The sequence below is a fragment of a genome, unplaced genomic scaffold (genome assembly GCF_019419815.1).
Source record: "Pyrus x bretschneideri cultivar Hongxiangsu unplaced genomic scaffold, Pyrus_bretschneideri_v1 Contig21, whole genome shotgun sequence".
NCBI lineage: Eukaryota > Viridiplantae > Streptophyta > Magnoliopsida > Rosales > Rosaceae > Pyrus > Pyrus x bretschneideri.
In genome coordinates, this window is record NW_025999513.1 from 1,524,331 (window position 1) to 1,596,419 (window position 72,089).

The window sequence follows — 72,089 nt, forward strand, 5'->3', positions numbered from 1 at the left end:
AAGGCAACAAGTGACGGGAACAGTTGGCCAAACGAGACAGAAAGTCAGCCTTCTGGGCCTGTAGCGGATGCAGGATATCAGAATGATGCTTCTGGAAGTAGTAGTAAGGCGGGTGAATCGGAGTCAGAGCCTGCTGTTCACTCATTGAAGGATCGGATTAAATGGCTGGAGCAGCATGTCGTTAAGAAGGTGGGTATTTTTTTTTTTTTTTTTTTCTGTAGAATTTTTATGGTGTCCACCTAGTTTTGAAGAGTTTGTTGCTGTTGTTGGCCCATCACTTGTATTTTTAACACCATAATTTGTTTAAGTCAGTGTCCTCAATGTTTCCTCTTGCATCTGGAATATTTTCATTATTCCTTGCTATCCCTAAACCCTAAACTTGTCAGCATTAATTGCAATTTCTTTTATTTTTATTTTTTATTATCCATGAGTGACATAATTTTTTTGCACGTGGTGTATAACAGGAGGAAGAAGTTGTATCTCTGCAGAAAAAATTGAGTATCAATGATGGGGTTGATTTAGAAAGACCTTTGAAAGACAAGACACCAGCAGTAACATCCTCTCCTGGAAGCCCTTCTAAAGATGTGCCCCTGAATGGTCCACCAAAGTCAGAGAGCCAGAGTAGTGCTGTTGTAGAATCTATTCCACTTAGAAAAGGATCCTCAAGTGGTGCACAACAGACTCTGAGAGTGGTACCTTTGACTACTTCACCGCAGAATAATGGCATGTCCAAACCTCAGACTCAGAAGCCTACTACTCCAAAACCAGCTGAAAAAGCCATGGCACAGCAAATGCCTGTAATGTCTAGGCCTTCCAGTGCTCCTCTTGTTCCTGGTCCAAGGCCTACTTCTACTGTTGTGCCTACAGTTCAAGCTCAAACTGCTCCTCAGCTTGCCCGTTCAGTAAGTGCAGCTGGCCGGTTGGGGCCTGATCCATCGCCAGCAACTCATAGTTATGTTCCCCAGTCGTATAGAAATGCCATACTGGGTAACCATGTTGCTTCAGGTTCAACTGGTCTCGCACATACTAACTCCCCAAGTTCGGGAGTGAGCCCATCCCCAGTATACTCTCAGTCACCAGCCTTGGTATCTGCTCCAATGTTCTTACCTCGGAGCTCTGATATGATGGACCCAAGCCCAGTTAAGGCAGGCTTCCCGTTTGGCATGGTGACGCGGGATGTGTTGCATAATGGACCCCAGTGGATGGATAATTGTCAACGGGAATCGAGCGAAGGCATGAACTATGATCCCTCCTCCTTGCTTAATGATCAAAATTTCGATTACTTCCATCCTTTACATGGCGGGCAAAGGGAACACTTGTCTACTGAGTTCCCAGCCTGTACATCTGGGCGCCAGACCCAGGGTGTATCGGCAGATGAGTTCCCACACCTTGATATCATCAATGATCTGCTTGATGATGAACATGGCTTTGGTGCAGCTAGAGGAAGCTCTGCCTTTCACTCCTTCGGTAATGGGCCAAGTAACTTAAATCGGCAGTTTTCTTACCCTGGCGATTTGGGCATATCTAATGACATGGGATCTGCAACCAGCTCATGTAGGTTTGAGAGAACACGGAGTTACCAAGATGATGGGTATCAGAGGGGCTACACACTAGGGGGCCATTTCGAACCACTTAGGGAATTTACTCCGCAAGCTGGTTCGCTACCTTATGTGAATGGGCCACTTGATGGGTTAGTTCCTAACCAGTGGGCAATGGCTGGTTCTGATCTATCTCAACTTGGCATGAGGAACACAGAACCTGATGGTTACCCATACTACAATCCAGAATATTCGAATATGGCATGCGGGGCGAATGGTTACACCGTATTCCGGCCATCTAACGGACAGTGAAAGAGAATGAATGAACGATGGAGCCTGCCCGCAAACTAGTGGGTCACTGTCCGTTGTAATAATGTATTCGACGAAATTGCTGGGTCATTACATTTGGAGTGAGGTTGTAATCTTTTCCATAAGAAAACATTTTGTAAAGAGTGTTTCTTCCACCCCTTTCTTAAGTTAGAAATGAAGGCTTGGTTTATATCCTGGGGTTTCACGGTTCTCGGTTGAAGAAGCAGGCATTCAAACTTTTTCTCTTAAACACTTTATGGTCCCACCGTATTGAGTGAAAGTTTTTTACTACTGTGATGTTGTCCCGAAGTATCAAGCTCGTATTCGCTACGTGCCTCGTTCTCTCGGTTGCGTCATGCTCCCGGCACACAATTTCCGGCAGAGCCACAACGGATTCGAACAAATACAAACCATTGAAAAGAGTACATGGTTTAAACATTGACTACTAGTTGTCAACATTGCATACCATTGGCAGGACTATTGACAAAAGCTTGTTCGGGTCAAAATTAAATTAATAGGTCTCATTTGAGGAGAGATTTCTACCACGTACCTATTTTCTTATGTCGTTTCTCTTCTTTCATCACGTGAGAGAGAGATGAGAATAGTGAACCGGCTACACTCAAGATTTTGCCCTGTTTAAATATTACTTCATGTGAAAAGTTTGACAATCTCTTCTGTGATGAGGTGTTGAAGAAAGAAACAGTTATGTTTTAATTTATCCCCATCGGAGAGAGTAGTCCCTTTTGGAATGGATTTTTTTAACCTATCGTAATGGATGACTCCAGAGTTTGTTTTATGTCCAATAGTGTCGAGTCCCAGGAACTTTCCTATACCACTAAACGATTTGGACTATATTCATATATCACGTATTTATTGGATTTTCTTTTAGGATAACTAATGAAAAATGCTTGAAAACTTTGAGTTTTAACGATAGTACTAGGATTGACTTTTTAGTGTAAAAATGTGGTTTTTCATTAAAGTGAACAGTATTGGAAGTTTTTCGTTAAAGTTCCTATTTTTTTTTTTTAATAGCGGAAACACAATTATGTTGTATTATTTTATGTGTTACTATAAGAATAAATGATATGCATATCATTTAATCTAAATCCAAATATTATAATCTAAACGGAATAGAATGTCGTGTTTTGAGTACACGAAAAAACTGCTGACATTTTTCTCATATGACATAAATTAACCAATGAATGAAGGTACTAGCAAAAGTAATAAGTAAAAATAAGAAACAAAGAAATTATACTTAACTGCTAAAAGAAAAGCAGCAAGTACGGTTGAAAATTCAATTGAAAATTAACACGTTTCTAAACAAATGAAATTGAAAACTATGAGAAAGAAACACCACTATCCCAACGGACCAGTCCAAGTACCAAAGCTCGATCTTTGAGGCTCTATTCGGATTTCGGTAGATGTGGAGACTTTACCCAAGAAAAGGGTAACACAATAAAAAAAAAAAAAAAAAAAAAGGATTCCAACTCTACTGATTGACCCAACTGACTAATTTTCTAGACACAAAGCTAACCTGATTGGGACTCACAAGATGGCTCATCAAGGCCCTTAATCTACTAACAATTTTTTTTAGAAATCATTTTGTAACTAGGGGTCAAGACACAGTTGGGTGCCTGCGGATGACTGAAGTGCCCGCCAAACCGCCTGAAATGCACAAAAACGCTGACGCCAAGTCAGCTCCTATGAGAGGTCGAAGATGATCGTTGATGTGAGGAGTTTGGAGAAGGGTGGATGTGTGGGTAGGACGGATCTTTTAGAGATTGTGTGTGAGGATTCTTTTGCGGGCCATTGTTTTTTATTTTTTAGGTCATTAAGGTGACGTTGGTTCAAGTTTTTAATTCTTTAATTGTTTAAGCACGTGTTCATTTGTGATTGTGCACTTGTTCATTTCAGTGAGACTCATTTCTTCTTTCAACAATTAAACATTATTAAAACAAAGGAAAACTAATGAAAATAGCTTGAAAACTTTGAGTTTTAACGATAAGGACAAAATAAAGGGTAAAGTGAATAGTATCATGATTGACTTTTTAGTGTAAAAATATGATTTTTCGTTAAAGTGAACAGTATTATGAGATTTTCGTTAAAACTCCCTAAAAAACAATGGACAAGCATACGTGAAGGGGAAAAAACACATCATCAAAGACCCGTAACAGTAACACTGCTTAAAAACAACGTATTAATTGTACAAGTTTGAGGCTTTGACAAGGAAGGGTGGACAGCAAAACCTTGGGATTAAGCTCACGTTTTCTTCCTTAATCTTTAGTTAAATGGTTTGATGACCTATTCAATTTTGTTGAACTGTACTTGGAGACTAAAAGAATGAATAAAAAAAAGAAAAAAAACCAGCAGTCAACAGTCAAATTCCTCCAAATCAATAAAATAATAACAAAGTTCCCCCATGGTTTTAGCTACAAATAACACAGCACTCCCCTCATGAAATTATTATAAATACGTGCGACGTATCTGAGTGCTAGGGGTGAGAGGAAAATCAGATTCCAACCGATTTCAAGCCCAAATATTCTAAACATTTCAACCGATTCAAATTCGAAACCCGAAATATTATACCATACGTAAGAAATATCATGGGACTTGTAAACATTAATGCTTTGGCTGTGCTGCTGCTGCTGCTTTGTCTTGCACACGTACATCCCAACGAAGCTAGCAGGATTCTCTATGCCCACAGGCAAGAGCTCAGCCTGCAGTCTCTTCAAAGAGGCGACCTGCCTCCTGATGACTCCTCTAAATGCACCTACATTCCCAGCACCGGCGGATTGGGCTGCCCACTCAAGGTCAAGAACTATGCAGGCCATCGTCTGCAACATCATCACCATGCTTCTGTTTACCCTCGTCACATGGTTCCATTTGGTGTTGCTGCCAATATTCATAAGTAATTAATTTCTCTTTTTATTTCCACATAACTTTTCGGCCTTCGGCTAACGATCAAATGTAAAAGTTGATTTATTCTTTGTAATAGAAAAGACCCTTTAACTAATCTGTTAATTAACCATGCTAATTATATGAATATTCTACTTAATTAAGATGGTTTTGCTATTGGTTTGTATTTAGTTTACTTGCTCTCTAACCGCGGCCGCCACCGCCTGCCTATCTCTATCAAATCTCTTGCACCAGATATTCTTGATGCGTGTGTGCCAATTTTTAATTTTTGTCACGCAATTCACTAGGTTATAGGTATCCATTTAATTCATTAATTTATAAAACCCTAATAAGCTTAAAAAGTTAAAGACAATACTACCATTCCACCCAAAGTGCCCAGTGAAACATACCACTTCGACTAAAAAAAAAAAAAAAAAAAACATACCACCTACTTGGCCCACCCTCTGCGGCCTAACCTCCGCGATTCCATCCACCACCCCCTTCTACGAACCACTCATGATCTCCTCTTGTTCCCACACGCCCCCCGTCCTCCGAGACCCATCCCCACCCAAGGTCGACCCGGATCTGTGACGTCAGTAATGAAAAAAATAAAAGAGAGAGAATGAGAGAGGAGAGAGGAATGGGGTGAGAGGAGGGAGACCAAGGGTAAAACAACAAAATGATGTTGCATGTAATTATTATAGTGCCCAAATTTTTTATTTTGTTCAATTTTGATGAGAAAGTTAAAATGATAATTTTCTGAAGTTCTGGTCGAAAAATATGTTTTTGTAAATAAGTAGGTTAGACATCTTCATTGAAGGACGAATAAAATCATGAAATTGTAGCCTGAAACTCTACTGTTCTGTTTTTTATTTTTTTTGCATTATGGCCTGATTACCATGTTTGAATTACGAAGTTTAGGGTCAATTTTGGGGATCAAGTATACCTTGGGAAACAAACAAGAAAAAATGGTTTGGCAAGGCAGAAAGAAAAATGTGGTCTCAAGCTGAACATGCTTACTGTCGGGCGGCCTTTCTTTGACCGGAGCTAGAATTAGCTAGTGGCCAAATCTCCAAAAGTACCACTGAAAATTATTAGTGTAATTATATAATCGATCAAATCTTTGTTAGCACAAAACATGCTTATTACCTTAATATTAGATAAATAGAGGAAACTGGGATATTTTAGTTTTCTTATTCAAGAGATTAAGAGAGCGAGAGTTTAATAATGAATGACGCGCGATTTAAGTGTCATTAACATTCATGTTAAGAAGGTTCAAACTGGAACATTTTTTTAGGGATCCCTGGACAATTTTAAACTGTCCTCTTTAAAACGAGAATGGAGGACACTGGCATACTAGACTTAGAGTTAGAATTGGTCCATTTAAATCATAGAGGACAAGTTTTAGCTGATCTACATCTTACGACTTTTGTAGCAGTAATATGTTTTGATAAGATAAAAGTTAGGGGGAGATTAGTTACTCTCATCACTAGAGTCAAGGTGTTTGGGTTAATATTTGAACATTGGACCTGGATGAAGGAAAGCCCAAGAATGCCAACTAAAAAGAGACTTGCCCGAAACCCAGCACCAAGCACAAAGGCAAAGTGAAGCCTTCTCAGCCAAGATACAAGCCACGTGCTTACCATTGAAGTGACAAGTGATGAAGACTAACCTACTACCAGCCAAGGAACACTTTCTAGTGGCATTCCAAGTAAAAAGCTGATGACTCACTACCCTCCAAGTACTTTCGGGTAAGAGCAAAGTCACCGCAGTTGGGTTAATTGGCCTATAAAATGAAGAAGAGGCCCCAGAGACAAAGACATTCAACCAATCAAACAAACAAACATACAAACTTTGCTCTCAAGCCAGATTTACATTCAAAAGTTGAAATCAACCCAGATTCAGTCCTTTTTAGCAACAAGCTATCTCTTGTCTAGTTTAAAGCTCTGCTATCTCCCTTAGTGGCATAGTATCGATTCCCTTGTGTAAACTTGTTTACCATCCATCACTTTTTAGCATATAAACCCCTGTTAATTCAAGGAGAAGTGATTGCAAGAGGTTCAACCTTGACAGACAAGGTGAAATCTTGCCCGACGCTCTTTGTTTGTTTTCTAAATTTGTAGATCTATTACTTAATGCATTTTCTAGTATGTATTCGAGTCATTTCCATCAGTTTTCCTATCTTAAGAATTTCATTTGCATCTGGATCTAGTTAGTTTAATGGATATGTTATCATTAAAATCAATCAAGAACCAAGCAAACGGCTTAAAGGGGCCTAGACTCACTTCATTTGAACATACAAGACTATGAACTAAATGTCCTTATTTCCAAGGCAAGAAAAAGAACTTAATGTGGACTTAACCTATCCATGACAACCCTTTGATAACAACAAGTCCAAGTAACATGGGGCACAAGTAATTGACTAAAAACACTCTTGTTCTACATCTGCTATATTGAGATAGCAGTGGCACGCCTAGCATTTAGTTAGTTTTGATTGTGAGCCTCAAGGCCTACACCTAAGGCCCTACAAAAGCACATTTCAGAACTAACTTTGTCCTCTTCTTGTAGCACATCAACAAGCAAGAGTCTGACTACACATCCAAAGTGACAATCCCTTAGGGAGCTGTGCTAAGGTCCGAGGATCCTCCTCCAGAGAAATCTTTGCCCGAACATAGTTTTGGCACGCACAATGGGACATTTATAGTCTTGTATGCCAAGAAAAAGAAGGAAGGAGAAAACCTTCAGGTGGAACATAGAATATGGGCTACCCCAATGTCTACCAAGATCGAGCATGACAAATAATCCAGAGGATTTTTCTTCCTTGCAAGGACCAGTTATTCTAGAGAGCCCAACTTCATCTAAGAAGTCAGGAGGAAAGGTGACCGATGAAGATTTGCAAGCCGCCATGATACAAGTGCTGAAAAGTATGGAGAAGATCACTTTGGAATCCAGAGGAGAAGTAAGTAAACTTTGTTCCTTAATAGGGAGTCTGCAAAGAAGATTAAATCTGGAGTACTCTACTCCAAAGAATGGTTATGCCAGGGAAATGATGAGGGAAGAAAGCCCTGAGAAAGAACCAATTATCCCCCTATTTCTTGTGCTTGAGGAAAAGAGGGATAAAGGAAAAAAGAAGGAAGGATTTGGAGTTAGTTAGCCAGTATTGGAGGAGATCTTGGAAATAGAGTTGCCCGACCCCTTATTGTTTTCACTAGGTAGTAGGAGCATAGCGGGTAAGAAAGAAAGAAGTATGGGATGCCCCAGTTAATCGGAGAATCCAGTGGAAAAGGTGAGCCTACCAAGGCAGACAAGCCTCTTCCTTATAGGCCCCCACCATTGGCCAGTAAGGGAGGGGATGCCAAGTGGAGAAAGCTCGACCTAAAGAAGGAAACCTTCTCGGGCAATGATATTAGCTCGAAATGGGGAGCCTCACATACCCCATGCAACAATACAGCTAACCAGCGGTTGAGAGATGAGTTAGATGAGTTAAGAAGGATGGTGGCCAAGAATGCTCAACCCCAAGCTCGTCCACTGTTCAGGATCACTTACCAAAAGCCATACCCGGAGTATATTGATGAGCATTATCCTTTTCCAATCAACTTCAAGATGCCCGTGTCTCCTACTTTTAGTGGGGAGGATGGCAGTGTATCCTCTAGAGATCACATCTTCAAGTTCTCTAATCATTGTGTGGCATTCGAAGACAATCCTAATTATAAGTTAAGATTGTTTGGGAACTTATTGGTTGGCCTAGCATCTCAATGGTATTCTCTATTGCCCCTCAATTCTACTGCTAACTGGGGGCAAATGGAGATGGCTTTCCATAAGCAATTCTATATGATAGAGCCTGAGATGTCTATTAATGATTTAGTGGAGGTGAAGCAATATGAACATGAGTCTACAGAAAACTTCATGATAAGTTTTGAAGGACAAGAATTAGGTGACAATTCCCTATTAATCATGCCTAACTCATATTCGTTGCTCAAAAGGTCTTGAGGCTGCCTTTGAGGAAAAAGTTTTATGATGTACAATTCAATGAGTTACAAGAGTTGGTAATTGCTGCCACAAAGTACGAAAAGCTGTTGCTTAAGGAACATCAAGTGAAGCACTCATCTAAGGCTCTTCCTTTTTACAAGAATAAAGCTGCAATTCACCAAGTGGAGTTTGAAGAAGCTGAGCTAGAACAAAATGATAACCATGGAAGAGAAGGGATGAACATGTATGCGGTAGAGATGGCTACCCCCTTCAAACCTTTAATAGTGAAGGGGTTAGTCCAACTAGTCAAGGATCAGAAAGTGGTGATGAATGATGGTGGATTTGTCTCTATGAAGCCTCCTAAATACCAGAGTTATTCTTTTGATTTAACCAAGGCCTCGGAGATCTATGAAGTATTGGTACGGGCAAGAATGATCGTGCCCAACAACACCAAAAAGATGCCTAAACCAGAAGACCTAAAAGGAAAGAAGTATTGCAAGCTGCACTGTACCTTCAATCACTTCATAACCAACTATGTCCAATTCAGGGATTGGATACAAGACCTCATAGTGAAAGGAAAGTTGCTGTTGGAAAAACCACAAGCCAATATGATGATTGACATATATCCCTTCACAAAAGCCCCAATAAACATGATTAACTTAACTTGGGCGGAAAAAAGGAAAGGGAAAGTTACTTGGGAAGTGAAAGTAGAAAGGAGGCAAGTTGACAAACTAACAGAATTGTGAGATTCTACCATGTCTCTTAGACTAGATATTATCCTATTAGAGTTGTAATCCTATTGGGGTAAGGAATTTACCTTCCCTACTACTATAAATAAAGGCACAATGAAATGATCTAACACACATCTCACAATTACACACCTCCCTCTTTCTCTCTACCGTGTCACACCCCCTCTCTCTATGGCCTTCATAATTGTTTAGTAAATTATGCCTACAATAATTATTAATTTTTATAAAAATATAACTCTTTTGAAAATACAGTCTACCAAATGTTCAAAAACTTTATTTTATAGCTAATTGTTTGTAAAGCACAATAAAAATAGTTTTTTTTTTTTTTTTTTTTTTTTAAGAACAGTAATTCCAAATTGCCCATAAACTGTAGTGGTAAGAGAAACTCTAGTTGATCCAATACTGGGCAATTTAGGTTCTATGTTCAATTCCCTCCGCTATCAATTGTATAGAAAATATTTCTTCAAAGAAAAACAAAAAACAAAAATCAACCAACATTTTCTTTGATAGGGTCAATGACGTTGCATTCTAGGGAACCGGACCCAAAGGAATTGAGCCCAAGGATCAAATGATCTGGACCATTGAAATTTGATTCAACTGCTACAATTATTATAACTTTTAGACAGGCCCCCTGTTTGTAGCCGTTGGATCAAATTTCAATGGCCCAGATCATTTGATCCTTAGGCTCAGATTTTTTGTGTCCAGAGGGGATCCAATTCCGCATTCTAGTGTTGCTTTGCCAGATACATGGCAGATTTTGTTTATAATTTGACCGTTTATAGCAAATTATAGCTCGAAAACCAAAACATTCCAAGACAAGTTTGTCCGAATGCTAAAATTTGGAGCCAATAGAATTTCTTCAAATATCAAGATCAGCATGTATATTACAATTTAAGGTGCAGAAACCTGCTTAATACTAAGGTGAGACTGTAACTATATATTCAAAGCGTAAACAATGTTCCAATGTTGAAACTTCCCACTTCCCAGTGAGGATTCTAAACCACAGGCAACCAAATCTACTGAGGTTCAAGATAAACGCAACTTAAACAACCCAGTTACAAGATACACCAACGCCTTAAAAGTCACTCTGTGTAGCAAATGATCGGAAAATATGGCTTTACGATTGGTGAAGCTGTTTTGTCCAGTCAAAAGCTGCCCAATCTTGATCGAAGCTCTTAACCGCTTGCTTTTGTGCCTCCACCGTCTCGTGTCTTCGGCGACGATACATGTCTTCCTCAGGCAATTGTAGCATGCCTCTAATGACATTCAGTCCAAGACTGCTGTTGAACTGCTGTTCGTCATCAATAACGTGGACAAACCCTTTATTCAATCCAAACTCCACATGGAAGTATGGAAAGTCCTTTGGAATTGACCCACGCAAGCCCTTCACACTTGTATCAATTAGTCTCTTTGCATTGTGCTGGCTCCACTCATCTTCAGCTTCATCAATTGCCTATGAGAAATTTTATGCATTTTTAGTTTAAATGAGCAGAAAAATTAAAATCAGAGACTAAATTCAACATCATAGATTAAAATGTATATAAACATTCAGTTCAGAATATTTTATACACGAAACAACTGAGAACCTAATAAAATCTATATGTATACATGTGTTTGAATAAAACTACACGCTGGGCATGCACTTGTATGTGTATTTATCTAGATCTACTACCACAGATATGCCTACATGAAATAACGTCACAGGTTCCCGGAAAAGGGAATAAATCATGAGGATTTTTCCATAAACAAGTGAAAATTTCAAAACAAGCAGCAGAAAATCAAAGCACTTAAAATGAAAATAAGAACAATCATTACCTTTTTGAAATATAGAGGAGCCTCTTTGGCAATTTCATGGGGCATAGGAATACACTCAACTATACAGTGGCGGCGTTGTTGAGCCAACCCCATCACAGTTTCAAGAAAAACTACTTCCTTCTCTTGCTTTGCAAACATCATAATAAGGCATTTCTTGAAATTTCGAATTTCTTGCCACACATCGTCGTCAACAGTTCTTGTGGAAGCCACATGCTGTTAAGAGTTATATGGATCAGAATCAAATTCATATTAACAAAACTATTTGAAGTAATCGTAAAAGGGCAAACTAAATTTACATTCCCTAGTATTAAAATCGACTTGGATGTTGCACATTAACCTGAAGAGGGTTCCAATAATCACTTTTTCATTTGGGTTGAAGACGGTAGATTTTTCAACACCCTCACATTTGGAAAATGATAATTCCTTGTTAAAGAATGAACTTTCCCTTCTAAAGCTTTAAAGTAAAGAAGGAATGCTCGTGCTCATTATCAAATGACTACTGAAACAAACAACATAAGAAAAGCAACTAAATTAAGCGCACCTGCATTGGTAAAATACAACAGTGACCAGGCACAACAGGCTGCTGCTGTGGCAACATTAAATATGTGAAGTTTGCTATGGCCACAACAAGATGCGCTGGCCTCCTCGGATTTTCAAAACAAAAGAAACATCTCTCCTGCTGCGTTGCAAATCGAGTTGCAAAACTGTTGTTCTGGGTGACTTTCTGATCACTACCCTGCTTTTTCTTGGACTTCTTTCTTGGAGCATCATCATAGTCATATTCATCATCTGCCTGACCAGATATACTGTATTTTTTGTTCTGGGTAATCCTTTGAGCTAGATGCATATCAGCATCATCCTCCTTTTTCTTCTGACGAAGATTCATTTCCTGCATAACATGTCTAAATAAAAGGCAATCTGTTTAGACCAAATTCTGACCGAAAAACAAATCACCGTGAACAGGAAATCAATCAACCAAAGAACACTCCTTGACAGGAATTGCAAAACAAAACCTGTAAGAATTGGCCCATGTATGTTACAAATGCTACTTGGCACTACAGTTCTGTACTGCAATTTCATCATCCTTACAAACTTTTATCTTGTACTCGTTTAAAAAAATGGTAAAAGCACACAGGATAAGACAAGAACTGAATACTCAATTTCAACAACTGCGAAAAAAACCCAGAAGGGTTGGCCCATGTTTGCCAATAGAAATACTACTCTGCTCCACAGTTCCTTTTTATAACTTAAAGAATTAGTCCACAATTGTCTCTTATTTACAACAAAAAACATTAGACAATACACAAATAATAGGAAAAAAAAATAAGATAATAAGAATATACAACATTACCTGCTTGTGCTCTGTTCATTTCCTGGTCTCACAGAATTATCTCCACTAGCCTGCTTTGCCTTTCTGTTTTCTACTTCTTGCTATTAACAAAAAGAAAAATCAATTAATCACTGAAACAAAAGATCGTTATATTATTGTTATATTAACAAAAAGAAAAATCAATTAATAACAAGTTGTCAGCATCCTAAGGAATTACAAAACAAATGGGTAACATTGTTATAAATTAATAATCATAAGAAATATTTTAATAACCCAATACAGAGAAACATAGGCATCTCTTTAGGAATAAATAAATGCATGCAAAAATGGCAGGACACAAGCCAAGCAAAGACGTAAAGATTTTGTGTGGTTGAAAAAAGAAACCAGCAAACAAAGGACAGCAAATTCCCTAACCAAGATAAGAACCAAAATTGCCCCAACTCTAGAAGAGTAATTTCCACTGCATCAGAAGTTAGAAATCAACTTCTATCCTAAGTTGCCCAATAAACTGGGTGGTTAATTTCAAATGTTGTCGACAAGACTACGGACAATCCAATCTACTAGCATATAGGACATAAAGCTTCATATCCTTGAGAGAGAGAGAGAGAGAGAGAGAGAGAGAATACTGTATGCTTCTTACCAGAAGTTCCTCAGCTTCTTCTAGCTTTCCTTTCATACGAAGTTGAAAAGCCTTAGCTGCCAACTGGTTCGCACTTAGTTCATGAAATGCAGCACTCGCTTCACTTGGTTTGCTAGTGGCTGCTATATTTTCATGAGCATGACTACTAAAATCATCAGTCCTTTTACGAAGAACTTCAGACATGAAGCTTCCATCGTTTGAAAACTTATTTAAGCTAGCTACTGCATCCGCTAAAAGACTAGAATCCTGCGTAGAAACGCCTCGCCTCATCCAGGAAAATTTATCTTGAACTTTAGGCTCCCTCATTTTGGGGAGTCCACAAGATACATCCTTCAGGTAGTGCCGACCAGTGTCCTAGAAATCAAATTCACTGTAGCATGTAAGACACAAATATTAATTTTTAACTCAAGTTAAAAACAATGCCAAGAACAGTTGAATTTAAGCATTTTCAAAAAAATGAGAGCTCTCCCATATACCTTTTTATTATCCTTGTCACTTTGATTGCTGGAATCTGGTTGGCGTTCCTCACTCGGCCCTTTCTGTCTACTTCTTATAGCCTGTAGATGAGCACGAGATTGGGCAGCTTTATTAGATGCCATGGAGACGGTCAGTTGACCAAGAGAACCCCAACGCTCTCCGACAACCTGTATAAAAAACCAAGGATTAGAGCGCAAAGAAATATACCAGAAACCAAAAACAAAACAAGGTAGTTTGTGAACTAGTGATGCTTGCTAAGACCTAGAAAGATGGGATTGGGAAATGGGGCTCAGGTAAATTAGCAGAAGCGAGTTCAATACCAATTTATTCCCCCGTTCTTGGCCTCTCACCAACATATTCCTATCGCAGGAAAATATTCTCAGAATTTAATTCATCAAGTCCTCATTCCGATCTGATTAACAAGGGGATTTAAACCTAAAGGATATAGGAAAGTAAACTTATTCTAGGAATCTAATCCAAACCAGAACAGGAAAATTACTATCAACTAAGAGAACCCTCTTTGTCAACCAAAGAGGGTAAAATTACTATTATACCCCCTTTAAGCTTGGTAAGTTTATGGGTTATTGAGTAATATCACTAGCATGCACTCTCCTATAGTTTCTCTCTCACACTATGACTAAAACACCCTACAGAGTTAGGGTACGCCCCACTTTGGTTCCATGTCAGCATACCTCCTGGAGCCTTCGTCCTTCTCGAGTCGCCTGCTCTTTTGCACGCTTCAGAGCTTTTAGTTTCCAACTTGCACCTCCATCCCCAACAACTGAGGAAGACAAAAGTTGGTTTCCAGCAGCTTTAGGTTCATCTGTATCTTCTGGATAACCAGATCCGTCATCCTTTAAATATGGATTTAATTCCCTGGGATTGACCTTTATCTAAAACACATGGAAGATAAAGAGTAGTCAGTAAACAAAATACTCTGTAAAAAGAAGTGAAAAACAATTTGTTATTTTCAGGAGGTTAAACTCTTTGCGCTTAACTACAGTAAGTTCCCTCGTGTCCATTTAGTCTTTAGACTCTAAAATGTGGCAATTAACCTCCCAAACAAAAAATCGTCTGTTTAGTTTGGGGACAATAGTAATTGCTCATCTACACCCATAAGCCAACGGGTTAAATCTATAATTTTTCATGTGCCATCTCTGACCACACCAAACAAAACAAACATCAACTTATTTGCCACATAATATAAACTTTATGGACTAGTTTGTAACTCCAACTTAGTAGAACTAGAAGGGTAAATTCTCGCTTTACAAGATGGAAATATACCTCTTCAGTCAGAGTTTCCTTTGGCTGCTCCTCAACATTCACTGTAGGGGTTCTATCTGTTTTTCCTTCAGGTCTAAGCATCCACTCTAAGCCAAATTCCTTCCTTGCAATCTCCCCATCTTTCAAACGATTGGGTTCTCTATCTCCATCTATATCGACGAAAGGAATGTGAATATGTTAAGATCATATGATTAGATAAAAATATCTTTTATAAGAATAGCATAGAATACCTACCAGTAAATTTTCATCCCCCATGCCTCCTAGACTCCTTTGCTTACTCTTTTTCTTTCTGTCTTTTTTACTTCTGTTTTTGCACCTTTCTTTTCTATCAGAACTATCAATGTCTTTACCATCAGAAGCAGAAGAATAATGATCTTCTGATACATATTCTTTCCTTCCCCTCCTTAATCTCCTTTTTGGCCCATAACTGGCCTCATCCTCTGAATCATCCTCAGTTCTTCTCTTACCTTTTTTCCTACTCTGACTCCTCCTTCTATCTTGGTCGGAACTTCCCTCACTTCCAACGCCTGACGAATATGATGATGATGATGAATACTCGTCTGACGAATACCACTTTTTTTTAGACCCCTTCTTTATCCTATCAAGCTCTTCCCCATCCGAACTACTAGAGTGAGAGCGCTTCTTTTCCTTCCTGCACTTATTCTCCTTATTACCCGACCTCTTCTTCTGTCTTTGTTTTTCTTTCTTAGGAGCACTCAGATTCTCACCCTGTTAACAATAACAGAATACATTAAACTACTCTCGAAAACAACAAATTAAACAACAGAATGAACAAAGGATGCGATTTACCTTATCAATCTGGTCTCGGGGTATGATCCTCACTCCAGCAAGCATTGTTTGTACTAACTGCCAACAATATGGCCAAGGTACGTACAATCAAATAATTAGCGTCCTGCAGGCAACCACAAACAGAATAGCAAGATCTGTTACCCACCAAAGACGAAAATAAATAATGTCACCCTATAAATAATTTTTGGGGGATAAACTTGAAAATTTTGATTTAGCCTTTCATCCTTCATTTCTTTTTGTAATTAACACTTAATTTAGTCTGAATTTGGATAATGAGCTTCTTTTCCCTCCAAATTAATCTCCAGTTTAAGTTAATAGTGTACATGGAATCAAATCTGAAATATTTTTCTGCAATGAATCTAGAATATTTGCAGGTTCATATGTAATAATTCTTGATGGTTCACTAGGCAAAAGAAAAATGATTATTGGTTCACATGGTGGGATTTTAATCAGAAAATAATACGCTCCGATTACTCAGTAAGCAAAGCTCTAATGATATTCAACCCTTCTTAAGAAAAACCAATGTTGAAAAACAGAAGTCCTAAAACATCACAACACACCACTAAACTTCGTGACGTAGGAACCTTGGTGCAATATAAAGGTGCTACTCATGGTTCGAGTTAAATTGGAAAGATTTCATCAAGGAATTGCAAAGAAGTTACAAGCCCGTAGTACTGGACCCTTCAAAATTTCGCAGCGTGTTGATTCCAACGCATGTGTTAGAATACCCTCCATGAATGGGGTTCAGTTTAACTTTTAACGTTGAAGATCTGATTCCATATAGAGGTTCTATAACTTCTCCTACTCGGGTGGACTTTGTTGAAACTGGTACTACTTCAGCTAATGACTCAGATTCCTTTTCCGTCTCTGAATTTCCTGATGTGATCCCACTTCCGCCCCCTTCCAAGTCCCTCCGAAAGGATCTTGTAGCAGATATTTTGGATGACATAGTTGTTTTAACAAGGCACGGTTCATACCAAAAGTTTCTTGTGAGGTGGAAATATAGACCAGATTCTTACATCACTTGGATTTCAAAGGAGGACTTGCAGCGGATTGATCCTGACATTTTGGAGCAATACTAGAGCTTTCTCTCACCGGAGTCGAGCTCTTCTCAGCCAGGGGGAATTGATGAGGACATCATTGACAATAGGAACAGGCTGTCTAATGTCTATTCCAACTATTAGTTCAGCTGGGAATACTTCTACTAGAATTGGGAATTTTTTACTGATTGTGGTTCCCCTATAAAGATCCATTGTAATTCTCTAAGGAACTATTAGTTTATGAATGAGAATCGAGTGTTATCTTCCTGCGAAAAAATAAAATGAAATAAAAAAGAGCAAACTTCCGATTTTCCCCATAAACCTTCACCTAATTTTCGATTTACCCCTAAACTTTTAAATTGGAAAATCAAGGACTTAAAACTAATTTTTTTTTGGCCAATTTCCCCTACTTAGTTTTCCACAGATTTCTTCCAAAAAATTAAAGTTAACTCTTATCCCCATGTGACTCTCTTTTGAGAACAAAAATGTCACTTCGCTAGACTTTTGGACACCAAAGCTATAAAATCACACAGATTAGCACAGGTCAACATTTTAGAAATCTAAGATTTTCAATTATTTTAAAGAACGAAGCGATCAAACTACCCTCCCCTCACATGTTGTGCACATGTTTTCATTTCACAGAAATTTGGATGGAATGAACGAAGAACTAACATCAGGTAAATCGGCCAAAAGAATTAGCATAAATCGTTGATTTTCCAATTTAAAAGGTTGGAGGTAAGTCGAAAGTTGAGGGAAAATCGACAGTTTACTCATAAAAAATAACAAGAATTAAAATTTCAAACCCTAGATGAACGTAAACCTTGCTCTGGTACCAATTTGATGTAGGATAGAGTCGGGCAGCGTAATTTAGAATGGTTTAGGGGAAGCTAAAACACAGAAAATATTAACTAAAAAAATAATATAAGAAAACTGGAATCGCACATATTCTTGGCCCTTCACCAATATAATTCCATCAGAAAATCAGAAAAGTAAAATTACCAGCAGTAGCTTGATCCGTGGTTTGTACGACGGTGTTCCTCCGCCTTAACGGCGCGGAGGTTGCTTTCGTAATTCGCAGCAGAAATCACCGACGAAAGAGTTCGAGGTCGTTCTGAAGAACCTTAAAGAGAAAAGCAGGAGAAAATAAAAAGGGAGCAATCTATCAGTCCAAGTAAACGTGGATTTGGGTTTGGATTTTAACCAGGATGACAGGTGCGCAGCGCGCTCCAGAGAGAACCAAATTTTAACGGGAAAAATGGAAAACACGAGTATCCTCTATTTGGTATTTACACACCCGCCAAATTAAAATCCTTTTATTTTTGTCAATGAAAGTCCCATTTTACCCCCTCCAAATTGGGGGATATATATTGCGCTATAAATTTGAAGATTTGAAGTTGAAGGGGAAATTTTATAGGACGGCAATGAAGCTATTAATATTTTAAGGCATAGAATATTGGGCGCTCAAGTATCAACACGTACACGATGAGTGTAGCAAGGATGGGAATGCTTCGTTGGATGTGTGGCACATGAGAAAGGACATGATTAACATGAGGATATCCAAGGTAAAGTAGGAGTAGCCGAAATTAAAGATAAGATCAGAGAAAATGGCTAATGTGGTTTGGACATGTGAAACGAAGATCTATAGACGTTTTGGTTGGAAGATGTGGTTACGAGACAGAGGCTCAAGGACAAAGGGGTAGTGAAAGACCTAGGAAGACTTGGAAAGGACTCTAAGCTAAGATTTGGAGTACACATCTAACAAAAGACTATGCACAAAACTGAGCACAGTAGCGTTCTAGGATTCAAATAGCCGACCTCATTTAATGAGATAAGGCTTTGATGTTGATGTTGGTTTGTTGTAAAAATTGCGTTACAACGGATTTGAACCTAGTACTTTTGCAGGGTGCACAATGTGATGCAGCTCTTGAATCACTGCCTAATTTCCTTAGAGAGGAATTGTTAGGTATGCAGGCAAATGCCATGAAGCACACGAAAGAATTGTAGTATTATTCAATTCAACACTCTAAATTTTCTAGATTTTGGTGAGTGCAGTTGAAATGGGTTTGAAACTTTGAAGCACAACAAAGAAAACTGGCCTAAAAACCCGAACCAGACCGGATGAACCAATTTGTGGTTCAGCCATGTTTCCGAAACTTAGAACGTTATGAACCAAAACGATCTTGATAGAAGTTGCAAAAGTGTGTATTCCTCTGAAGATCTCAATAATAGTAAAAAGGAAATCTACAATACATACAAACTAGATATGAAGAAACAAACTTAAAGGATGATCATGGAAACCTGTATTGGCATAAGCATATGCTGAAATTCAGAACCGACAAGTGATACACTACTTGTGCGTTCCCCTCTTTCGACCTCAACCCCGAGATCTAGTCGTCAGAACATCCTTGGAGGTAGCTGGAAGATCTTTGAAAGGTTCTTCCTCGCTGTTCTCATCACCACTGACATAAGGTTCAGTTTGGTCTGAACTCACTTCCTCTTCTTCTGGTAGTTTTCCAGCAACCTCTTGTTTTGAAAGCTTATCTCAAATCTCTCTTAGTTTAGCTTTCTTTGAATTCAATACGCCGAGGAACTAGAAGACGTTAAAGAAATGTCAATCAATACGTTCAGGAAAAGAACTGCAAAAGGATATTTTTCAACTAAATGATCAACTCAACCAAATTCCAAATACTCAAGGCATCAAAAAGTGATCGGAAGATCAAACTATGATTCTGAAATGCATTTGGAGTGGTCATGCTAATTAGTTCAAAACTAAGGAACATCTGAGAAACTACGACATCGAATACAAGACTCTCAACCACTGCAGGGAAATTTTCATATGAAAATCCAACTCTCACAAGGGTATATCATCTGCTGAACACTGTATTATATGACAGGTGAAGTTTGAAGCTCCATTTACAAAATAAAGAAACGTTTTGAGCACGCAAAGAGAATATCGGTGAATAAATCATAGAGGTATGGTATGGTGCACCTTTGCATAAATAGCGGATTCAAATTCTATCTTCTCATTGGTAATCTTCTCACTCTGTGCTAGACACTTCTCAGCTTCCACTTTCAACCTCTCAAATGATTGAGTTTTTCTCACAACTTCCTCCTATACATAGATATACTAGCATGAATGAGACTAGGAAACACATTATACTTACGCTCATATGCATTTGTATGTACAAACAGAAGAAAATTCAATTAGGGGCTTCTCAAGAGTTAGCAAAACAAGGAATCGGTATGTTAGATTGCCATTATCGACATGAGACATGACCAATCAGCAAAAGCAATTTAGAAGTCTAAAAGACTCCGTGTAATGCAACACCGTCTTATCCCATAAACCTAATGTTATCACGATCATGCATCAGTAACATCAAACGGACACAAAATCATGATCTCTTATAAAACAAGGTTCATGACTAAAGTTTAAAGCATAGCAGGTGCGATCACCCATCTGGGTTTCTTCAGAAACACAAAATACTTCAAGAATCTAAATCACAATTAAACTTCTAACAAATTTCAACAATTCCAATAGGGGGTCAAAATTAGGTGGATTTTAACCTGGTTTTAGGTTCTTATATATCTGGCAGCAATCACATAATATATAGCCATAGTGAACATCGCACATCCCTTTTTCTCCTCTGCACACCGTGTTTGTTTCGGTCCCTTAACTCTCGTGATTTATTCAATTCAAATGAGAGAAATAAACAGGAGTGCACGGGAAGAAAAGAGCATGCGGAAATCACTTCCTAAGCATATAACACACTGCAACAACAACAAAGCCTTATGTCACTATGGGAGTCGGCTATGTATCAAATATAAGATAAAATAAGAAAAAAGCAAGAAATTTACACTTAGCCCAACATTTGCATCCATGAGAAAATCCAACACTGCTGCCGTCGTTTGCTTACTGTTTGGCGACGGCTGACACTTCCACCGCCATTTGAGCTTCGTCCCTTCCTTCTCAAATGTCCACGAAAGCTGCATAAACAATCAAACACAATCTAATCTCAACTTTAATTACAAATAACACTCTAATACTTCCCAAGAAATTAAATGAACGAAAAGCTCTAATATTTAATCACTCTTTTGCAGCCGTCGCCGGCGTCGGCGAAGCTGTAGACAGAGTCCGGGTGTTGAAACCCTAAGTATGCTCGGCCAGCGCCATGAACTCGGAGACCGGTTAGTCCCACTGAGCGACGCCGTCGCTGACCTGGTCGTCGGAGGCGGAGCAAATCCATGCATTAAGCCATCGGTGATGGAGACGTCGAAGCGGGAGGCGAACCAGTGCCCTTGACGAAGATGGGTTGCTGGGATTCTTGGAGCTCGAGCTGTGTTTGGGGGTCGGGGCCTCCATTGTTGTGGACGCGGGGGGTTGGGTCTTCGACTCTTCCCGCCTCTTTAGATCACTCTGTATTTACTATTTAACCGATTAAAGTCAGCAGCTTTTTCTTTTAAATAAAGGTTTTTAGCTAAAATGGTGTCTGTTATTCATATAATTCTTATTTTGATCCTTAAAATTTGAAATTAATACAAATAGTTTTTGAAATTGTCCATTATCAATCATTTTGGTTCTTCTGTGAATAACTATGTTAAATAAATATTAAAATGATAAAACTACCCTTAATTTAATAAACAATAGGCCAAAATGATTTGACAAATATTGAGGTATTTTTGTCATTTTATCCTTATTTAATGAATTTTTTCACAGAATGACTAAAATGATTAATAATGGACAAACTCAGAGATCAATTCTATTAATTTCAAATCTTAGGGATCAAAATAAGGAGTTATGTAAATCTTATGAACCATTTTGGATAAAAAAACCTTAAATAAATAATCAAACTTTTTTTTTTTTAACGATAGATTTGTTAGATTAGGGAGTCAGCGAGGTTTAATCTTATGCCGTGGTGCAAGTAGGGATGGGCAAATACCTATTTGTTATGGGTAACCGCGGTTACCTGCCCATTTAAACTAAACGATTACGGTTATAGGTAAACGTTTAGATAAATAAACGGTTATGGGTATAACCGTTTACCCGCGAAATTTAAATGGACGGTTATGGGTATTAACCGCGGTTATAAACGAGTAACCGTTTATCCATTTATTTTATATATATATATATATATAATTAACACATACCATGTTCTCGATGCAATAATACTTAGCACCCAATAAATGGAATTCATCGGTCCTTCTCTCAATAACACTGCTACAGAAATGATGATTCTCATCATCAAGGAATTCGCCAAATTAATTTAAATTCCTTGCGGGTAACTATGAAATTGACAAAAATGCTTTGACAAAAATGTCTTCTAAACAATTTTTGTAACCCAATAATACTTACCAAATATTATATTTACCTTCATTGGTAACAGTTAAAAATATCGTCTTTAAACTATTATTTCAATTATTGGAATGGTAGAAGGACTTAAAAAATTAAAATACGAAAATGTACGATGAATGTACCTATAACGGTGTTTAATTGTTAAAAAAAAAAATTATGACAATTTTTTTTTAAATTTTCAAGTTGTTAAAAAACATGTAGATGGGTGAAAAAGGGGTAATGGTAAAAAAAAGAAAAAGATAAATGGGTTAAAGAGGATAAATGGGTAAACAGGTATTAAACAGTTACGGTTAAATGAGTATGTGGTTATGGGTATGGTTAACCGTTTATAAACGGTTATGGGTATAGGTATAACCATTTAGGTAATTACCCAACAGGTAAACGGTTATACGGGTATGAGCATAAATGGTTATAGGTAAATAACCGCGGTTACCCGTCCGCCATAGCCGTTGCCCATCCCTAGGTGCAAGAGCAACACTCTTCTCCACCATTGTGATAGAGGGCTACTTGAAGAAATGGAAAATTGAAGAAGGATTTGCTAAAGTTACATAGGAGCCTAAAAGCTCAAGTCCAAAAGTGACCACACAAAAAACCTAGAAACCCTAAACAGAGTTTCACCAACTGTGTACGCAGTCGAATCGGTGAAGACGACCAATGGACAAAAATCTAAGAAAAACCACCACATGGGGCACAACTCGAACCCATCATAGTCACAATAACGGAGGAAAAATGTCAAATCTATAGATCCATTGAAACCACGCCAATACCAATCGCCACATTTCTAGTCCTCAATCGATACCAAGCACACAACAAGCAACTAATTGCCCAGAACCAAGCAGTAACAAAAAAGGTCAAGTGGTGTGAACATCATTCTAAAGAGATACCAAACCTTTGTAGGGGTGACAACATATAGTTGTCTTTAACTGGCAAGAAGCACGAAAGAAGCAGCAAGCAAGTGTTAAGGTGAGATCCACCAAATTTGGAATTTGATTCAAAGTTTTGGAAGATCTGAGCACAGGGCCCCAAATCAGAGACATGGGCAACTAGCTCGAAGATGGTACTCCATCCACAACATATGTAGATGGTGGGTTGCTCCACCGTTCCTTGACGAGAAACAGGGCCACTGCAGGTGTGGGGAAAGACAAAAAGCCCAGAGACAATGCTCCATCCACTTCTTCTAAAGAAGGTGTGTAGATTCCCAAATTCCAGACGGGAAAGGGGGTCATCGCAGGTGTTGCGAAGGAAGAGAAAGAGAGAGAGAGAAGAAGGAGGAGGAAAACAAGTTTGAAAAGTTGGTTGCCACCAACCCTAAGCAGAAGCTAGAAGCTGGTGGCAAAAGAGAGGATGAAGTTTAGGGTTTCTTCTAAATTTTAAAAGGCCAAATTTTTACTGATGCTTTAGTTAGCTTTGATCGTAAAGCGAGACGCATGTTTAATCCAAGTTGTTCCTCGACTACTTATTTTGTTCTGCATTTGGACCAATTGAATCAAGGTTGCCCAAATGATCCTCTTTGTTTATGGTGTTCACTATGAGTTTAAAACATATCTCAAACTTCCTAGATTCATATTTTCACTCTAAAGGTGAAAATTTTGAAGTAAAGTCTTTTTCTTTCTTTAAAATGTTATTAAAAAAACTTAACTATATACTAATGCAATTAATGATAAACTTAAAAAGTGTTTTTTTTTAACAAACGATATCATATACACTACTAAAGGAGTGGAGGAATGCGCTAAGTCTCACAATGAGCTAATAATAATATGGTTTAAATTTGTCTATACTGAGAATCGAATCTAAAACCTCTCACTCACAAGTGAAGAGGAATATCACTAGACTATAATACCAAACGACTAAAAGCTACTATTAGCAGTTAAAAATATCATCTTGTAATCCTCCCCTATAAAAATGTGAAGTACAAATTGCACTTTGATTTGAGTACATGTACCTAATTTTTTTTAGGATAAATTACACAAAACTACCTTAACTATTGAGTTAGTTACAGTTTCATATTCCATCTTTAAAAAATGTTAATGTCATACATCATCTACGAATTTATTACAATTTCATACCTTCAGTCAATTGTCTATCAATTCCTTCATTAAATGCTAAAGTGGTTTGAGGCGAGACCCATTCTCTATTAAAAAATTAAGTAAATATTAAAAAAAATAATTAAATATTAACTAAATATTAAAAAATAAACAAAATAAAAAACCAAAAAAAAACCAAACTTACACCCAAATCCCCTTCCCCTCCTACACACCCATCACCCTCCTACCTTCTATCCATTGTGTCCCACCTAACCCTCCTCTCTTACCTCACTGCCTGCTCTTAATACACTTCACAGTCGAAGCCAATCTCCGACTACACCGTTTCTCTCCTCTCTCTCATCACTTTGTCCCCCCAGTTCGATTATCTCTCTACCCTCATCTCCTATCTCCTCTGATCACACACCCAAATCTTCACTTCCTTCCAAATCCCATCCCAAGGTTATGCTAAACAAAAACCGAACGATCAGCACCCATGGATTTCTTCAAGTCGGTCTTCTTCGATGACCCCCTTCTCTTCGATGATTTGCATCCGGACGCCCAAAACGACGACTTCGATCCGAACTCGGACTGGGAACCAGACCGCAATCTGTGTTCGAATTACGGCACTGGGGCTTGGAGCTTCGAAGGTCTGATTTGCGACAATGTCCAAGTCTGTCATCTAGAACTACTTCCATGATCCCAAGGAGTTCGAGTCTGGGTTGAACAAGGAGACGGTGGTGATCCGAGAGGTGGCTTCGAGCGCCATCAAGGATCTTCCTGGTTTGCTCGAGGTCAGTGCATCGGTGGCTCATGATAAGAGATTAAGTAGCAATGGGGTGGTGAAGATGGAGGAAAAGAGACAATGGTGGGGTGGTGAAGGAAGGTTGGGGGAGAACACGGGTGGACGGGGAAGAATCGAAGAAGGGTTGGTTTTTTGGCTTTTTTTTTAATTTTTTTAATAGAAAGTGGGTCTCGTCTTAAGCCATGTTAGCATTTAACGTAGAAGTTGACAGACAACTGACAGAAGGTATGAAATTGTAATAAATTTGTAGATGAGATATGACATTGATATTTTTTGAAGATGAGGTATAAAACTGTGACTGATCTAATAATTCACGTAATTTTATGTTATTTACCTTTTTTTTTTTTTTTTTTAAACATCCTAATATTTTATCTGCCCAATAAAACTAACTTTATTTCCCCTAAATCATAAATCAAATAATTAATCAAAAGATGCTAGTAAAAAAGCAAATGATGTCACTCCATAAACACCACACTTGTCAGTGTCACCACTCGCTATACTATAAACCAAAAGACTTCTCTGCCCTCTTACTTTCGGTGTCTTTGCGTGTCCTTCTATTTGTGTGGTCACAGTTAAGCCACGTCAACATTTTATATTATTATTTATTTTTGTTTTGTTATCTTTAGAAAAAAATAATATAAAATGTTGACGTGATTTAACCGTGACCACACAAAACAGGAGGGCACGAAATGCAGACAACCCTTGTCCTAAATGAAAACAAAACCAAACCAAACCAAACCAGTGTCAGATTTAGCAGCCATGGTCCATGGATAATTTAGTTTCTTATGGAATTCTAGGTATAAAATGCCATCTGAAATTATAACACCACATTCCATCATTTTCTCAAAAACCCCAGAAAAAATCAGTGTCTCTGAAATTCACTCACTCTGCAGTCCTTGTGCTCCTCCTCCTCCTCCTCCTCTGCTCCTTCACCGCAATCTCAGCTCATGAGTATGAAGACCCAACAATCAAAACAATGGAGGATTTCTCTGGCTACCCAATTCACGAATCACACTCTACCTCTCACACCACTCTTTCCTCACTCTCAGTTGGCACTCAAAGTCTGCAGAAACAGGTACTTTAACCAATCAAAACTTGATTAGTATTATAACTGCTAATTGGGTTTTGTTTAACTGTTTCATATGACTTGGGTTTGTTGATTTTCTCATATTTGAGCTAATTTTGTGAGTTTTTCGGTTGTTAGATTGATGAACTTTCGACTATTTCCGATACACCTGCCCCATCAGTTACCAGGGTCTTGTATACTGACAAGGATGTATTGGCGCGTAGGTATGAATGTCACCTTGTCAGTCTCAATCCAACTAAGCTTTAATTTCGGCAAGTCCGTTCGGATTTCCTGGGTAGCTAATACTTCGCTTGATTGTAGAATTTCGCGATTCTGTAGCGCGGTTGTTGTTTGCATAGATTGATATGCTACATACACTTTGCATCTCATTCATGTGTTTCTATAGTTTATATGTTGGAGTTGGAGTAAATGTGAGAATCTTGATTGGAGTTTGGTAAATTCAAATTCCGAATATTTATCAGAATGGCAAATCATAACAGAATGAGGATGATGGCAACGCGCACTTGTATTAAGGTTTATGTTTGAGAGGAGATTTAACCTTTGACATGTCTTTTATATTGTTTTTATGGGTAATGTTTAACTGCAGGTTCATCAAAAACTTGATGGGACTCTCTGGGCTCTCTGTTAGAGAGGATGCTGTTGGTAACATTTTTGGTCGGTAGTGGGTGTACTATGTCCTAATCTTTGAACTTATATTCATATTCGATCTTGTCATTTCAATATTGTAATGCTATGACCTTGGGGTTTTCCAATTTAATCAGTTAAACTTGGGAAAACCCCGACTCCGAAGTGCTTTTACCCCAGTAGATGGGAAGTTCTCGGTTTTTGTCCTCCCTCCTTATTCAGTTGGGATATGCTGCTCTTGATATCATACTTCTATTAAGTTTCTTTGACCATGTTTTTGTCTTGCTTTCCTATATGCAGGGAAGGCTATAACTCAGATCCTTCTGCAGTTGCAACAGTTTCTCACATTGATGCCATTCCATACTCGGGAAGGTATGATGGCGTTGTGGGTGTTCTAGGTGCTATAGAAGCCATCAATGTACCAAAAAGGTGTGCAACTTTAGTCCTGGTATGAACCGTAAATTGCAATCTTAATTGATTTGGTCAAGCAGTAGCCTTAGCACGCTTGATTTAGCTCTAGGAGACGAGGATGAGGCACCAATCCTATGAAATGAGAATTATATTCAGTTACTAATAACCTTTGGGATGTATTGATAGCAGACTGATCCTAATCAAAAGTTCACATTTTTGGTTTTCCCAAGGTGAAGTGTATTTAAAGCTCTTATGTTTATGCTACTGACTCTCTGGCAGGTCGGGGTTCAAACCTAAACGATCACTGGGAGTTATCTTGTTCACCTCAGAAGAGCCTACGCGCTTTGGAATCAGCTGCCTGGGAAGGTTAGGATCATTACCTGGTCAGACTTTAACGCACTAATTGTCTACTTCAAACATTTTAGTCTTTATCATTTAATTTTTTGGGTTCTGGATGGTGAAGTTCAATAATGACGTCTGTTGTTGTTTTAAATCCATTCTACCTTTTCCCTATATTTAAAAGAAAAACACATATTGTGCAGCTGCTTAATGGCTGGGATTGAGGAGCTGGCTAATGCTCTGAAGACAACAGTTGATGGTCAAAATATATCCTTCTTAGATGCTGCAGGATCCGCAGGCTACACTAAACACGAAGATGAGTGTGTTCCTGAAAAAAGGATGCTACTCTGGTTTTGTGGAATTGCGCATTGAGCAATGCCCCATTTTGGAGGAAAAGGTACGCCTTTTTTGACGTATATATTCCCGACATTAGGCATAATATTTTATGTATTAACAATGTATGTTTTCTGATCCAGGTGTATCAATTGGCATTGTAACTGCGATCGCAGCCCCAGCAAGTTTAAAGGTGGAGTTTGAAGGCAATGGAGGCCATGCTGGTGCCGTCCTAATGCCAAATAGGTGAGTTGTTTGCAGGCTGTAAAGAAGAGGACGACTCGAACATTCTTTTTGAAGAGTTGTAAGATTATATGCAACTCTTCCCTACCCGCAAAGTCTGCATGATATTTCCCAATAACTTTAGAAAACTGTTTATTACCGGCATTGCATTAAGAACACAAGTTGTGCACAGTTCCAATTGACGCGTATTTGTTTTCATAAATCAATTATACCAGAAATGATGCTGGACTGGCAGCTGCAGAATTGGTGGTGGCTGTTGAGAGACACATATTAGAATCTGGATCTGTTGATATTGTCGGTACAGTTGGTAAGTTGTGTTTCCTTCGCACCTACGTGCAGGACTATGGTTTAGTTCTTTGACTTCCATCAAAATTTCTTCAACATGGTCTAACTCTCTCGCGTTGGCTGTTGTTCTTAATTTACGTCGGTGGTATATATTAATAAATTCATTTTGTACAAAGGTATTCTGGAGCTACATCCTGGAGCCATCAACAGCACCCCAAGCAAATCACATCTGGAAATTGGTATGCTTTCTGTCATTAACTTTTCAAGCACAAAATACAATTTTACTGTAAGTTTGAAAAGATCATCGTATATCCTTTCTTGGCCATAATTTGAGCATGTGGATATTAGTCTTTGGGATTTTTAATATGTGTCGTAGAAAAATTTGGTTTGATGTATATTATACCTTTTCCTTTCGCAGACACAAGAGATATTGATGAAGAGCGGCGGAACATTGTGATTGAGAAAATCCATCAATCTGCAATCGGTATTGCAAGTAAATGTGTGGTCAGTCTTATCAGAATTCAAAATCATAAATCAGGATCCGCCAGCACTTTCTGATAAATCAATACTTGAGGCGATGGAAGCTTCATCGAAAGAGCTAAACTTAACCCACAAGTTCATGATTAGCCGAGCTTACCACAATTCACTGTTCATGGCCAGGTAAGGGAGAGAACCTTATCCCTATAAGAAAGGATTCCCTAAATATCTAAAGTCTATTAGCAAATGATTTCCCCGGAGTTCCATTCTTTTAATACTCCACCAAGTGGTTACTTAGGCTGCTAATACAACTAAATTGGAGGAAATTCAGACGGTGAAGAGCATGCCGTTATTCGTTTTTGCCACGAATAGATTCTAATCATGTATTTCATATCCTTGCAGAGTTTCTCCGATGGGTATGATATTCATTCCATGTTACAAAGGTAGAATCTCCTTTCTCTTTTTCTAGAAATAACCATTTAAAGTAACTGTTCTATTGCTGAAATTAATAATCTTAATCAGTCTGATAATTAGTTTTGTTGCAAAGCATGTCAGTTGCCACACATTTTTAATTATTTGAAATTCGTAATTATAGACATTGAATGACATTCACTCACATAACCGAACAAAAGATTGAATCAGTAGCTAGACCTGTAGAGAATGTGAGATCGAATCAGTAGCTAGACATGTAGAGTATGCTAGATCGAATCAGTAGAGAATGCTATATAGTATATGCATCCATTTAGATTTGGTTTTGCAGGTTACAGCCACAAGCCTGAAGAATATGCATCCATTCAGGATATATCTAACGGGGTGAAGGTATTAGCGTTGACCCTTGCGAAGCTGTCATTGCAGTCAGCCATCGGAGTTGTTGCCCTGTAAACTTTACATATTTGGGTATACTTTTCTAACAGTGTTGTAGTTTCTGTGTGCGCACCGCTCATTTGAGAGAGAGAGAGAGAGAGGGGGAGAGAGAGAGAGAGAGAGAGAGAGATGCCAAAAACCTTGTTATTTATTTATTTATCTAAGGGCTTGTAAGAAAACATGCATTAGGAAGCTTATGAATTACCCAGCTATCACTCCTTAGTATGCTTATGAATTACCCAGCTATCACTCATCATCCAAGTTTCAACGCAAAACTCTGCTGAATCGTATATGCCATCAGGCTGCAGCCACAGGAACTGCGGTCTCCTCAAGTTCTTCAGCCTTTCCCAGCAAAATCGCCAACTATGAGACGGAGAGAGGGACAAGTTTAGGATTCGGAACAGAGAGTATTTACAAAATCCAGCAGTGAATCAAAAGAAAATAACGAACCTGAGCCTTCAACACAATCCGTCCATCTTCGCCATCCAGCTTCGAGACAACAGTAGAGGTGCTTATGCCTGTTCCAGTATTATCGCCAAAGGATTAACCATTATGTTCATCAAAACAGTACCGGAAATCAAACACTAGTCAAATATCGACTTACTCTTCTCGACAGCAACTCCATTGCTCTTGAGACTCTCAGCAATTGTGATCAGAGTAGGAATGGCTGTACCAAATAACTTTCACAAATTAGAAAAAAATGCTGAAACTTGATGCAAATTTAAAACCATGGCTGCTCTAATTAACACTAAGAAATCTGCAGCCAATATTGTCGATGACGGAAAAATAACATAAACAAATATACATGCAAACGGAAAGGAGGAAGATCGAACAAGTTGTCGGTACCCATTCCCAATGCAGAGAGCTCAACTGCATTGTACTGCTTGATGTACCTCTGCAACCGAATAACAGATTCAAGAAAGCTCCTTTAGAAACATCCAAACCCCACCAAATATATACATCAAAACTTAATACAAGCAAGAATTTGATGGAATCCGATTAATCTCAGAGCGAATCACTCGAGCTCCATTAGAAAATCCCAATTCAGATTAATGAGATAGCAAATTGCAAATAAGAAATGGAATCTAGGTTAATCAGATCAAGATCTAACAAATCAACGCAAGAAAGTATCAAAACCTAAATCACTGACCAATTAATTTCTGTTCGAGATCTCTGATATGTACTCACTCAGAAGATTAGCAAATTTACAGTTCAGATTAGTTGAAGTACTGAAATAGTTAACGAGTCAGTTCAGGGCATATCATAGTTAATTTATATCAAGATTTAACAAAGCCCTAACAAACGTCGATTAAAATTCTTTCCCACAGTTTCTAGGCAACCAAACACGCAATAACCAAGAAAGATAGAGAAAATGCAAGGACATTATGAACAGAATCTATATTAATCAGATCAAGAATCAACAAAAAAGTGCAAGAAAGAACCAAAACCTTAACAGACGACGATCAATTTTCTTTCCCGGGGATTTTACTTTCTAGGCAACCAAACACGAATTACAGCCCAGAAAGCGAGATAAAATGTAAACGCATTTCCGTAGTCCTTTCGTCTGTGTATACATACCTTGGCAAGATTGCAGTAGAAGAAGAATGGACGCTTGGTGTGCGAAACGTGAATCCGATTCTTGTTCTTCAGCTTCTTCGTCTTCTGAGTCTCAGCGGGAGCAACATCTCCACCGTCGCATGTAGCAATGGCCTCGCCAACACCGCATGTAGCAATGGCCTCGCCACCACCGCCAGTAGCAACGACAACAGGCTTGTTGTCGTTCACCGTCACCGTAGCCTTAATCCCATCCGCAACAACAACAATCGCACTCGACTCCATTGAAATCTCTCGCTCTCTCTTCTGTGTGTAAAAGGGGGGGAAAATCTGTTTGGAAAGCTCTGTGAGAAATGTGAGTCGTGTGTGATACGCTACGGGTTTATAAGGGCGGGGAAATGTCCAATGAGGAAGGACGCGTGGAAGTGTTTAATTGGTTGGGACCTTCTCGCGGTTAGAATCTAACAATACGGTTTGGCAAGTTGTGTAGCAGAGTAGAGGAGGCAGCTGCTTAATTCGCTGTGACAGATTTGCCCTCGAACATTTCTTTTTTGACCAAAAAAGAAAAACACATTTCTTTGGAATTGCCCATTTTCACTGACCGTGAAGTTGAAAATTGCCCGAGCCCTATTTTTGGGCTTATAGATGTAATGCCCATGTGAATTTTTTAAGTTCAATTTTATTTTAGAACAAAGCTTAGCCGCTGCACAATCAACAATATAGCTACTGCTAAAACCTTATGTGGCTCCTTCTTAGTTTGACACATGTCAAGAATTTATTGTCAAACCAAGGATGAGCACATTGGTTTTTTTATCAGCAACTATTGCTATTTGTGCATAAGCCAAGCTGTTTTAATCATTTTTAATTTAGGGTTATTTTGGTAACAAATAAAATATTTATCTTGTAAATTAGCTAGGACTGCCGTATGAGACAACACACTCACAAGGAGGTGGATTCCCTGCATGTGGATCCTTTTGTAGTCTCATCTCGTTATGAGTATGTTCCCTTTACCATGGCCTTACCCAAAAGAAATATAAGGCCAAAGCCCAATCCCTACTATTGAGCTTCCACATATAGAAATGCGGATTTGGTCTATCTTTAAGAAGCAGTGGTCATACTGTTTTTGTATGGGTCTGCATGGGGTGTTGCGGAAGCCCCAATCCTTAATATACCTTGATCGGTAACCTTAAGTTTGAATTGCGGTGATATTGTCATCATGACATATGGAAGTTTGATTTGTTGTTCCAATATTTCATACGCATTTTTCATCACAAAGGTCAGTGGATTTTAATCTATGCTATATATATAAATAGGATAGTGATATCCAAACACCCATTTTTACTTATTACATGCTCCTCTTCATGTTCGGCTGGCGGATCAAATGAATTGAAGAATAACAATAGCTAAACATTATATTGCTATTGAGGATACAAAACCTCATAGTGCCCTTTTACCATTATATGAGTTTAATGTTGATCATTTACATGTTGGCTTCCACGTGATACCATCTCGTTATGAATGTGATACCTTTTGCGACACCGGGAAGACTAACCTAGAACTCTCCATGCAACAGCCATGCTTGTTACGCTATTATTTTCAAACAAATCCATAGCATATGTATATAGTTATAGCAAATATATATGTTCTCTTGAACTTTATCCCCTATTAATCCAAATGGAGAAGTGGTGTCGCAGCCACCACCCAACTCTTGATTCTTTCCGGGAAATATTGAGAGGGCAAATATTAAACCATAAACAAATCCCTACCCACACAAACAAGTCCTACCACTAAACCATAAACTCATATATTTTTTTTCCCCTCTAAATGTAACCGATCCTTGTTCTTTCACGAGTACTCAATCGATCAACCAATTTTTTTTTTTTCGAACAAACAATATTACCTACATTAAAAGAGTGAGGAAAGTGGGCTAGACTTAGCAATAATATAGTTCAAATTCGTCTTTGGGATAATTGAACCTAAGATTTTTTACTTACCAGTATGGAATAATACCACTATACCGTAGTACTAAGTGATAATAGACCGACCAACTTAGAGCCAAAGAAGAATACAATATTTTTTTAGAGTAAAAAGAATACAAAAGTTTTAAATTTTAAATTTGAGATTTTTTGTTTGTGCCCCAAGAAGAATGATTTCGAAACGTTGCTCCCACTCATTAGCACTCTTAAAAGAGAAAAGGTAAGAGCATCCATGTCCCAAATCCTCCCAACCTAGCCTCTTTTTTTTTATTTTTTTTTTTTTTCAACTTTTGACCATTCGTCTTGTTTCAACCAAAGAGATCTAATTTGCTAAATTATAGGTTTTCTATTTTTACAACTGCGATAATAATCTTGTAAACTATTTTGATTTGTAAAGACGAGAATGCGAACATGAGTACAAATAGTAGATCTAGCAACTTCTTACACGATTTGTTAATACGACACGGAAAAGACACAAAAGTAACAAGTTTCGAGTCAACATAATAACTAATCGGATCGTTATCGAGTCACCCGTTAAGAATCTATTAATAACAAGTTGTTATCGGGTCACCCGTTAAGAATCTGTTAGTAATGGGTCCTGAACGGGTTTTCACACGGGTAGTCCGTCAGTAACCCGTTTCGACCCGTTAAGAAAAAATTATTTTGATGATTTCTAATTTAAACTACTAAAAACACTTACTATATACATTAGCCATAGTACATATATATAGTATATTTGACACACCCCGACCGAAATCAGGGTATGATGGCCGTCACGTGAGAGTGACGTAACCATGTGCACAGTGCGGAAGCTAAGAATAATAATAAAAGTACGAATAAATAAAAACCAAACTACACACAGAGTAATTAACATACATGTGCAAGCGTAAGTGTGAAAAACAATATTCAGAGCACAGAAAACCAAGTGCAGTCTAGAGGAACAAATACTAACTAAATATACCCAGAAGGGGCCTACACTTGTGATAATCTGTCAGATATACCGTGAATTCCTCGTGAGCCACCAATAGAGCAATCCAAACTAGAACCTGGAGGGACGCAAAACAAAAAGTGTGAGTGGGCAAAAATAAGGCTTTTCAAAATCATTTCATTATCAAAAGTTATAATCTCTCGCCGTAAAACCTGTATAGTTTCCCAGAAAATAGAATATACATGTATATCGAAAACATGCTCAGAATATGCCATGTCGAATGCCTTTACATAAAATGTACATAACTTAGGTAATGTCAATCAATGCAATGTAATATGTCAATCAGAGTCACCTAACGTAACTGTGAACACGAAAAATTCCTTGAAACACAAGAAACAAGAATAACGTGTACAAAATAATATTTTTTGGTTTGATGATTTTGGGGTTACGATCTCTCTCAAATTTGGTCCTCTGATTCGATCTCCGTAAGATGTAGATTTGTTGATCCAAGGGCCGTCGAGGCTTGATCTTGGATGAACGGTTGTAAGTTTCTTCAAGGGCCTTCGTGGCTTTGATCTTGAAGGTTGATGGAAGTTTCTTCAAGGGCCTTCAGGGCTTGATCTTGAATGTTGACGGATGAGCGGATCTTCAAGGGCTTTTGGGCTTGATCTTGAAGAACGGTTAGTTTTCTTCAAGGGCCGTCTAGGCTTGATCTTGAATGAACAGTTGGTTTTCTTCAAGGGCTTTTGGGCTTGATCTTGAAGAATAGATGTGTGGATTTGTTTGTTGATCCAAGGGGCCGTCGGGGCTTGATCTAAGGATGAATAGTTGATGAATGGATCTTCAAGGGGCGTTGGGCTTGATCTTGAAGAATGGGTGTATGGGTTTGTTGAGGTCGTTGATCCAAAGGGCCGTTGGGGCTTGATCTTAGGATGAACGGATGATGAATGATGAACGCTTTCTTCAAGGGCCGTTGGGGCTTGATCTTGAATAATGGTTGTGTGGATTTCTTCAAGGGCTTTTGGGCTTGATCTTGAAGGTTGATGGATGAGCGGATCTTCAAGGGCCGTTGGGGCTTAATCTTGAAGAACGATTGGATGTGTGGATTTGTTGATGTTATTGATCCAAAGGGCCGTTGGGGCTTGAGCTTAGGATGAACGAATGAACACTTTCTTCAAGGGCCGTCGGGGCTTGATCTTGAAAGAGGATTTAACAAAGAACGAAGAGAGCTTTCTTGATCCTTCGGAATTCTTGGGAATTTGGATGGTTGGAAGCTTTGGAGTTTCAAAGCTTCAAGGATTTGGGGAATTCCTCTTCTAATTTTGGGAGTAGAGAAATGTATTTGTGAATTCCTTGATGTTTGATACCTTGATGGAGAAGCCTATTTATAGGCTTTGAGAATGAATCACCACCACAAAAATATTTTTTTCCTTTCCAAGCACCATTGCCTAATTTTCCCACTTAATGCAATATTGAAATTGAAGTGGTGTAACTTATGGCCTAATTTCCCACTTAATACCATTTTAAACTTGAAGTGGTGTAACTTATGGCCTAATTTCCCACTTAACACCATTTTAAACTTGAAATGTGTATGCTTTGTCATTGCCCAAATGAGAAAAACTTGCTTTGATCCGTAATGGATTCAAGTGTGCTTGCCTTGTCATTGCCCAACATGAGAAGAAAAACTTGTTTTGATCCTCAATGGATTGAAATGTACTTGCCTTGTCATTACCCAAAATGAGAAGAAAAACTTGTTTAATCCTTCAAGGGTATTTCTTCCTATTTTGTTGAGTCACACGCCAAGTGTACAATTTGTACAACACGTGGCGTATGCCATGTATGCCTTGACACGCCAAAACTTTAATGCATTGGTGAACATTTGTTTTACTGAAATTTCGATGTCTACAGTAACCTGTACAGCTGAATCTAGAGCTCAAATCTCCAACTCACTAACTATACCTGCACACGAGTCGGAACCACCTAAAGTGGTATGTACGACAGGACTGGGTGTAAATAAATACGCTCAAGTGTTACGATCACGTGAATATTAGGTGAATAATCGCGGGTCACCTACGTGTCAGAACCATCTAAAGTGGTCTGTACAACAGGACTGTGCACCTAACTTGGATCCAAGATGAGCGTATGGTGCGGGAGGTGAACATCACGTGAAGGATTGTGCCCTACTCTGGGCAGGAGCACTAACACCGGGGGTGCAGGTTATGAGCTCACTATGCATAACACATAACTACTACGTCACAACTATAAACTATAACTTACCTGGCACTTACCTGTGCGTCTGCAACACCAAACATACATATATGCAACTACCAATGCATAAATAAATAGGCAAACGCTGTGCATGACATTTAAAACATATAAACATTCCATTTCATTTTCTGGAAAAACCAAAAGTATATAAGTATATACGGAAAACCAAAAGCCCACTCACTGGTATGTAGAAGGGTCGTAACCCCCTTGCCTCGAGTGACTGCCCTCGTCCTCAGGATAGGTCTCACCTATATGCGAAACAACTATAAAAACGTTAATTTAAAGCACATAACCAAAACTAGGTAATAACTTCTCATACAATGCTCAAATGGGGTGTATGAATACACCAACATGATCTACTTAACCTCATGAACATCCCCAAATTTTTAAAATAATTTTTTGACGTCTCACACGCCTCCATGCGCCGGCCAAGGCACGGCTAGACGCACCGGCCACGCGTGGCCACGTGCCAGGCACACTGACGGCGTCAGGAATATTCCGTTAAAACTAACAAATTCCGTTAAAGTTAACCTAACGCCGTTAGGAATATTCCGTCCAAACTGACGAAATATTTCGTCATCTTTTCCGGCACACCTCCGATGCCGTCGCCGTTGCCGGAAAACCGAAAAAACTTCAAACCTTCGTTTCTCACTCGTTTTTCAACCAAATTTCATGAAATTGGTACCAAAATGAAGCTTACAACAAATAGAACGAAATCTTACCACTTTCGAGCCCTGAAATTCACGGAATCTCGCCGGAGAAACTTCACAAAATCCGGCCAAACTTGCAACTCACGATGCCGACATCCAAAACCTTCCAACGAACCAACCTGAGCTTCCTAAGGACCTCACTAAGCTTCCTTCAAGCTTCAAATTCCCTGAAAAACAACATTTCACGCATGCATGAATAGTGATCAAAATCGGGGTTCCATGGTTTGACATGAAATCGAAGGATTTGCTACCTGAAATGGGTATGGTTGAACTCGTATGAACCTCACGAACACAAAGGTATAGTTTTCCACCTCGATCTACAACGTTTTCATAGGTTTTTGGTCTTGTCCGTGCGAAGAAGAAGAAGGGAGAGATAGAGAGAGAGGCACGGGACATGGAAGGAGATGAGGGAGAGTGTGGGTGTGTGTGTGGTCCAGATGCAGCCAACCAAGACCCCAAAACAACCACATAACGAAACATAACCACTAGGGGCAAAACCGTCATTTCACACCTACGGTACAAATAATCTGGGACGGGCTGTCACAATATTAAATATGTATTATTTTATTATTATTATATATAAGTTTTTTTTAACTTATTCTATATAAGTTAAAAAATTTAAGTTTTATTTATTTATTTATTTTTATTATGAGAGTTTTTTATTATCATTGTTGAGATAACTTTTACTTGACATGTTGCCCAAAATTAAATCAACTAGTATAGTATTAGTATAGAAAAAAAAAATAGCCTTTCAACTTTGGAGTCAACAATCCAACAAAGTTTTTACTCTTTCACATAAAATCATACTCATAAATATTTTATCTTCTTAAAAGTGGGATTAAAATATTATAAAACACATTAAAAATAAAAATGTCAAAGTAATTTAAAAATAACCAACACATTAAAAAATTATAATAATTAATTTACAAGTGAGAAAAATGTGAAAAAAAATATGCAAAAGCTCATGATCACATTATCCACGCTTTGAGATGGGTACATCATCGTTTGAATTTTTAAAACCCTACAAAGCCTTGTGAATAATATTTTTAGGGAGTCCAATATAAATAAAAATTAATTTTTGTACAAGTGTGAAATGTGAAAGAATATATAATCCCTCATGATTGCATCATCTACGTTTTGATGATGGTTACATCGTTGTTTAGATATTTAAAACCCTCCAAACCACCATGAATAGTGTTTATTATTTGAGTGCAAAATTAATGAAATTCATAATAATTATTGAAGAGTGTGAAAAATGTAAAAAAGAATATTAAATCACTTGTAGTGACAAGCTTTACAACTTTCGTCAAGGGCCAATTCCAAAATTTATCAGTATAATTCATAAACCTTAGATTTATAATTACCCGTCGATTGTCGTTTATGCTTTATTCTTCTCACCGAAATTTTATTTTCTTTCAGATTTTCTTTTTTAAAAACATGATCTTTTTAGCGGATATAGAAAAAATGAACAATTTGGATCATTGATATCATGTTCTGATATTTACGGTTAATTGAAATATGAGTCGATGTTATATAGTTTTTAGACTTTACAAACTTCGAGCAATATTTTTACTAACAGTAAAACTATGAACATAACATCAACGATCTGAACCGTTCATATTCCTGCATTCTCTAAAAGTTTATGTTTTAAAAAAAACAAAATTTGGTGAGAAGAATGGAGTATAAATGTAAACGACAATCATTGGTTAAATTTTGATCTATAGTTTATGTGTTATACAAGTGAATTTGGAAGTTGATCCTTTCATGAAAGTTGTAAAGCTTGTCATTACAAGCGTTTGCATATTATTTTTTTCCACTTCTACATTAATTATTATTTATGTGATACTTGAAAGACAAATGTTGTTTTTTATGTTTTGAAGTAATATTTATGTAACAATGTGATATGCATATACTAATTCGGTGTTATATTTTTCATTTGATTATTTATTGGTTTAAAATATATTTTTTTAACAGATAACAAGTCGGGTCATATTACTTGTTAATATTAACAGGTCGAGTTTGGGGGTCATACTCTCGTTCTTTTTAATAGGCGTTACACAACATGACCCATTAAGATCTTGGCTATAACGCAAAATCAACACAAACACGAAAAACATGACACGAATGCCAGGTCAAATGGGTATGACTACTTGGTTTAACCCAACATTCCTTAAAAAGAAAAAAATAATTGGGAATCTAAATAACGATAGCAATAAATCTGCTAAGTGTTACCCTAATCATGCTTCTAACCATTTTAACTTTATGGGCAAATTGGAAATGAAAAATAGAAATAGAAACATCAATTTGCACCGCACATAAAAGGAAAGGAATTGGATCCCCTCCTAAGCAAATGGTGGGGATTCTCATGATCCACTAACACGGACCGTTAAATTTTGATCTAACGGTTACAATTATTATAACTTTTAGAGGAACCTCTTGTTTGTAACCATTAGATCAAAATCTAACGACTCGTGTTAGTAGATCATGAGGATCCCCATCATTTGCTCAGGAAGGAATTCAATTCCAAAGGGAAGTTATCATAAGTGGCATAAATGGTCAAAGGCTCTAAATCGAAAAATAATAAATATTTGGGTATCAATCAACTTTTCTATTTTATTTAAAAGAAAACTAATGAAAATAATAGGGTAACATTTAGCAGGAAAACTAATAAAAAGGGTTTTTCGTTAAAGTGAACAGCACCGCGGGCTTTTTGTTAAAACTCCCATTTAAAGGAAAACTAATGAAAGGGGCTTAAAAACTTTGAGTTTTAATGACAAAGACAAAATAAAGAGTAAAGTGGATAGTACTAGGTTTGACTTTTTAGTGTAAAAATGTGGTTTTTCGTTAAAGTGAACAATACCATGGGCTTTTCATTAAAACTCTCTGTATTTAATTACAAGTCTAACTTACAGGTTGCAATTTGTCACTTGAAAAAGTTGAAAGTTGAGTCGATTTGTAGGCTTGCAGCTTGTTTCTATTCAAATACGTATATGTGCATGCTTACAGTATGCTCCTCATTTCCAAGGCCGGTTTTGATATTTTTGAGCTTTGGGGCGATGCTAAAAAATGTGACCTAATTTCATATAAGAAAAATTATTTATTTTCATATGTAAGACTTTGATAAAAATGACTTAAAAAAACATTTTAAACTTAATAATTTAGAAACACAAAAAAATTGATTTATTTTGTATTGAGAGAAGAGAACCTAAAAACCTTGGGCTTCCAAGTAAATAGATGGAACTCCTTTGAATTGATAACTTGTTTGACATGGTCACACAAAGCAACCTGGGATATATCGAGAGCAACGTTGTATCGAGTGATGAAGACTCTATAAAAAACAATTGTTGGAAGGAGAGAACGTCAGAGGAAAGAATGCTTTGATTTTGGTTTTGGTTTTTTCAAATGGGTGTAAAGACAAACTTGACAATTTACATTGTTTCAAAGTCTCACTGATTTTGTGCATGAAGGTTTGTAAGGGTAGTTTATGTAGGAAATTTGGATTTAAAGAGATATTGATAGTTTAATTAAAAATAAAGGAAACTAAATTATAATCCCTAAATAAGATCAATTTTTCATTAAAGTTGGGTGTAAGATTAAATATTGATTTTGGTCCTTTGACTTTGTATGTCACCCAAAATCTAGCTAATAATTATTAACTTTTGTTTTGTTTTATTTTTAGTATTATAAATAGAAGATTTTTACTTAATTTGTATTCAATATGGGTACAAAAATTGCTTAAGTGGTAACAGTACATATATGTTTATTTGCATGTATATATATGCATACATAATTTGTGTGCCTGTGCATATGTACATAAATATATATTTATGTACCGATATATATGCACCTATATATACATTTGTGTATCTATACACATGAAACCTATGTATATATGTTACCTATATATATATGCACCTATATGTACATTTGTGTACCTATACATATGAACCTATGTATAGGAATCCTTTAAGGGAAGGGATACCCTTTTTTTTTTGTTATAAAAATAGAGATTAGTTGTGGAGTCCACACCACATTGAATTTTAACGATCCGAACCATCTATTTTTTAAGTTGTACCTCATAAATCATCCTTGCAAAATATTAGCCAAATCGGGAATATTTAAGATATCTAATTAGGTTCAAAGAAATGAATGAATACTTTGTTATACAAGAAACAATGAAATTTGATCTTCATAATTAAATAGGCAAATGACTTTGGATTGAATTGAATTTTTGTAAGGATGGTCTATGAATTGAGACTTACAAAATAGACGGTTTGGATCGTTGAAATTTGATGTAGAGTGGGCCCCACACCTAATCCCCTTTTTTTTCAAAAAATGGGGATCCCTTTGCATAAAGGGCTTGCCTATGTATATATGTATCTATATATATGCACCTATGTATATATTCATGTACCTTTGTAGTGTATATTGTTTATTGTGTCTGCATATTAACTTATTTGTTTGGTTTAGTGATTGTTTGTATAAATTTTTATATAGTTTAATTCTCATTAGCAAAATGATTTAAAAAGTCTTCCATTTTAAATTACTAAATTTGATATGTAGAAATAAAAATTTCTTTTTTAAGGCCTTATTGATGATTAAATTAGGAATTTTGGGAAAAACATTTGAAAATAATAAAAGTGGGTAGGGGTATTTAATAAGATTGATAATGAGTTTTAAAGTTAGGGACTAAAACTAGATTTATAAAAGCATCACGGTTATAATGAAAAAAATAATCTTCTTTAGGTCCTTAAGTCTAAATGCCCCTTAAAAATAATGAGTATAAAGAATAAGCTGAGTGTAGAAGGAAATTATATGGGTTAAAATAAAGGAAAACTAACGAAAAGTCCCAAAAAATTTAGTTTTAATGAAAAATGACAAATAAAGGTGTAGTGAATAATACTAGGGAAAGGTAAAAATATGGTTTTTCATTAAAAGTGAACAATAGTGTTTCGTTAAAACACCCTTAAAATAAAAATTTTCTTTTTTATTTTATTATATGTAGAAATTTTTTTTTTCAATGAGAGTTTCTGAAATTGTTGATTTGGGATAGCAAGCGCATAATCCACCCTTTTTTTTTGGTTGGGATAGTCAACCTGTTCAGAAGGTGGATTGTAGTTACCCTTTTTATTTGAGTAATGCTAAGGAGACTAAATGTGTAGATTAATTTTGGAAATTAAATGACATGGAAGTTGATGATTGAATTATTACTTAAGTGATGATTAACGTGCCTATTTCTTATTGATAACACCCCATTTAGTTTGTAAATTTAGTCCACCTAGCATTGTTACATGAATTTTACCTTTTCTATAGAGACACAATTATCATAGTGTTGATTGTGTTGTTTCTTTGCAATAGCCAATAGGTAATTATTTTCATAATATCGATTAGATTTGCATTTTACCTCTTGTGTGTGTGTGTGTGTGTGTGTGTGTGTGTATACACAATTGTATCCTACCTCTTCAAAGGGGTGATATCAATTTGTTCCTTTTTATTCTCTTCCTAATTACTTAACTACCTTGTAGTTAGGTTGTGTTTTATTCTTTCATATCATTTAAAAAGGATCACGTGCGAATCACAACACTACTAAGAATAACTTCTTGGATGACGAAGGGGAAAGCATCACGCAAAGGCCAAAACTGTCATCGGAAACATTGGGTGGTGAAGAGAGCGTCCCACAAATTCTGTCGTGCAAAGCTCGTGATGTCAAGAACGAGATGGAGGGAAACTATTCGTTGCGCAAAATGAAGATTGCACGATGGAACTGGTGGTCGTTGTGTGTACCGAAGCGACGAAACCAGGGTTTGACCCCTAAACTCTTGCACGACGGATATAGAGGCCGTCGCTGTAAGATTTTAAAAATAGTTTTTTAAATAATTTATTATTTAATTTCTTTTTCCTTTTGAATGTTGCTAATATTGTTTTATGTAAAAATGAATTTAATGAAATTAAAAATAGTAAATGTAAAAGAATATTGAATTAAAAAATTATTGTAAATGTACATACAATGGAAAAAAAGTATTTTTAAATTTGAAAACAATTTAAAACAAAACTAAAATAGGTAGTCCTTGACATCACAATCACCAGCTGGTGGTGTTGCTGCTGTGTCGAGGGGCTGGGAGGTCATAGCTGCAGCGGCGGGGGGCTAGGAGATCGTTTATAGAGGTGGTTCAACGTCAGGGAAGTGAATGCCAGAGATTTGAAGCGTGCAACAAATTTGGTTCATCAAATTGTTTTGGGTTGCAATGCACTCCTTCAGGTCCGCCACTTTAGATGTTAGTGTTTCAACCTCTTCTATTCTTTGCCTGGAGGATGAGGCAGACGAGTCCTGAAGGCGGGTTTTCCCATGCCCCTGGTGAACATTCTCATGCCAACGAGCGAGGGTATGATCAAGTGGGTCTGTCATGATCTGAAAACCAGCATCCTCAGGGGTAACCACCTCCTCGATTGGGATCTTTAGGGGAAGCTGGGAAGCCACCTTCTCCAGAACGGTCTAGCCCTTCCCCACCATGATGGACTAGAAAAATGAAATAAACAAATTAATTTGAATATACATGTAATTAATATTAATACTAATTGAATATTAAAAAAATTGAAATAACCTACATGAAGTTGCTCTGTCAACTCATACCTGGGCCGAACGTACTTCTCTTTAAACATGTTGATTTCAGGAAACTTTGACCCCCTTGAAAAAAATTTAAAAAGTGTTAACATAGATTACCAATTGTGTAATAAAAAGCAAAAAGATTGAAAACGTAAAATAAATATACGGTTACTGATAGGGATTTTACCACCTACAAAAGTAGGGATAAAAACATTTAAAAATACTTGCAAGAGTACAAGGTTGTCGTAGTATAACGACTTAAGCAAGGTCGTTCTCCACAGGGATTGAATGAATAATTTATGTATAAAACCATCTCTTAATTAATTATTGAAAACAAAGTTTGAAAAATGTTGATTCTAGAATTTAATATAATAAAAACGAATTTTAAAATAAAACAATTAAAGAAATTAACTAGAGAACAATTTAAAGAAAGTCAATTTGTAAAACCTAGGGTTCAGCCGTCACCCTAACAATCTTGCGTAGTTCTTCTAATTCCTTATGAATTAGACATGCATATTTTGAAGATTAGGTTTTCCTAAAGTATGCCCTACTTGGAACCTCCAACATAAAATGTATATCTAACATGCGACCCGTCCGTGGCGTCCAGATCGAATGTGAACATGCAAGACTCATTAAGTTTTGTGAAAACCTTTTGAAAAACCATATAACTCCTAAGACTGTCGTCCATCCTAAGTAGTTAAACATATTAACCACAAAAAGCCAGCGTCAATTTTAAGGACAACCCTCGGCCAAAATTGCATCAAATTACTTTTTTAAATATTCTAATGGTTGCGAATCACTAAAACAAATAGATAGTTTAAAGCATAGTGATTAACAATCCAAAACTTGCATGCATAAATTCATAAGAAAATTAAAAAAAGACTACATATTCTTGCTAAGGATCATGACCTCGCCCTAGCAAACGAAACTAGTTACTAACAACCATAAAACAAAATATTATTAAGAACATAGATAGAAACCACCTTGAAAATAAACTTGAATCGTGAAAATGATAAGAGCATATTCATGCGACTTAAATGGCTTGTTCTCGTGCATTTACGTTATGTTTCTCTAGTTATTTTAGTCCTTTATGCTTCTTTTGTGTGTTTTCAGGTTCTAAGGGCAAGGTATGCAAAAGGATGCCTTTTGGAGCCTTTTGGAGCAAATTAGAGATTGGAATGGATATCATATGCTTGGAGCCAAGAGGATGGACGAAATTAAAGACTTGAAGTAGGAAAGTTAAATCCTAAAAGACCTCATGTTTAAGCATCATTGAAAACTCCTACGCATTTTAGAACACAAAAACAACATTCCTTGCAACCTTAGGACATTGTCGTGTGTTTCCTTGTGTCTCCGTTCCTTGCCATGCAAGGAAGGGTTTTGTTCCCTATTTTTAAACACTTAAAGCATTCACTTATCATATCATTCACTTAACATATCATTCAATTATCATATCATACATTTATCACTTATCACTTCCATTCACTTATCACTCACCACATATCATTCATTTATCACCACATATCATTCATTTATCACTTATCAAACCATTCACTTATCATAACATACACTTATCACTTATCACTTCCATTCACTTATCACTCACCACATATCATTCATTTATCACTTAACATATCATTCACCATTCACTTATCATAACCATACATTTATCACTTATCATACTCATAATTATCTACACATTTCAACCATTTAAACATATGCATTTCAACTCACATGCACACCCACCTCTTTCAAACCCTTCACATGCATTTTCTTCATCACTTCCAACCCACATGCATTTCCACCTTCCTACTTCATCATTTCACCACATTCTCCCTCTTTAATTCCACATGCATTCACTTCATCATTCCACCATTCATTCTTTATTCCACAAACAAGTCACATGCATTTCCACCTTCCTACTTCATCATTTCACCACATTCTCCCTCTTTAACTCATTTCATTATTCATTCACTTTGCATTCATCACTTCCACCCCACATGCACCCTTTATTCTTCATCATTGCAACCATGGCACATTTACACCAACAAAACAACTCCCATGCCATGGCCTACTCATATTCCCATTTCCTTTCCAACATCTCACATGCATTTCCACCTTCCTACTTCATCATTTCACCACATTTTCCCTTTTATTTCCACATGCAATTCTTCATCATTGCAACCACAAACACCTTAAACAAATAGCCATATACATCTCCACTCCTCCTATAAATACCCTTGCATTCATTCATTCAAAGATCATCTCATTCACAACACAACACACCACAAACACTTCCCTAGCCTTGAGTTTCTCTCCCTTAGAATCCAAAAACCATCTTCCATTTCCACCAATCCTCATCCATTTCCATAATTCCCCAACACTTCCATCCCCCCAACCAACCTATCCTTAAACCTTGTGCTACAACAACGAGGAAGAGAAGAGTGCCTAAACGTTCATACAATTCAAGTTTTGAGTTGTTGGAATGTTTAGGTGTTTCTTTGATTTCAAAGTTTCATTTTAATTCTCTTTGTTTTGTACGTATGAGAAATGGAAGAAAAGAGTGCTTAAACGTTCATACAATTCAAGTTTTGAGTTGTTGGAATGTTTAGGTGTTTCTTTGATTTCAAAGTTATGAGGAACTAAACCCCCATTAGCTAGGGGGTGATTCGAAACTATGTTTATGTTTGTAATATGATTTGATTACTTTTAATTACGTTTCATAAGTTATGAATTCAATTTGTTTAACTGTTTGATTGATAACCTATTTATGTATGTTTATTAAGAATGAACACTTAATTTTCATGCATGAATTTGACGCTAGAATATAAGTGAGTTTCACGTAATAGTTATGAACTTATATTCACAAGTAGTGGAGGTTGCTTATAAACAATCGCGTTAAACATATTCTTGGCATAAGTTTCATGCAATCATAGTAACGAATGCCTCGTCAACACTTATAGTTTTCATGATGCTTAATGATTCTTGCTTGTATCTCTATTATGCAGTTCATGTAGGGAACTTGTGAGGAATGCTTTGGATTGTCGTATGCAATCATCCAATTCATTAACTTAAGGAAAACTTGACGGTTAATTTAAGCGGACCTAATTAACCCGGGGCGTTGAGAATTCATGGTTTATTGAAAAGTAATTAGAAATCGTTTTGTATGCAAGTATAACATGTGTGGCGATGAACCCCTTAGCTAGCTTCCCATCCATTCATTTCCGTCAAATCCATATTCACAATTTGTTTTGTTTCCAAGTATTTATTTTAGATTCGTCCAAATCCAATTCCCCCCTATTTCGTTAAAGTTTTAGTCTTAATCCATCTTATTTTGAATTTTGCATTCTTCGAGTTTCGTATAGTGTTTTAAACTTGTTTTTACGTTTTTGAAGTCAAGTGGTTAACAATCCCTCCTAATCCCCGGTCCAGAACGATCCCTACTTACATCCATACTACAATTGTCAAAAAGAGGGTTTAATTTGTGCGCGTATAATTCTCGCATCAAATTTTGGCGCCGTTGCCGGGGATTAGCAACTTTGCTAATCCCTTGGATTGTTTTATTTTCGTTTGTTTTTATTTTTCCAGATACTTAAATTTGTTTTGTTTCTTGTTTTAGGTACTAGTTCATGACTTGGAGTTCTCATCCGATTCGTGAACATATCCTGGAGTGATTGGGTTCTTCGTCCGGCTGCAAGACGTAAAAGAAAGCGCTACTTGAGAGGCAACCCAATACAGTAAATAAAACTTTTGCTTGTTCATTGATTTTTTTTCGATAAATTACAATTGTATCTAAACATGGCAGAAAGATGGAGCCTTTACAAAGGTTGTGTACGTGAGGCCCCACTACGTGGCAATACTCTCGGAGCAAGAGGCATCGGAGCAGGAGGCATCGGAACAGGAGGTCTCGGAACAGAAGGCATTGGAGCAAGAGGCATCGGAGCGGAAGGCATAGGAGCAGGAGGCACCGATGATAGATCATTCAAGGCCCCAAACCTTGGTGGAACACTGGATGACCCAGGAAAGAGGTGTCTCTGGAAGAAAGCTGCAAGCCTTTGACGGTCATCAAGCTCGTCAAGTTTCCTCTTCATGCCTGACGAATAATTGTTGGCAAGCACGTGCAAACTTCGGTTCTCGTACTTAAGCTGTTTGATCTCCTGCTTAAGACTCTCCACCTCCGCCATCAAGGATTCAACCTGACGGGAGCGAGCAAGAAGGCGTTGGCCCATGTTGGACACAGAGCCAGCGCACTGAACACTCAGAGCCAGGGATTCTTGAACGGCCAACTCATCGGACCGTCCTGAAAGCAGCTGACTGTCTTTGGGAGTGAGGAGGTTCCGAGCCACTATCGTAGCCGTTGTGGGATCCGTCATCACAGAGTCCTCATCTGTAAGAGGGCCATGGGAAGATAAGAAAGACGGGCACCATACCTTACCCTGACGAGGCGCGACCGGGTCACTGCTTAGACTCAAATCTAAGCAAATGTTCGATGGGTTGGATGAGCTAGCCATTGTTCACGAAGTTAAAAGAGAAGGGGTGGACGGAGTAGATTTGCAAAGGGCTGGAGACGAGTTTCAAGAATGGGAAATCTTCAGAGTGTTTAAGTTGGCGGTGATCGATAGCTCTATAAAAAGCCAAGGCAACGCGTCCACCGATTCAAAAAGCCAGAAGTTCATGCGTAAAGTTCGGCGACGCTCCCTCGGCTTTTCAGAAAACGCGTTCAACACGTGGAGGCCATCATCGCAACTACACGTCTTTAGCCGACAAGCGCAAAGTTCGGCGACGCTTTATCTGCTTTTCAGAAAAAGCGTGTAGCTTTATCGAAGAGACGTCTTCAAAGATCGAAGAGTCGTCACTATTCCAAAAAGCCAGATTTGCGGGATCAAAACGTTTGTCGACAAGGGTAAAAGAACAGTACCACTTGCTATTGAATTCCCTATATATGTCGACCTTCATATTTTATGGCAAGACAGAACTGAAGAAAATGCCCAACTCTTCCTCACCTCTGAGGGCGCACTCCCAGCAAAGCCTTTCGAAATACTCCATTCTTTCTTCTTCCCCAAAGATGATACCAGATGCCTGGAGTACAGATGACCCAGGAGGAAACAGCACCACAAATACATGTGTTGATTCATTCACCGCTTCTTCAAAAACAAAGGTATCTCATATCATAAAGGGCAAAAGCAAAGGTATCTCATATCATGCTCTTTCCCTGTCTTTTCCTTTGTCCTTGATATTACTTGCATGGCAAAGTGAAAGAAGCAATCAGCCGGTACTTGGAGTCTATCTGGACTCTATTCCCTGGTTGCTTACCTAGCTTTGCTGAGCTATCCTCTAACCCTCTTCAATACGAATTGGAGAGATTGAACAAAGAAACAGATAAGAGGAGGAAGCTCAGACCTTCGGGGGAGACCAAAGGAAGCCTGCTGCCCAGTTCAAGAGTAGCACAAAGGAAAATCAACGATGGGAGCAGCGCAGTTCAAGAGTAAGCCTGTGGAATCACAAAGATCCAAGCCTCACTGCAATCACCAAGGAGAAGATGGAACGAAAACTCCATAACCAGATTTGCATCTCTAAACTCTTCTCTTTGTTAGATACATTCTGCCATGTTTAGTATGTTTAATTGCTGTTTATATGTTTGTTTGTGTTTAGTGTGGTTTTTAACATTGAGGACAATGTTTGATTTAAGTGTGGGGGAGTTACTAAAGTGTTTTAATGCAAATTCGTAGGATTTTATCCACCATAACTTCAAATGTTGTTTCTTGCTGTTTTTAAGTGTGTTTAGTGTGTTTTGACTTAAAAATTTGAAAATCACATAAAAATTTGAAAAACATGTTTTGAAAAGCCTAAAAAGAGTGTTTTGAGTCGTTTTTGTGTCATAGGTCACCTTCCAACACAATGATAAGGATTTGGTTTCTAATTGCATGACTGTTAAAAAGAGTTATAAACATAGAGAAAAGTTTGATTTACTCTTGGTATATGCTTGGTTATGGTTATAATGTATGACTTCACATGCAATCATAAAAGAAAAATTCGTTTTTGTAACATGCCTGAAGGAAGGAACTCAAACAAACGCTACAGCCCTGAAAGACTTGAGCCTATAACGTTCTTTGGAGAGTTAAAATCTGTGCATTATTGTTTTCCAAAGTCGTTGCATGATCTCATTATTCTTTGCTTGGTTACTACTTAGAAAGCGTTTCATCATATAGTTCCAAATGCTAGAACTCATGCCCATTTCATTCAAAGCATGTTATTGATTTGCATAACACATATTCAAGAAGAAGTTGTGTAGTGACCACCACCAAAGCCAAATTGCCATATTTCCCAATTTTATTTGTTTTGTAGGATTTAACCCCGTTGAGCATTGTGTAGCCTATTTTCTTTGTTAACCCGCAATTATCCTCACTTAGCCTAGAATATGACCATCCTTACCCTTGTTCTTGAAGCATAATAAGCAATGATTTCCTTTTGATTAAGGTATTGCAGAAAATAAGTGTGGGGGAAAGAGTGTTTATATGAGTTGATGTGCCATAGGCACGGCCAAAAAGAAAAAAAGAAAAAAAAAAAGTTGAAAAGTATTGTTTGTTGAAGTAAGGGCCCAAAACAATAAATTAGGCCCTAAGAGTTGTTGAATCTCCCCCTTATGTCTAAAAGTTGATTTCTGCATACCAAGTGAATTCTAAGCCTTAATTTCATTACTTTGCTTGCTATTGTTTAAAGAACTTTTGTTTATCCCTACCTTTCCTTGTGAGCCAATACCCCAAACCCCGTTACAACCCTTGACTTCTATCTTGAGTGTTGTGCATTTCAATTGTGGAGTTTGAATTTGGTATGAGCATATGGTGTCACTGGTTCTCGCGTCTAAGTAGTAGCATTCCATTCATGAGATCATATCTAAACATGCTTATTAACTCCAGAAATTGCGTTCTTTGTGATATATATATGTGAGTGTTCGTTTTCATGTTTACATCAATCTTCTCACATATGACTAGATTAGGGTATGTTGTTAGAAATTCTGAGTGAAAATTGAGTGCATATCTTGTAAGGAATTGAGCAAATTCTCTAAGGCATGTTACTACATTCAAAACATGGTTTTAAATGCTTAATTGTGAACTAGTATATGGTGACTATAATTAAGAATGTACTTAAGTGTGAAGATGACTAAAATCTGTGAGAATGATGATTTTTAACATGTCATGTGCATTGGAAATCCCTAAGACAGTTGTTGGAAGGTTTAGGTTGTGTTTTACTTGTTTTGTTTCGTTTCGTGTTGTTTTGTTTTTCTTTCTGTTTTGCTCGAGGACTAGCAAAAGATAAGTGTGGGGGTATTTGATAAGAGCATATTCATGCGACTTAAATGGCTTGTTCTCGTGCATTTACGTTATGTTTCTCTAGTTATTTTAGTCCTTTATGCTTCTTTTGTGTGTTTTCAGGTTCTAAGGGCAAGGTATGCAAAAGGATGCCTTTTGGAGCCTTTTGGAGCAAATTAGAGATTGGAATGGATATCATATGCTTGGAGCCAAGAGGATGGACGAAATTAAAGACTTGAAGTAGGAAAGTTAAATCCTAAAAGACCTCATGTTTAAGCATCATTGAAAACTCCTACGCATTTTAGAACACAAAAACAACATTCCTTGCAACCTTAGGACATTGTCGTGTGTTTCCTTGTGTCTCCGTTCCTTGCCATGCAAGGAAGGGTTTTGTTCCCTATTTTTAAACACTTAAAGCATTCACTTATCATATCATTCACTTAACATATCATTCAATTATCATATCATACATTTATCACTTATCACTTCCATTCACTTATCACTCACCACATATCATTCATTTATCACCACATATCATTCATTTATCACTTATCAAACCATTCACTTATCATAACATACACTTATCACTTATCACTTCCATTCACTTATCACTCACCACATATCATTCATTTATCACTTAACATATCATTCACCATTCACTTATCATAACCATACATTTATCACTTATCATACTCATAATTATCTACACATTTCAACCATTTAAACATATGCATTTCAACTCACATGCACACCCACCTCTTTCAAACCCTTCACATGCATTTTCTTCATCACTTCCAACCCACATGCATTTCCACCTTCCTACTTCATCATTTCACCACATTCTCCCTCTTTAATTCCACATGCATTCACTTCATCATTCCACCATTCATTCTTTATTCCACAAACAAGTCACATGCATTTCCACCTTCCTACTTCATCATTTCACCACATTCTCCCTCTTTAACTCATTTCATTATTCATTCACTTTGCATTCATCACTTCCACCCCACATGCACCCTTTATTCTTCATCATTGCAACCATGGCACATTTACACCAACAAAACAACTCCCATGCCATGGCCTACTCATATTCCCATTTCCTTTCCAACATCTCACATGCATTTCCACCTTCCTACTTCATCATTTCACCACATTTTCCCTTTTATTTCCACATGCAATTCTTCATCATTGCAACCACAAACACCTTAAACAAATAGCCATATACATCTCCACTCCTCCTATAAATACCCTTGCATTCATTCATTCAAAGATCATCTCATTCACAACACAACACACCACAAACACTTCCCTAGCCTTGAGTTTCTCTCCCTTAGAATCCAAAAACCATCTTCCATTTCCACCAATCCTCATCCATTTCCATAATTCCCCAACACTTCCATCCCCCCAACCAACCTATCCTTAAACCTTGTGCTACAACAACGAGGAAGAGAAGAGTGCCTAAACGTTCATACAATTCAAGTTTTGAGTTGTTGGAATGTTTAGGTGTTTCTTTGATTTCAAAGTTTCATTTTAATTCTCTTTGTTTTGTACGTATGAGAAATGGAAGAAAAGAGTGCTTAAACGTTCATACAATTCAAGTTTTGAGTTGTTGGAATGTTTAGGTGTTTCTTTGATTTCAAAGTTATGAGGAACTAAACCCCCATTAGCTAGGGGGTGATTCGAAACTATGTTTATGTTTGTAATATGATTTGATTACTTTTAATTACGTTTCATAAGTTATGAATTCAATTTGTTTAACTGTTTGATTGATAACCTATTTATGTATGTTTATTAAGAATGAACACTTAATTTTCATGCATGAATTTGACGCTAGAATATAAGTGAGTTTCACGTAATAGTTATGAACTTATATTCACAAGTAGTGGAGGTTGCTTATAAACAATCGCGTTAAACATATTCTTGGCATAAGTTTCATGCAATCATAGTAACGAATGCCTCGTCAACACTTATAGTTTTCATGATGCTTAATGATTCTTGCTTGTATCTCTATTATGCAGTTCATGTAGGGAACTTGTGAGGAATGCTTTGGATTGTCGTATGCAATCATCCAATTCATTAACTTAAGGAAAACTTGACGGTTAATTTAAGCGGACCTAATTAACCCGGGGCGTTGAGAATTCATGGTTTATTGAAAAGTAATTAGAAATCGTTTTGTATGCAAGTATAACATGTGTGGCGATGAACCCCTTAGCTAGCTTCCCATCCATTCATTTCCGTCAAATCCATATTCACAATTTGTTTTGTTTCCAAGTATTTATTTTAGATTCGTCCAAATCCAATTCCCCCCTATTTCGTTAAAGTTTTAGTCTTAATCCATCTTATTTTGAATTTTGCATTCTTCGAGTTTCGTATAGTGTTTTAAACTTGTTTTTACGTTTTTGAAGTCAAGTGGTTAACAATCCCTCCTAATCCCCGGTCCAGAACGATCCCTACTTACATCCATACTACAATTGTCAAAAAGAGGGTTTAATTTGTGCGCGTATAATTCTCGCATCAAATTTTGGCGCCGTTGCCGGGGATTAGCAACTTTGCTAATCCCTTGGATTGTTTTATTTTCGTTTGTTTTTATTTTTCCAGATACTTAAATTTGTTTTGTTTCTTGTTTTAGGTACTAGTTCATGACTTGGAGTTCTCATCCGATTCGTGAACATATCCTGGAGTGATTGGGTTCTTCGTCCGGCTGCAAGACGTAAAAGAAAGCGCTACTTGAGAGGCAACCCAATACAGTAAATAAAACTTTTGCTTGTTCATTGATTTTTTTTCGATAAATTACAATTGTATCTAAACATGGCAGAAAGATGGAGCCTTTACAAAGGTTGTGTACGTGAGGCCCCACTACGTGGCAATACTCTCGGAGCAAGAGGCATCGGAGCAGGAGGCATCGGAACAGGAGGTCTCGGAACAGAAGGCATTGGAGCAAGAGGCATCGGAGCGGAAGGCATAGGAGCAGGAGGCACCGATGATAGATCATTCAAGGCCCCAAACCTTGGTGGAACACTGGATGACCCAGGAAAGAGGTGTCTCTGGAAGAAAGCTGCAAGCCTTTGACGGTCATCAAGCTCGTCAAGTTTCCTCTTCATGCCTGACGAATAATTGTTGGCAAGCACGTGCAAACTTCGGTTCTCGTACTTAAGCTGTTTGATCTCCTGCTTAAGACTCTCCACCTCCGCCATCAAGGATTCAACCTGACGGGAGCGAGCAAGAAGGCGTTGGCCCATGTTGGACACAGAGCCAGCGCACTGAACACTCAGAGCCAGGGATTCTTGAACGGCCAACTCATCGGACCGTCCTGAAAGCAGCTGACTGTCTTTGGGAGTGAGGAGGTTCCGAGCCACTATCGTAGCCGTTGTGGGATCCGTCATCACAGAGTCCTCATCTGTAAGAGGGCCATGGGAAGATAAGAAAGACGGGCACCATACCTTACCCTGACGAGGCGCGACCGGGTCACTGCTTAGACTCAAATCTAAGCAAATGTTCGATGGGTTGGATGAGCTAGCCATTGTTCACGAAGTTAAAAGAGAAGGGGTGGACGGAGTAGATTTGCAAAGGGCTGGAGACGAGTTTCAAGAATGGGAAATCTTCGGAGTTCTCAGAAAATTACACTTTTGACTGACCAAATCAACTCCAATTTGGTCCTAAATGGTCTCTTTTGAAAGCTGAGGACGTCCCCTAAAAATCCTCAGAAGAAATCTTCTTCAAAATATGTCATCTTGACCTCCAAAATACTCAAAACGTCAATCTGGGAAAGCTGCGCGCTGAGCCTTTATTTCATCGCCACGGTCAAACAGCTTGGTAGAAAAATATGGAATTTTGATATAATCATCTTGAAAGACTCAAGAAAATCTTCCAATTGGAATCACTCCAAAATTCATCTGTTTGATCACTTTTTGCTCCAGAGGAAGTTGAATGTCCTACATTGAAAATACATAACAAAGTATCAAAATTCTACCAAAATAACTAATAAATTAATAGTAAGATTAGGGTAAAATATATGATATAATATGGACTCATCAGTTACCTTACGTCGCTCCTTCAACCTATAAGAGAAGCGTTGTGAGCCGGATTGGTGAAGAAGTTTGTTCTTCGACCGATTGATTGAGTTTGTCTTTACTTTTTCTGTTGAATTAACAAAATGTATTAATGAAAAAAATTAACATATTATTTAAAAATATAAAATTTTTGATTAAATATTATTGAAATATATATTATACTCTATAGGGCACCCAATTGCTAGAGTGACTTCTGGACCGTCATATAGCTCATAATGCTTGCGAAGGTTGCTCTTCCATTGAGTGAACCTACCAGAGCAAAGGTTGTTGATGTATTGCATTTGATTGGCATCGAGGTTGGAGATCTCATAATGATGCTGCAAAACTAAAAAAATAAATAGTAGTTAAAATTTATAATTTTTGAGGTTGAAAATTCTTACCGATAATTCTTGAAGAATGGCTTCCTTGACTTCTTGGGGGACAACTCTCCATGACTCCCACATGAGGGGGCAAGGGTTCTTGATAATCAAGCCAATGTCGGTGGCCAACGCACTGTGCTACTTCTTTGTTGCAGCCGCACAATGTCGTGGATCCTATGTAATGGTGATCTTTCGGTCGTGGTGCGAGTGGTTTGTGAAGTCTTAAGTAGTCTGCAAGGGCCCTAGTTTTTTTTTTTTTTGACCTACCAAATAAACAAAGTTAACATTAGACGGATTATATTTTCTACCGAAATTCGGCAGAACCTCCCCTAAAACTATAACATTTCCTAAAACCTGCAGACAATATAACAACCAAAACAACACATCCACCCAACAATTCAAACAGTTTATAGCAATTGGGGATGTGAAAACAAAATTTACAACTTGTTGATATGACTTGACACTGTGAGTCTGCAACAAGTTTTGTCTTGCAAGGCTAGGTATGCCAACTTAAATCATTTATAGTAGTGGTTCTACTAATATAGAGAACATTTGTTTGTGGGATTACATGAACTGACAACAATAGAGGCAAAGCACTCAAAGCAAAGTTCTTAGTAAGTTTGTTCTAATTAATGGGAATGTGATAGTTCTGAAAGTTTAAGCATGCCTACGGACTAATGTCAATGCTACTTTGACCATCATGAAACCAGAAGCAAGCTTATAAATGGATAGGGTAAGCTTACCTGTCTGGGACACCTTTCCCTGAACAAAGGAAGCCTCACCAGATTGTTAAGCTCCCTCAGAACTCCAGGGCCATCGATGAGTCCGCCCGATGCTTAGTACAAGATGCGTCACCAAAGAAGTCGATGACGCAGGAGCCGTAGACATTGTTGGCCCCAAAAGCATGACCGGATGCACACCCACCATGCCCATATCAAGTGTGGCTACCTCCTGAAAAAGGTGTCTGACTGCCCCTACTAGCTGCCCGCCAATTTGATATTAAGTTCGACATCTACAAAAATAATTAATTAAAAAGTTACATTCCACTACTTTAATCTGGTTTAGATATGCTAAAACATATCCTAACCTTGACAGTTCCAAATATATTCCTAAGTTACAAAACTTGTACAAATTATGAATGAAAGACAGTTACAAAACTTGAACAAACTGACAGCAACTAGTACCATGATAGATACAAAAGTTGTTGCATCCTTTACATGTGTAATGCCAATGTGAATGTGATGACTGTGGTTAAACATGGAGCTCAATTGCCAGCAACCAAATAAAATGAGAACTTAGAGCAAAAGCATTCTTAAAATGACATGATGAAATTAATTCCAACTAATTATCAAATGCATGCCATGACAAAGTTAAAACCAACATATTATCAAATCAATAATATGCAGCAGTTAGATTCTGCATGGTGAAAATTAATGACGTTTTAGCGGTTAGAATCTGCAGTTGGATTGATGATATTGTACATACGGAAGAAGAAGCTCAGAAATGTAGTAGATAAGGTGTTAGTATTTTATTTCAAAAGTGTAGCTAACTGTTCACATCATTTTTACCCGTATTGAAGTGATCTCCTAAATATTTTCAAAACTTTTTTTTTTTTTGTCATATACTTTTAAAGTATCTTCATCATCAGTTTGGACCTAATTGACCTCCAGGTTGGACATGAAGATGAATACTTACTTCGTTTGCTCTAATTAAGGATAATCCCAACTTCCTTGATCATTCATATTTGTTTATGAATTGTGAAAACATATACTATTATTGATACAATATTTAAAATAGGTATATTCCAACCAGTTCTCCTATAATTTGTATTCTGAATTCGGACAACTGCAGAAAGCGATGACATTTAAAAGCTTTTGTGGGTTAGAACGAAATGTCAACAGAAAAAAATAATGTTTTCCCAACTCCTCTTTGTGTCACATACTCATTGGTAACCTTACTCATCTCAATCCCTCTCAATAGTCTCTAAAGGAGTTCCTAATACACCCAAGAAACTTGCTCACTCTCGCAGTTTCTCTCTCACTCGGTATACCCCAATATAAATCTTAATCAATTAGTCACACTCAAAAGACAAAGGCAGCTAAGGCCCACAGTAAAAATATGATGCTTACATAAGGGGTATAACATATTATTCATGCTCCTTCAATTGAATATAAAGTAAAAGACATATATAACTTGACTTTGTTATATTTAAGTACTTTATTAACTGATGAAATTTTCAAATGCCTACAAGTTGGCTTAATGAAATTTGAGACAAAAAAAATAAAAAGGAATGAAATTATAGAAGATATTCTACTATCATAAATTTTCTCAAGTAGAGCTAGAAGTTAAGGTCACCCCAGCAAATATATGTTTCTAGCTAGAAAAAGGAATGAAATTATAGAAGATGTTAAACTCACAGTAAATAGCAAACACATTACAGAATAAACAACACCAAAACATGAAGAAATTGAACAGAAATATTATGAAATTTTTAAGAAGGAAGTTGGGATTACACTCTAAACTCAATTACCAATGAAGTGAGTAACCCAATTCTTTGCAAGCCCTTACAAGGTATGGTAAGTTTCAAATTTGAGACATTTCCTCACATCTTCACAATTCATAAACAAATAGGAATGATCAAGTAGTGTGCTTATTTTCAGAGTAGCGTCTTCACAATTCATAAACCATATTGTTATAATGTTTCATGGAAAAACAATGATAAATGAATGACAACTAAGTGCTAGCTATATGCACCTAAGAACTTATGACTCCATATGCAAGAGGCAATGAATCAAAGGCTCACAAACAAACATGTCAATCTTAGGTTTGTCTATATTCCATATGCAATATGAACAAACTATGAATTCCGTCAACACAGGAAAATAGGCATCATATGATTGAGTCCAATGCAAAATTCAAAAACACCAATCCAATTTCAGTAAAGCATGAGAACAGAGAGTAATGATAGGTACAATCAACCTAGATTAATTCATTATTTGATGCCCGTGTACAATAATAAGCCAAGAAAATATTTTTCTTTTAAATGAAAACTGTGAATTACTTGAACTTCGCTTCCTTCTTCCCTTGCGCTGTAGAAAAGTTCATGGATGGCTACAAATACAAATGCGAAACAATTAATCTACATTCAACAAATTCGACTAAACTCAAATAACGGCCTTGTAAAACATACTTTCTCATACCTTCAAGAAAAACACATGCACATATACACAATGTATATACTGCTAAAGCTTGTGTTTGGTTGAAAACAATGTGAAAGCAACAAATTAATTAAATATTAATCAGAAATTTTCATCCTTTCAAATTTGTATCTATCCTAATAAAAAAAATTTGTCCTAGTAAAACACATTTTTCATTATCTAGAAACAAAATACAAATACATATTTATAATCAAAACTAATTAATAAATTAATCAATTACCCAAGATTCCCAATTCGAACCCTAAATCCCTAACCCAGGATTCCCAATTCTAACCCTAAATCCCTAACCCAAGATTCCCAATTGAACCCAAATCCCTAAATGTTGTAATTAAAACAATTCAACAGAAAAATTGAGAAAATTTCACTTATAAATAATTGCATTAAGGGAGACTGGGTGCTTACCTACTAATGTTGCGGCGACAGGAAGAGGGTGTGGCATTGGAGTGCCACGGATGCGAGATGGAGACACTGAGATAGAGAGAGATAGAGTGAGGAGCTTGAGAGAATCAAGAGAGAGAGAGAGAGAGAGAGGAGCTTGAGTTCAAACAAAATCAAGAGAGAGGTTGAGTGAGTCTGAGATAGAGAGAAATAAAGTGAATTGAAAGCACAGAAACAAAAATGTGCCCAAATTTGGCAAAAAAGATCAAATTTTTACATGTTTGCGCAACGAGGGTGTCTAAATTTTTGTCATGCCACCATTTAAAAAAATGAATTTTTAAAGGAAACTTTTGTTTATATACAAAATAAATACTATTAAATAAATATCATTACATTTACATCACAATTTTTCATTAATCCTTGTCTGAATTAGAATAAAGATCATCACTATCGTTAGATTCAGACTTCCATTCATCCTCGTCTGTAGGCATGTCAACATCGTCATTTGCACGATCAGGTGATTTGTATCGCGATAGATAGATCCCCAAGGTCAATCATAATGGAGTTGATCGGTATTTCGATTTTAGGACCTCCTACTACTTGATACAGTTCTTGTACAATAGTTATATCTCGTAGTGTATATGCACCAAGTTCCGTTGAAGTCTTCAATTGTTGGTCAACAACGTCACCATAATCGTGATTAGCAACCAAATCTCAGTCCGGAATATCACACAAACCCTCTATGCTCAATCTTCTGTACTACTTTCCATCCCCTCCAGCCCTTAGGGTCATCTATATAGAAAATTTGTTTGACCATCGTTGCCAAAATGTAAGGGCCGTCGTTATACCAACATCTGTTAGTGTTGATCAATAGCAAACCATCATCTCGCTTAACACCTCCAACCCTACGTGGGTTTGTATCAAACCAATGACACTTAAACAAGATAACTTGACACCAGTCTTTGTAAAGTAATTGCACAACACTTGTCAGTTTTCCATAAAAATCAATATCTGCAATGTCGCCTACACCCAGGACATGTAACCCACTATTTTGCGTTCTAAGGTTGTCATCCCGATCAGCTACCAAAAACTTGAGGCCATTTACGTGACAACCGAAGTACAATTCTGCACTTAGGGGCCCAATAGCCAAGTTGTACAATTCTTCAGTGTAAGCGGGTGAATTCATTTCCTTCACCTAAATAGATGAGAAAAAGTTGTTTTAGTTTAACATTTACCATTATGCAAATAACCCAAAACACGAACAACTTACATTTTCACGAAACCATCGAGAAAACAATTCATGATGCTTTTTGGCATATAAATGTGAAGGATGTTCCTGATCATTAACTCTTCATGCTCATCTAGGTAGGTAATTGTCTTGTCACAATTGTTAAGTACAAACCAATGTGCTACGTCTATGTCCATTTTGTCAAACGACTCCTCTCTGATTGGTTCACCAAAGGGTCGTGCAATTTGGGCAAAAACATAAAGTTTTTCACTTCTCACACCTCCGTCATTATTGCGTTGTTGTCGGTTGAAAGTAGTCTCAACGTCTTGTAGGTACATTGGACAAAATGTAAGCGACTCAAATGCGACCTATGCCTCCATGATTGATCATTCGGGGCTTTGCCCTGTTCGTACACTCTTTTTTAATTCACCCAGTAGTCTGCATCAATAAACAAAATATTGTATAAAATTAGTCAAATCATGCATACATTACGAACTAAAGTATTTATGGCGATTATATACCTTTATATCAGATACATCCATCGATAGTTTACCGGTCCGGCTAGCAGTGCCTCATTTGGCAAGTGAATCATCACGTGGATCATGCTTGTGAAGAAAGCTGAAGGAAATATTTGTTCAAACTTGCATAACACTTCAATAATATTGTTGCACAACTGTTTAACATCAGACTTGTGCAAAGATCTTGTAGTTAATTGAGAAAGATATCTTGCCAACAACATAATTGAGTTCACCACGTCTTCGAGCAAGAGGTGTTGAATTCCTGCTAAAAGAAGACGTTGAAGTATGACATGACAATCATGACTCTTAAGGCTGAAAAATTTACCTCCATCCATGTTTGCACAATGGCCGATGTTTATAGCATATCCATTTGGAAACTTTACAGAAGATAGAAATTGCAAAAACTCTTTCCTCTTATCCGGTTTCACCGAAAATGGTGCAAGCTTCTTTCTGGCTATGTCTCAGTCCCTCATCTGCCATAAACCTGGCCTAATGCCCATTTTTTCCAAATCGATCCGAGTTTTTATTCTGTCCTTCGTTTTTCCCTCGATGTCTAGTATAGTTCCAACCAGTGTATCAAACGCATTTTTCTCAACATGCATTACATCAATGTTGTGTCTCAATTGTAATTTAGGCCAGTATAGGAGCTCGAACAACCTCGTCTTGTGTGTCCAGTTTAGATGTGTCTGGTTCTGTTCTATTTACAGACTTGCCCAACAGAGCAAAATCCAACCAATTCACCTGAGCCAAAATTTCATCGTCGGACCATTCTCTAGGTCTTGGCAGAAACTCTGTGCCGTTAAAGAAGGCTATCTCGTTTTGACGCCACTCATGGTCCCACGATAACCATCTACGATGCCTTAGGTAACAAACTTTTCTCACGTGCCAACTAGATGTTGTGTTCTCTTTACAAATTGGGCATGCGTAATGCCCTTAGTGCTCCACCCATACATCATAGCATATGCAGGAAAATTGTTTATAGTTCACATCACGGTTTTTCTCGGGTGAACATTTTTCCTGTAGATTTATCGTATGTGGGAACATCGTTTTTCCATAATTCTTTTAGTTCATCGACCAACGGTTGTAAATACACATCAATAGACATGCCCAGATCTTCGGTTATCAACGTCATCATCATATATTCTTTTTTTTTCATGCATTTCCAAGGTGGTAAATTATACGGAATTACGAAGATTGGCTAAGTGCTGTTGTTTTGGTTTAGAACCCCAAATGGATTAAACTCGTCTATCGCAAGTTCTAATCTAACGTTTCGGGACTCACGTGTAAAATTGGGGTACAGCCGATCAAACTCTTTCTAGGCCTCTCCATTTGTAGGATGTCTCACAACATCGTCATCCACTCGTCTGTCCTTATGCCACCTCATGTCGCTTGCAGTGTGCGTCGACATATACAATCCCTGCAACCTGGGCTTTAATAGGAGATAACACATAACTTTTTGTGGAATTTTCATTCTTCTATTCTGAGAGGTCATTTTAAATCGTGACTCATTACGTACAAGGCATTTATCCAACGCTTTATTCTCTTTGTAGAACAAAATGCAATTATTTTTACACTCGTGAATTTTTTCATGTCCCAATCTAAGACCACTCAACATCTTCTTTGCACTTTTATGATCTTTAGGAAGACATTTGTCATTTGGAAGCATCCTCTTGAAAACCCCCAAAAAGTAATCAAAACACTAGTTCGACATACTAAACTTTATTTTGCCATGCATCAACTCAACAATGGCCGTGAACACCGAAAATCCTTCCCAACGAGGGTATAATTCTTGCTTGGCACTTTTTAATAGTTTTTCATATTTTTCGAATGCTTCACTATCAATGGTAGGAGGGACGTCATCTTGTACTTCCTCATTCATATTCGAACTAGCGGTTGGAAAAGTATCATTGATAATGTCCATAATTTGGTCATTTGGGTCCACAACATATTCAACTATATCCACTGCTTAGGTAATGTGGGATGATGAAGCATATTGAATTTGTTCTCCATGATGATTCCATGCGGTATAGGTTTCCATCATCCCATTTTTGACTAAATGGTATCGAACAATTTCAAAATATTCAATCACTAAGTTGTTACACTTTTTACAAGGACACTGAATTTGAGTTGAACTGCAGTTGTTTGCAATTACAAAATCTATGAACTGATTTATTCCATCCAAATAATCATCAGCACATCTGTTAGGATTATGTATCCATTGTTTGTCCATTTCACCTACAAACAAAAAAAATTTACAAGGGTTACAACACCTTTAATTATGACATGCCACCTTATGCCTTCGGTATGGGTCCTATCTTATTCGAGAATGCATAGCTATGTGCTGTAATTTACAATCCCAACACATTAGAGTTTGATCGTGGAAAAATTTTGGCAAAATCTCCCTGCAATTCTTCAAGTGCACGACGTAGATACAAAAAACTACGATGCACCCGAAGAATGCAAAGAGATGCTACCACATTTCCCACGTTCAAACTCTAATGTGTAAACTGCAAAATACAACATGTAACTATGCATTCTCAAATTGTCCAAAATTTTGGGACAACTCAGGAATTAATTGGACCACAGTCATGCTTTCGCATCCATTTGTGAAATCCAACTAATTCTCAAACGAGAAACTAAGCTCATATGAACATTGCAAACCATTTTTTGTACATCCATACAAAAATGTTTGCATACAAATACATAAACTCACAACACCTATAAACTACATACAACACAATTCAAATGAATGGAAATTAAATAAGTTAGTTAAGAAAAATTATACCTCTAAAACTAATGACAATCCCGATGGCTAAAGGAAATATTTCCAGGAGAAGGCAGTTGCTGCAATGCAATTGTTTTGCAACTTTTGCCTTCCTGTATTCTGGTTAATTTCAGTAAATGAAAGACTTTGTGTGACGCATCATCGTGCAAAACATTGGGCGCCATCCAACTACAGTTTGTGGCGTTTTTATAGCACATTGTGCAACGAACCATAGTTCGTCGCGCATTACTTTTTTTTTTTTTTTCAATGTTCTTTTTTCAAAAAAATAATAATAATAATTTTTTCATTCACTCTTCAAAAATTTCAAACCACATAAATACTTAATAAATCAAGAACTTATTTCATTATACCGTTTGTGCATAATTAATTAATATACATATTTATTAAAATGCATTGATTTTATTAATCTTAAACATTAAGTACATATTTAATTAAACTCTTCATACTAAAAAAACTTAAATTCATATCCAATTATTAAATAAGCAATAAAATTAAAATAAAAAACCCTATTCTACTCATCCGTTGGTAGTTGTGGTTCTTGCTGTGCGCGTTGACTATCAAACTTCCATTCTTGGAAACGCGACTTGAACATGTTGTCAATAGACTTCATCAGATTTAGGTCATTTTTGTCAATGTCCCAGTTAGGCTGTTATGCAAAAATTAATAAATTAAAAGTTCACTATTATATTATATTTAATAAACATTATTATTTAACTAATAAAATTAACACATACACCTAACTCATCAATCATGTGCATCTTTAGCTCCTCAGGGATGGCTCCTTAAGACTCCCAATCTGCAGCACATTTGGTACCCACCAATGCTCCAATGTCAGACCAAAAGTTGGCACCCTATTTTGACTACACAACCCTATTACTTCGTCATCAGTGGTTTGGTAACGGCTGCAACCATAAGTGTGTCGGACCCGAACCACATAAAATTTCTTCTTGTCTATCCATAAAATATATTTTCATCATACTTAAGCTAAATAAAGAATTTATAAAAAAAAAATGCAAAATTTATAATGCAAACCTTTTCTGGAACCTTCGCCATCTGTTGTCTTTGACGAATGCGCACCACTGTTGGCCATCATACCAACAATCAAAGAACGAATTGATTATAATCTGCAGACTTGGTAAGCATTTCCGAATCGAATTGTGAAGAATAATGGGAGCAGAAGAACATATTTATAGCAAGGTTAGGGACTTTGCGCGACGAAGATTTTGTCGTGCAAACTTCTGCACTAAATACAATATTGATTTCTATGATTCTCTTGCACCAAATACACTAACCTAAAACTGAACGCCATTTGCGCGACGAAGGTTTTGCATAGCGACAACCTTTGTCTTAAACCTTTTAGCAACGACCGTGATTTGTTTGTAATTATGAAGTTTATGTAAACATAGATATCTATGTTTATGTAAACTTCATAATTACAAACAAATTTTCAGTTATAATATTTATTCTAAAAAAATTAAAACCTTAAATAAAATGATATTATATTCCATTCAATTATTTAAAAACCAAATAGGAATTAAAACCTAATTAAGTCCAAATACATAACTTATATAAAAAAAATTCTTCAATTTAAATATTGTCCTGAAAAACATAAATTTAAAACTACTATTTTGACGGTGCTCCATTCAACTCGACGTCATAACGTCATCGGTTGTAACCTCTCTCCAATGCTGCCTCAATCAACTTCATCAACTCTTTGTTGGTATCATCATCAAGAGTATACTTACACTGTTACACATATATGCAAATAATTAATTCCAACATATAACAAAAAAAAATTCACAAAATTAATTATTGATCCATCAACAATATACTTACTAATAATTCATCCATCACCGCCTTTTTCACATTCTCGAGAACATATTTCCAAGAACACCACTCAGTAGTAGGAAAAACTGAACGAGCTTTGTGCGACGAATGCTTTGTTACGCAAAGCTTCAGTGGGAAAATCTTCGTCGCACATTTATTTTCGCGCCAAAAAAAAATCACCTGCGGTTTTCTAATTGGCTTTACGCGAAGAACATCTTTTTTTTGGCCATGCAAACATTTTTTGTGCGACGGAGTTCTCTGTCGCGCAACATTACCAACCTTGCGCAATGAAGATATGTTCTTCATTGCACAAGGCTTCATTCCGCGACGGATTTTTCTTTGTCACGTAAAATTCTATCATGCAAACTGTTTTTCCTACTAGTGCAAAAACCTTCTTCGACAAAAATATATAAAGTTAGGCTACACGTACATTACGTTTTATTAAAGTGGCAAATTGAACTTAATTAGGGTAGGAGTCATCTACAATACACAAGACCTCATTATCAATCCCTTATTTTTGTTGAAGATTTAAGCCGTGATATGGGGTGGTGATTAAGGTTCCAATCATGAGTGTCCCCACATGAATTGCCTTAAATGATACCCTTTCTTTCTCTCCTCCTACCTACTTCATTCACAAGTTCCACTTCCAACAACACCACCACCAACAACGAAAGTCATATAAATATATACATATATCTATATAAATGTGGATTATAGAGAAGCATCACGAACAGCTCACAGGAACACACAACATGCACCCACCCACGGGCTCACACTGTCTGCTAACTACACCCATTATCTGCCCCATAATCTTCGTTTTTTTCCATTTAATTCCCCTTTAACCTACCCACTAATCCCAATTATCATCTCACTTTCGGTTCAGCACAAAATTGTTTACGACTTTTACCTTCCCACCCACTGCATGTATTCTCTCTTGTTAGTTGTTTATCAGTGCATGCATGCATGGCATCTTCCTTTTAACACATAAATATGGAGCCGTTTGTGATTCTCTAATATCATAACAATTAACTGAGGTTGAACAGTCATAATCCTCTACCTATATTTTTATGATGAAATATAATGGATATTATATTTAAGAAAAAAATTCACATCGAATTTAGTTTTACTTTATTTGTTTGAATAAAAGTTATTTAATTGTTTCAAACTGATGTGACCATGCTTGGATAAATATTAATTTGGATGATACCATCACCATATTAGGTGCAATTAAGATTTTTTATAATTCCTACAAGACAAGATAGATATACACATCAACTATATCTATATATTTACTATTATTTGTGTGCGGATCCATCTGGGTGTTGGATGCATAAACCTAAACTTAAAGTTAATTAAGAGATTTTTAATTGAATCTCTAACGTCATTTACAAGTCCAAAGAAGAGGACACCTTATGATTAAAGATGAATCAATACCCAAAAGAACCAAGATGTAATATAGCTTTGGTGTCTATTACGAGTGTTTTGGAAGTATGAAATTTTTGGTAAAACAATTTAACGTACGACAATTACTTGTTAATCTTGTACGTACAATTAAGTTTACAGTGTGGATAACCAAAAGGAACCATGACTAACTCAGATTTGTTCTAACGTATAGAGTAGTCCATGTGTTAAGAACGGTCTCAACCTTACTTGAATAAACAACATGTGGAAAACACTCGGAGTATCTCAATTACAGTTGAGATACGAAAGAAAATAAGACTTAACCATTATATCAATCTCGAAAGAAGTAGGATATTAAAAGAGTGGAACACAGACATAGCTGTTAATTTAGTTTAAGAGAATGAACATGGGGTAAGCTAGAGAGGGATTAATGTTATATGAATATAATAAGAGGGTGTTAGGGCTTTATCAAAAGGGTTAAGCAAGATTAATCATATGGATGGAACGTCTGTGCTTTCCTTGCTTTTTGGTTAAGATATGAACATCTTCTTGTTTACTTGAAAATCCCTCTGTCGTGGCCTCTAATTCTCACGTCTAACACCACCTAAATTTTAAATTTGCCAAATTATCCAAATAAATTACAAAGTAAAAAGAAGGTTGTAGTTAATCAATAATCGGTTACGCATGCATTCGAAGGAAAATAATTATTGGTTAACTAATCATGTACAATATTTCCAAATCAAGCATTTCTAAGTTAAACAAGGTTTCCTTGTAAATTGAAAAGTTGATAAAGAAGGCCAAATACTTTTCTTTTCATATATTGTCCCATATGTTTTTACCAGAAGTGTTTCGTTAAAATTCTATTCTTTTTTTTTGTTAAGAAGATATGTTTATTTAAATAATAATAATAATAATAATAATAATAATAATAATAATAATAATAATAATTTTATTAATAAAGTGGGAGGATTTGAAACTATCAGAATAGTAAATGGGTGAGGGAAGTTTCAAAGACGGAGCCGACGAATAGAAATCTAACATTTTATCCACTAGGATATTGAACCAAATGCAAGTTAAATTTATGATATGCTAATATTTAGGAATACCACCACAACCAAAAAGGAATACTTTAATGTTTTTTTTCCCCTAAAAAAAATGCCTATTAAGACTCGTTTAATTTGATATCACCATAACATAAAGGTGCGATTGGTAAAGTGAAATCAAATTAAATGGGTCTTAATGGCTATCCATTAACAACCTGATAAGTTGATTCACCACCTCTACATCATATCACTCAACTTAAGTATGGAACTACTTATTGGCCAGAAAATAGTAATGATACTAATTTTAGTGTCTAGTAATGGCAATTGCTTTTTATTATTTTTTTATACAAGCGATATATATTCTACTTTAAATTTATCTAACTTACGAAAAAAATTAAAATTTGAATTTTACTCTATCAAATTTGATTAAATTTAATGGTTTGTTTGATAAGTGCTTTTAAATGACCAAAAGCACTTTTAAAAACGCTTGTAGAGAAAATATTTTTTAAACCAATCTTTAGTAAAAATGCAAGTTAATCCTCTAAAAGCACTTTCATTTTCTCTAAAAGCATTTTCATTTATTTAAAAACACTTATCAAACAAGTCCTAATTAAATCTATATTTTTTTTTGTTGTTATTAGTACAAAAAAGGTCTATAGTTCGAAAAGGAAAACAAATAGTGTTGTTGTGTGTATGAAAGGAAGAACTCTAGCATTTTTCCCCAAGAAAGTAAGTAATCTACCATTGAATTGAAGCTACGACTTTTTACATATACATACGGGGGATTCTTAATTTTAGGTAAAAATAGAGACTAGTTGTAAGGCTTCCTCCACGTCAAATTTCAACGATTTGAACCATCTATTTTGTAAGTCTCGATTTATAGATCATCCTTGCAAAAATGTATTTTAATCCGAAACCATTTGCCTATATAATTATATCAGTGAAATTTCCTTGTTTCTTATAGAACAAAATGTTTATCAACTTCTTTGAACTCAAGATGTCTCAAATATTTTCGATTTGGCTAATATTTTGTATGGATGATCTATGAGGTCCAACTTGAAAAATAGGTTCAGATTGTTGAAGTTTGATGTGGTGTGGGTCCCACAACTACTCCCCATTTAAAAAAAATGGGGATCCCTTCCGTCAAAGGCCTCCTATATACATATATGATAGTGCTATTTACACATCTATTTTTATCTCTTACACACTCTTGTTAATTTTTTATCATTGATCTTCTTCAATTCATTCGATTCGATGCCTGAAAATTAAAAAAAGTATGTGTAAAATAAAAATAGGTCTATGGATAGCACAACTTTATATATATTGCTTAATGGAAGAGGAAAAAGTACAAGGAAACACATGAAAAACTCTTTAGAACCAAGAAAATTAAACTTATATTTAATTTAACCCTTCAACTTTTTTTCAATTTTGATTTAAGTAAGTAATTTTCTACACCAAAGACAAAGGAGACAGATTTGAACTTCGAAAGTAATGGATTAAAAAAAAAAAAAAAAACCTTAATCGTCAAAGCAATCTACCACTCGCCCACTCCTTTTATTACTCATTCTTCTTCATTTCTAATTCTTATTACACTCGAGTTTCATATTCCTCCATAAATCTCGCTTGTATTCTATTTTTTATTTTAATTCATGCCATATGAAAATAAAATAATTCAAGGCAAAGAATTAATAGGCGTTAAGAAACGGCGTCAATGCCGACGAGGCACCGCGCATATAAAAGCAACAGAAAACACACTATGCTTTGAAAACGTAACAGCTCGATAAGGCGAGGTCCATGTATACAGAGGCACAGAGGCTCACAGACACACAGAGCGAAATCCTCCTACATCTTCAGACTTCGGACCAAAACTGTGAGTTAATTACCATCCTTGCCACCTTCTCTTCCATCCCTGCTCTCGATCTGCTAGAAATGCGCGTCCATGAAATGCAGTATCGATTTGTGCAATGTCGTTTCATTTGATCTGTTTTTCGTTTTGTATCTTCGGCATTTGGTTTTATTTTTGCTGATTATGTATGAAAACCCAGATTTTGAAATCTGCGTTTTACACTTGTTTGGTTCACTTAGATCTCTGTTTGGTTGCTGAGAAAATGCAGCTGGGAAAATACACGATTTTTTTTCGAATTTTGGTGTTTTTATATTATCTGGGGAATGAGAATGCAAGAACCCATATTCCAATTTCCAATGTGGTTAACTGGTTATTATAATTTAACACAGTTGAGGTGAAATGGGTTTGCTTGATACCCTTTTTTATGTGTGTTTGAAAGAAAATGTCTGTTTTTATATGCAAAGTAAGTTATTTACCCAGCCAAAGCTAATCAATGTATTGTGTTTGGTGTTTTTCCCCTAATTAAGCATGATTATCCTAATTTTGTTTAGTCAATTATGAAAATACCCCGACAACCGTAAGTTTTATACAAAAAACACTTCCAATAGCTCAATTGGAGAAAAAAAAATCCCCATTTTGTCATCCTCTATTTGATTCTATCCCCATTTTGTCATCCTCTATTTGATTCTTACTTGTAAAATCCCCCCTTATTACCAAGTTAGTCAATTGGGCTTTTTTTCTAAAGTATCGCATTTGAAGTGTTTTTATTTAAAGTGTAATGTTTCCAAGTGCTTACATGTAAAAAGCCCCTCTCTTTTTATTGCATATGCTCTTTTGGTGTTTGTTTAGTAGATATATTTGTCTGTATTTAATCCAACATATTAGTTGTGAAATCGTTTGAATTTTGAATTCAAGCTTAGTATTCAAATTGGTCCACTATTCCTCTGTTTCCATAAAATTTGAAAGTGAAGTAAATGAGTGACTTTGTTTACTGGAGCGATTCTATATTTGGTAAACATTTTTTATTGGTTCACTTTCTGCTTTTCTATCATACACATATACTCATGTCCCAGAATTGCCTTTTACCGCGATTTAAGTTTAGTACAGAGTGATTCTCCTTTGCTTTGTAAAACCTTGCCATTTCTTCGATTTTTTGTCTTTGGCAATGTCTCAGGGTGTGTTGGGGACATCATAGAAATTATGGATTGAGCACACCTACCTATTTTTTATGTTTCATTTTGTTCTTCCCCTTCTCTGTCTTCACATCTATGGTGGCAAAGCAAATGATTCTGTCTCTTGCTACTTTATGTTTAATAATTAACATCTCTTTTCATACTTACTAGACCCATCATACTCCCGAAGGGAATGATGACTTTCTGAATAGTTCGTATGCTTTATCATCTTTTCTCACTTGCTCATTGTTTGTCAATTGTCATCTTCCTTTGATAGTACAGGGTAATTTTCATCTATCTGCAGAAAAATTAGTATACAAATCTTTCCTCATGGAAGAAGGGTGGTTTCATCTGTCTTTTAGAATCCAAATCTTAATGATTTAATGATGCTTACACATGTTGAGTATTTAAAACTCAAATCACGTCACATTTTTGTTATATTTGCCCACACGAGTTGTTCTGGAATTGCTTTATATTTCTTTAAAACATTACATTGTAACTTGTAAAATACTATCACTCTTGCATCTTCTTTTGTTCCCCTCTCTCCTTCATTTTCTTCTTTTTGGTCAGGAAAAGAAAATCTTTTTTATTTTCTAATAGCAGCATATCCTGAAGGATGGTACAAACATGAATTAAAAATATGGTTGGGCATTTTTGTGAGTTAAATATATTCACACTATTTACGGAGTTTGTAAGCAGCAAATCATGACCAAATTTTTTTTATTTTTGTAAATAATGAGAGGTGCAAACATGTTTGCAGATAAACCTATAATGATATTGATACAATTGTGATGCTTTTTCTGTATTGCAAGTGTAATGGGGATAGAAGTTACAGATATCTGCATGGACAAGGAATCAGAATGTGTCACAAATTACTCAGAAGGTCTTTCTCATGATTCAAATCATGAGAGAATCCCCAGTGATCACGTGATTTCAGAGTCATATGAGCATATTAATGGGGATCGTGAACAACAAAATTTGGAAGAAAGTCTTGAAGTAAAGGAGTATGAAGTGAAAGAATGTACTACAGAAAACTCTGTTGATGTTTCTCAACTGAGTCTTATTGAAAAATTTAGTGAGGATCAGAATGTAGTAAGGTCGAACTCTGATAATGACCAGCCTTTGAATAAGGTTCAACTGGATTCTGGGAAAACAAAGGTTAGTAGTAAGTCACTAGCATCTGCAAAACGTGTATCTAA

General features: G+C 36.8%; 4 protein-coding genes and 2 pseudogenes across 4 annotated transcripts in view; 3 read left to right on the plus strand and 3 right to left on the minus strand.

Annotated features, from left to right (window-relative positions):
• Positions 1-2,039, plus strand: part of LOC103963666 (TNF receptor-associated factor homolog 1a) — a 9,512-nt gene extending 7,473 nt beyond the window's left edge. The window contains 2 exon segments of the mRNA XM_048584234.1: positions 1-189; positions 465-2,039. The exon segment at positions 1-189 is cut by the window's left edge and continues 19 nt beyond it. Of these exon segments, the coding sequence (XP_048440191.1) occupies positions 1-189; positions 465-1,850 (1,575 nt within the window). The 3' untranslated portion in view covers positions 1,851-2,039.
• Positions 2,040-10,290: 8,251 nt separating this feature from the next.
• Positions 10,291-18,116, minus strand: LOC103939436 (CWF19-like protein 2). The gene is made up of 11 exons (XM_048584451.1): positions 17,856-18,116; positions 15,817-15,919; positions 15,237-15,735; positions 15,007-15,155; positions 14,415-14,615; positions 13,722-13,889; positions 13,246-13,599; positions 12,627-12,706; positions 11,817-12,177; positions 11,276-11,488; positions 10,291-10,913 (listed from the first exon to the last, which is right to left on the minus strand). The coding sequence occupies exons 2-11, from the start codon at positions 15,859-15,861 to the stop codon at positions 10,578-10,580; spliced, it is 2,406 nt and encodes an 801-aa protein (XP_048440408.1). The 5' UTR covers positions 15,862-15,919; positions 17,856-18,116; the 3' UTR covers positions 10,291-10,577.
• Positions 18,117-19,203: 1,087 nt separating this feature from the next.
• Positions 19,204-21,216, minus strand: LOC103939435 (annotated as a pseudogene).
• A 3,507-nt stretch (positions 21,217-24,723) lies between these two features.
• Positions 24,724-29,930, plus strand: LOC103939434 (annotated as a pseudogene).
• Positions 29,758-31,590, minus strand: LOC103967243 (uncharacterized protein At2g34160-like). Its single transcript, XM_009380518.3, has 5 exons — positions 31,274-31,590; positions 30,542-30,590; positions 30,300-30,362; positions 30,146-30,213; positions 29,758-30,058 (listed from the first exon to the last, which is right to left on the minus strand). Exons 1-5 carry the CDS (start codon positions 31,532-31,534, stop codon positions 29,993-29,995), a joined length of 507 nt encoding a protein of 168 aa, XP_009378793.2. The 5' UTR covers positions 31,535-31,590; the 3' UTR covers positions 29,758-29,992.
• A 40,093-nt stretch (positions 31,591-71,683) lies between these two features.
• LOC103939433 (protein WVD2-like 3) overlaps positions 71,684-72,089 on the plus strand; it is a 2,320-nt gene continuing 1,914 nt past the window's right edge. The window contains 1 exon segment of the mRNA XM_009349521.3: positions 71,684-72,089. This exon segment is cut by the window's right edge and continues 172 nt beyond it. Within this exon segment, the coding sequence (XP_009347796.2) occupies positions 71,707-72,089 (383 nt within the window). The 5' untranslated portion in view covers positions 71,684-71,706.

Bases quoted from the DNA above. Each gene is read 5' to 3' on its own strand.
- LOC103939436 (XM_048584451.1), bottom strand. From the start codon at position 15,861: ATGCTTGCTGGAGTGAGGATCATACCCCGAGACCAGATTGATAAG. The intron at 12,178-12,626 runs GTAATGTTGTAT...CCTTTTATTTAG, and splicing joins AATGAACAGAGCACAAGCAG to ACATGTTATGCAGGAAATGA. The intron at 10,914-11,275 runs GTAATGATTGTT...AATTTCTCATAG, and splicing joins CTCCTCTATATTTCAAAAAG to GCAATTGATGAAGCTGAAGA.
- LOC103967243 (XM_009380518.3), bottom strand. From the start codon at position 31,534: ATGGAGTCGAGTGCGATTGTTGTTGTTGCGGATGGGATTAAGGCTACG. The intron at 30,591-31,273 runs GTATGTATACAC...ATTCGGTTGCAG, and splicing joins TCTACTGCAATCTTGCCAAG to AGGTACATCAAGCAGTACAA. The intron at 30,059-30,145 runs GTTCGTTATTTT...TCCGTCTCATAG, and splicing joins GGATTGTGTTGAAGGCTCAG to TTGGCGATTTTGCTGGGAAA.